At 39.2% G+C, this 72,089-nt stretch overlaps 1 protein-coding gene across 1 annotated transcript; it reads left to right on the forward strand.

Annotated features, from left to right (window-relative positions):
- The first annotated feature begins 11,152 nt into the window (after window positions 1–11,152).
- On the forward strand, window positions 11,153–39,138 carry SLC38A4 (solute carrier family 38 member 4). The gene is made up of 15 exons (XM_008140588.3): window positions 11,153–11,315; window positions 16,477–16,567; window positions 17,079–17,194; window positions 19,924–19,997; window positions 20,466–20,558; window positions 24,337–24,418; window positions 24,509–24,591; window positions 24,689–24,747; window positions 25,621–25,896; window positions 26,028–26,107; window positions 27,365–27,465; window positions 29,355–29,479; window positions 35,075–35,219; window positions 37,344–37,441; window positions 38,881–39,138. Exons 1-15 carry the CDS (start codon window positions 11,197–11,199, stop codon window positions 38,980–38,982), a joined length of 1,644 nt encoding a protein of 547 aa, XP_008138810.1. The 5' UTR covers window positions 11,153–11,196; the 3' UTR covers window positions 38,983–39,138.
- Window positions 39,139–72,089: the final 32,951 nt, after the last annotated feature.

Genomic DNA, 72,089 nt, shown 5'->3' on the forward strand with positions numbered 1-72,089 from the left:
TTCCCTTTCCCCTCTATCTATTGGAATTTCACGTGGACTTTAAGGCCCTCCTCAAGGTACATGGGCTCCCTGAAAGCTTTGTGAATGGCCTCAGCCCCTGGGGACTCTTTTCGAGTCCTGGGCATATTGTGCAATTCTACTAACATTAATTGTTATAGTTTGAAAAGCCAGCTATCCCTGTATGTGTATATCTCTTACCCTCTGCAACCCACTGTGCCCCTCTCTGGACCAAGTCTCATATACCTGTTCTTGGTGGCACTTATATGAATCCCATATGTGAAGGATCAGTTAAAGTGTTTGTCATCCCATTGCTCAGACTTCCTTCATTGCTCACAACTGACGTATTTTTCATTTTGTAAAATCTAGACATATTCTGGTCCATTACCTCTTTCTACATTTGCCATGCTCTAGATATCAAAAGAGCCTACACCTATTACCAAATGTATATGAAATTACATTATGGTATGATTTTAAGAAATATTCAGAACATTAAACTATAATGTTTAAGTCTGTGTTTTCCTTATGGAAGGAAAATTACTGTGAGTTTTGTCAAGACCATACCTTTCTTCATTAATTTTGGCATATCTAAATAAACAAGTTCCTGAGCTATTTTAATTCAGCTAACTTTTGTCAAGATAGTTTTCATGTGTATATTCAATTTTTGAGTCAGAATTAGGCAAGTTTTATGATAAGAATTTTGCAATTAGCGTAGTTTCAAAAGAAATAGAAGTCCCTTTGTGTGCTTTTTATTTTAATCCAACATGCTAACTTACTGAAATTATTTATTACACTTGAAGAAGATCAGAATTATAAGGAATTTAGAACTTTAAAGATTTAAAGAGGTAAAACTTGAGGTATATATACAGTTATCTCTATCTGATTTTATATGAAGGTATCATAGCATGAAATTCCCATTTTGTAGTATATTCATTCTTTTTCAGTTGACCCACTACCAAGTGGGATTTTACTAGGATATAAGTATTTAATTTTCTAACAATTATTTCAGGACTGTGCTTGCTTAATCTTATACTCATCTGGTAACTTTGCAAACAGACGGACATTTTAAGTTGAAAAGATCACAATTAAATTACAAAAATTGTTTGAAAAGAAATATTCTTCAAATTTTCCATATATTAAAATAGCATATTTGTTATTATTTTTCCCTAGACCATAATACTTTTCATCTGATAAAGAACAAAACTACAGGATAACTCTGAAAAATAAAGAACAAGTTAACTAAAAGACAAATAAAAGGAAACATACCATATCCAAGTTAATAGACCAAATGGGGACATTTGATAAGGAAAAGAGAAATGGGCACTTGAGCATTTTGTTTACTGTTTAAGATCTTGCATTAACTTAAGAAATTCTTGCTCTAAGAATAATATTTAGTTGTTTTTTCTAGAAACAGGGAATTAACACAACTCTTATAATATAATATTTCTTCTAATAGCTTATCAGATTGTTCATTCATTCATGTTATAAAAATTGATTTTCATTCTATAAATTTTCAATTTTTTAAATTGAAAAAGTATAACATTTTTTAATATACAGTATAAAGATATGTTGAAAAGGCAAACAACCCTTTAACTCTGAATGATTTGGGGGTGTTGTTTTATTGTTGTTGTTAATCTCCACCTGAGGATATTTTTTCCAGTGCTTTTTTTTAAGAGTGAGTGGAAGGGAAGGAGGGAGGAGAGAGAGAAAGAAACATCAATGTGAGAGAGACGCATTGATTGGTTGTCTCCTACACTCACCCCAACCAGGGCCAGGGCATGGATGATTTCTAATATGTTTTTCTCACTTTACTTTCAGACTAAGTCGATTTGATCCTTTTTCATCCTATATAATAAAAGGCTAATATGCAAACTGACCAAATGGCAGAACGACCAGTCGCTCAGCCACAAGCTGGGCTCACGTCTTGTGAGTGCAGCAGCAGGAGCCTCTTCTGCTTCCGTGGCAGCACTAAGGATGTCTGACTGACGGCTTAGGCCCACTCCTTGCGGGCCCAAGCCATCAGTTGGACATTCCCTGAGGGCTCCCGGACTGCGAGAGGGCACAGGCTGGGCTGAGGGACCCGCCCCCCCCCCCCGAGTGCACGAATTTCGTGCACCAGGCCTCTAGTAACAGAACAAATTATTTGCCAACACATTTTAATTCTTTCTCTGATAGGTGAAAAGCTAAGTTGTTTTTTTTTAAATGTCTGTTTAAAAACATCAAGTAGAGTTTTGCTTACTCAGCACACTTCCTTTGGAATGGCAGCAGCAATGACAGGGTTTGTTTCCAACCTCAGGGCACCTTGAGTAACTTGGTGCCATTTGGAAATGTCTGTCATTCTATTACATTTTCTCTAAATAAGTTAACAATTGAAAAGAAAACCATTCTTCTGCTGTGTAATTATTTTTTCTATGTATTCGGGTTATAATATTTCATTTAATAGTCTAACTCCATAACTATAATTAGTGTGTTGTTTTACTTTGACTTCAGTTCATAAACCTTTGGAAAAATTAACATTTCTAGATTTATCAGTCAACCAGATTACAGAATCTTGATACAGAATGACAATGATCAAGGTAGAACTTTCAGTAAATGGGTATTTTGTTGAATAAAAGCCAAAATTCTAAAAGCAAATAGAAATTGGTGTAACTGGTGTTTAATCCAAATGAAAAACAGTAAACTGATTTAGCTTTCTTTCTTTTTTTTTTTTTTTAAAGAACTGACGCAAGTTGGACAGAGGGAGGTATTGGGACAAGGTGGTGGTGGTGATTGGCTTGTCTCCTTTACGCCCACTGGTCTTTAAATCATTGTCTAGATGCCCAAAGGTTCATATAAGTCAACTCTGTTTCAGGGTTCTGCATTCCAAACAATTCTGGAAAGATTGCCCAGGTCTGGATGAATAATTAAGGTAAAGCTGTTTTTACATGAATATATGCAGTGTTAAAATAATACTTCCTTTCTTCTTTTTATAGTGTTTATTGTTTACTACAGACTTAAAAATTTAAAGATACTATTTGGGTCGCTTTTTTATCAATATAAAAAAAGGATCCACTTAATATAATGTCAGTCATTGGAATTATTTACTCAGATTCTGATTGCAGCTTTCTTTTGCAGATAATTTTACGTTTGAGCATAAAATCAGGACAGTGGATAATAGGAATGGAAAACAGCCCAAACCCAGCGGTAGAAAGGTTTAGTTATTTACTTCTTTTGGTTAATCACTGAATAAAGTGAAGAGTTAACATAATTTGTCTTAGGCAAAAATATGAAGTTTTAAAAATACATTCTCAATTTATAACATTGAAGATTTTATCTTGAAAACAAAAAGAGTAACCAAGAAGGAACATCACATGCAGCAGATGGGAAAGGCTAAGTAAGGGCTTGGGCTGTGTCACTGTTAAATGAAAAAGAGAGAGTGTCTCACCTTGTCTTCTTGTGTGACCATTTTAATATAGTATTTTTAGAGCTATTTACTGGAAGAAACGAATAAATTGAATAGAATAGAAGCACACCTTTAGATTGTGAAGGACTGAAATCAATTATCTAAAAATAGAACTATACTCGCATTTATTAATTAGACAGGGGGAGAATTCTCAGGGGATGTGGGTATCTTTGCATTTGGGGCATCTTATAGAGCCTATAGTGATGGTTTTTATTAAATGCCCAGATGATAAAATGAACAGTGCTTTATAACTCAGTGAAAATTTAATTTGACTGATGACCTAGATCATATTCTTGGACAGTTGGTTGAAAGTTTTATTTTTTGACAAACTAAAGAAATTTAGGTGTGTATTCTAGAAAAGATTGGCATTTATTTTACAGGTCAACCTCTTCTACTCATTCAGATTTATATTTAGATAATGTTTTGGGGTTTTTTCTCGCAAGTCTTTCTATTTATATTTTTAAGAAGTATAAACACTTCAATGTTTAAGTATTGAGACTTACACTGAGTGGCCAGATTATTATGATCTCTGAACACATAATAATCTGGCCAGTGTGTGTGTGTGTGTGTGTGTGTGTGTGTGTGTGTGTGTGTGTGTATGTGTGTGTGTGTGTGTATATATATATATATATATATATATATATATATATATATTAGAATATTAGAGGCCCGGTGCATGAATTCGTGCACGGGTGGGGTCTGGCCAGCCTGGCCAGGGGGAGGGCACATGGGTGGTTGGCCGGCCTGCCTGCTGGTCGAACTCCTGGTCAAGGGGACAATTTGCATATTAGCCTTTTATTATATAGGATATACACTGAGTGGCCAGATTATTATGCATTCAGAGATCATAATAATCTGGCCACTCAGTGTATAGTATTGCGGCTAAACTCTTGAGTTTTCTTTAACCATGTTATTTAATTTATTTTCATAAAGAAAAACTACCTTCAGGGGTGGCCCAATATCAATTATGTAGAATGAACACATTTTGGAATTTACTGTACCCACAATTCATTGTAAGTTATTGAATATCATGCATTAGCATGTATAGCATAAAGAGTTTACTATGTTAATATCATATATGCTACATATCCCTGTACATTTATGGAAACTACTGTTTGGGGAAATAGGAACTACAATTAAGCAGGAATTTAAGATGTTTCTTCATGATTAAGATGACTAGAGAATCCATGTTTCCAAAGAACAGAGCTAGAAAGTTTGTAAGCAACATAACGTATTCAGATTTTATGAACAGTCCTTTATACCTCTTCAAATGGTTGCTTTAAATCTTATATTAGCAAGCATGTAATATTCTTAGCAAAGAGAAAAGACCTCAATATGGGGTTATTTTAACTTTTCTAGTTCTCCCTAGATATAATTTCTAAGCTGTGTCTAAGTAGAGGAAAGGAATGAAAATGCTATAATATCAGCACCAGCAATAGGGAGGAGTCAAGTAAACACAGTTCTGCTGTTACTGGCCGTCATTTCTTTTCTAAGATGTACCTCAGACTGACTGTAGTGAATGCTTCTCTGGAAGTTAATTTGTGTGAGAAATCATGTCAGAGACTAACAAGCCATTTGACTATCAATGTACAGGACTAGAACAGTATTGTTTGGGAGGTTGTTTAAGAGAATTTAATAAAAAATGATATTAGATTGATTTCATTGCCAAAGCTATGTTCATAGACCTCAGATACATTTTGTACGTGGATTTAAATCAGTTCCTTGGATCCAACATAGTTGGTTTTAGAAGTTGCATGACCAGCTACACCCTGTTTGCTCAGCCAAAGGGTACATGGCATGTGAGGCTATCTGCTACCTTAATCTAGATTTCAGAGTAGATTCGTCAGAGCTGGTTGGCATGAAAGACAGAACAGATAGGGATGGTGGGAAATGCTCTGGCCACGTTAGCTCCCTTCTCACTCTCACTTATCAGGCAAAATAAATGTTTGCAGTAACCAGGGAAGGTCATAACTTTTGTCTCTTGACTCAAGGACAGGTTTGCTTCCAGATTGTTGATGTTCTTCTTTGAACAAATAAGTAAAAATTTGAGAAATTTGCTGTTTTGAGAATCTTCTATACTGAATTTCTTAGGTACCTTTTCAAAGAACAGGACAATATAGTGTTTAAAAAACAAGAACTTGGATATAAGGAATCAGCTAGTTGGAATATTTAGACATCTCTTAATAAATGTCATGAAACAAGATCTTCTAATGCTGATAATATTCTAAATACTTTTTTTTCAAGTTTTGATTTTGCATCTTCGTGAATGAGTGAACTGAAGCAATAATTCTGCACTGGAATATCCAATCTGTTTCTGCAAAACATCTTTGTATCACAGAATAACAACTTCATCAGAAAGAAAGAATAGACTACACAAAGTTCCATCAAATCAAATTTGATTTTTCTTTTAGAATAATTTTGAACATTCATTGTGCAACAAAGATATTCTTCTGGTAACCAGAGGGAAACTTTTCCATTTCACTTTGAAATATTAACCCAGGCATACTTGTATCTACAAAGGAAACCATATAAAGGTGCATTGGTCTTAGTAGAATACAACACCAGGCAATGTGCTAGATGTTGGGAATATGTAGAATCTACAAACTGGACATCGTTTCCACCTTTGAAGCTTTCTGCCTAGTGGAAGAGACAGTTATTTATTAAACAAGCACAACTAAAAATGTAAGTGAGGAGTGTGACAAGGACTCTGAGGCAGAGGAGAACATGCTATGAGAACATGTAACAGGGGAGTTAGTTTCAATGTGGGGCCTCTGTGACTACGTGGCATTTAAAGATTTTCAGGTTCTTTTAATTAACTTTTGGAGAAACCTGGATTCAGAAGAGCATCCCAGGCAGAGGGAACAGAATGTTAAAAGGTCCTGAGGTGGAATGGGAAAATCCAGTTTCTGGCTCGTGTTTCATTCTCAATATTTGTTGAATGAATAAATAAATGCCACCTGTAAAATACGTCTGCACTGAAGTAGAATAGTGTAATTAATCATGAAAGTAAATTTTAGTCATTATGATGTAGTGTAAATGCTTCAAAGCATGTACTTTGTGCTGCAGGCAAATGGTTCAGAATATCTAGTTTCTCCTAATGTTCAGTTTTTTAAAATTTTGCTTTTAGCTGTTGTTCCCTTAAAATAGATCAGTAATAGAATCTTCAGAGCTAAATATGTGAGCTCTGCAAAAGTGTTCCAACTTTTGTGAGAAGATGTCTCTTGACTGGGGCCAAAATTAGGATGGGAGCCCAGGTCTTAAACGACTACAAGGGGCATAACATCATGTTATATCACCTCAAAAAAGAGTGGAATAAGTATTTTATATATGGTAAAGTAGCTTTAAAGTTAGGTCTCAATTTCGTTATTGGTGAAGGGTACCTTTCTTACAATGTTTGTGAGAGTTCTGAGAACTGTAAAGTTCTCTTTTGTAATTGCCTAAGGTCTAGTTATATGTATGTGTAGATATGGGTATAAAATACTAATTATTGGAAGAGGGAAAAGGGATTTAAATTTATTAAGGGCCCACTACACACCAAACGTTGACATGCATAGTATAATTTAAACCCTCACGGTACTGCTTCATGGTAAATGATATTTTACACATGGGAAGACACAAGTAAGAAGTTAGCTAATTTGGCCAGGATTTATACCCACTTTTATTTATCATCAAAGCCAGAGTTTCTATTCCCCATGTGGGCTTGAGTTCTCTGTAGCAGAGATAGCAAGTAGTCCAGAGGTGGCAGAGCATGCAGGCTACTCAATCTCTCTGTGCCTCCATTACCTCATCTGTAAAACGGGAGTAAGGACAAAAATAGTACTGGCTAAGAGTGATGGTGGAAGAAATGCAAGTAGACTAATTTAAGAAATACTTTAGTTATTTGTTAAGTCAATCAGACTTTGTGAAGGACTGGATGCCAGGGGGAAGAAAGAAAACATTATAATAGCAGACTATTTCTTGGTTTGAGTAGCTGGATAAGGGGTGACAACATTCTTTGGATAGGGAACATTGGAAGAGGAGGAAACTGGCACCAGTTATATTTTGGACACATTGAGTTTAAACTACCTTTGAGATACGCAAGTGTATACATCAGTTAGGCCATAGGACACATGGACCTAGAGACAAGAGTAGAGGCCTGGGCTGAAGATGACCTTGAGGAATTCTTGGTGTATGAAATGTTAGGAGTGGATTAGAAGAAGAGGGGCTCAGGACCTAGCCTTGAGGAATTCAAGCAGTGGAACTTCAAACAAAATGATATTTTTAAAAAGAGAAGCAAAACAAAATAAAAGCTCTGAAAAATAACAGCAGTGTTATTAACAAACAGAAAATTTGAAGACTTCCTGGGAGCCAGAAAGCAGATAGAGCTGGGCAATCTATGAAATAAAATACCAGGGTAAACCAGGGTATGGAGTGGGAGGGACCGTGGGAGCCTGGTAGCAGTTCAAGTTAAGTCAATATATACAAAGAGGAGGATTGGATTAAAGGCAACCAGTGACCCGTATTCACCAAGCAAGCTCCCTTTGGACATCTTGGTCAGTTTGGGCTGCCACTTTTGCCCATCGGATAAGGCTGGTTGTAAAGAAAATCTGAAGATGGACTCTATAATAGGTCTAAAGGCCACCACAGCAGCCGAAGATGGGTAACAAGCAGGACTGGAAGCTCCACCAAGAGGAAAACACATCACAGCATTTTGCTCCCAGAGGAACCTCTCTCTCCCAGAGGGCCAGCTGTGTCTGGGTGTGGGCTCTTCTAAGGGCACTCCATACAGACAGGCCCTCCAAGAGAGCAGCCATCAGTGACAGGCCTGCAAGACATCAGAGCAACCCTGAGTACTAGCTGTTGAAGTTAACCAATATACACTCCATTCATAAATATGACTAGACAACTGAGGATTGCTAAGAATGTAAGGAAAACCAGCAGCATGAAAGAGAAGAGCCAAGAATGAACAAGCAGAATAACTAACTCCAGAAAAAAAAAATACATGATTTAAGGAACAAAAGGAACCCTTGGAAACTTCCAATCAATATTCTGAGAAAGAGTTAAGAAAATAATTGCATCTGAAAACAAACAACAAAGGTAATATGAAAAAAGAGGAAGGGGATAGGAACAAATTATTAGAAGTTAAAAACATGATTGTGAAAAATAATGAGTGGACAGGTTGAAAAATAAAATGGATACAGGTTAAAAGTAAATAATGTTTTTTTCTACTCTATTCTCAATACTTCCATCTGATACTAAGTGTGTGTGTGTGTGTGTGTGTGTGTGTGTGTGTGTGTGTTTTCTCACACTCACCAATTCTTTAACACTAGCTGGATATCCTACAATTCAATTCAAATCTGACACTATCTACTAGGCATTACTGTCAGATCCCCAGGTTAAGGGCTCAGTTCCACAAGACTGCCCCTACTTCAGATGATATTGCAAGTCCAGACATCCAGTAATTCTGACAAACCAGCTATAAATTGAATGCAATAATTTGCTAGAGTTGCTTTCAGAAAACAGTTTACTTACTAGATTACCGGTTTATTATAAAATTATAGAACTTAGGAACTGCCAGATGGCAGAGATGCCTAGGACAAGGCACGGGGAAAGGGTGTAAGCTTCCACACTCTCTCCTGGTGTACCACTCTGGCAACAATTCTGTTAAGGTTTTTATGGAGACTTCATTACTTAGGCAGGATTGAACAAATCATGGACCACTAGTGATTCACTCGACCTTCAGCCCCTTCCCACACCCAGCCCCTTCCCACACCCAGGGTGCGGTGCTGAAAGTTCCAACCCTCTGACTTCTATTCTTTTTGGTGGTTTTTAAGATGTTTCTCTATATCTTTGACATCTTGAACTATCTCATATTAATGAACATATTCATTTTCACTCCTCCTGCTTGAAGTACTATGTGCTTTTTTTAAACCATAAGAACTACCATCTTTTTTTTCCAGTTCCAGACAATTCTCTATCATTATGTCTTTCTATTTTGTGACTCCCTAGTCTCACAATTCTCTCATATTAGAATACCTATTACAGTGTGTTTAAACTTCTTATTCTTGTTTTCCCCCATGTCATATTTTTTCTTTATCTCCTTCTGATATAATTTGAGTGATTTCCACAGATCTATCTTCCAGTTTCATTACTCTCCCTTCAGTGGAGTTTTCTTTATTTCAATGACTATGTTTTTTATTTTTAGAATTCTCTTTTGGCTCTTTTAAAAACCAGTCTGATCTTCTATTCTAAATATGCTATTTATTATTTTGAATCTTTTATTGTTTTTATTATATTAATTTAAAGTCCCTTTTTAATTGCTTTGCTATCTGTAGTTAACTCAGGTGTGAATGCTGTTGTTCTCATGCCTATGACACTCTCCCAAGGAGTTTCCATATGTGTTTGGTAGATGAGTTGCCTTCCACAAATATGCTGCATCAACACCAGATTGTGTAAGCATTTCCATGTGCTTATATATACATATATTTGTTAGGGCGTTTATGGATTTAATGAGTTCTGAAGTATTTTTATGTTTGTTTCTCTGCTCAGGATTTCATTACCAAATGGGTAGTGCACATCCAAGAACCACACCTTCCCAGAATGATAGTATTTCCCCCAATATAATGGTTCAACAAGAAGTGAATGATTCCAATAACAGAAATTTCATATTAAATTGTATCAACAACATGACGGATTCATAGCATGTTTTCTTTTATTTTTTTACTCAATGCCAGTCCACCCTTTTTCAGTTACAACTGGGGAAACTAAGGGGCAAATAGTTAAATAACTTGTGCTGAGATCTCATGAATTAAAGATAGAGGGGAGTCTAAAAGCTAAATATCTTTGTTGTTCAAATGTATTTTAATTTTATGTAGATGGTGACTGATGCTGATTCAAAGATAAACCTGAACTTCCTTTTGTTTCTATTCTTAACATTGGCTTCATGATCCAAGTGCCTAGAAAGTAGCTTCCTGAGCCCAATCCTAGCCTGGGTTGCATGTTACCAAGCATTTTGGTGGTGTTAACTCTTTCATGCACGATTAGCAAATTAAAGTGGTAATTTTTGGATGTTTCTCCCAGTAGAGACATTGATAGATTCTGCAATGGTAGATCTTATTTGTCATCAACTTACTTTTGTATCCCTTTCTTTTAAGTCATGCAATCTGATTACAAATACCTAAAGGTTTGGAGGTAGAAGAGGGTTAAGGGAGGATAAATGGTGACAGAAAGAGACTTGACTTTAGGTGGTGAACACACAAGCAATATACAGACGATGTATTGTAGAATTGTACACTTGAAACCTATATAATTTTATTAACCAATGTCGCCCCAATAAATTCAATAAAAATAAAAAAACATAGCTAAAGCTTCTTGAAGACTGTTGCTACATCTTAAGATTTATTTTTTTCTTCCCGCGGTTACTAGCAAAGCACCTGCCAAGTTCACATACATAGGCACTATATAAACATGTGCTGACTAGGCAATTTACTAATAATTTTCTTTCTTCCTGCAATTCAAGTCAATCTTTCTGTGAATATTTATGTGAAGTTTTCAGGAGTTTATTTCCTTTCCATGTTTGTTCAGAGAATATACACAAAATAGGTGATTCATATTCTTTTATCATTTAAAGAAAATTATAATGATTTATTTTATGTTCTATTTGCAGAACAGAGTGTACTGAACACCAACCCAAAGTGGAAGAGCCTTGAGCTGGAGGCACAGTATATTGTTGACACTGAAGGAGCTCGTGTGTGGACAAGGAAGCGCTGACGGCTCAAATGGATCCTGTGGAACTGACAAATGTCAACATGGGACCCGATGACGAGAGCAGCAGTGGAGAAAGTGCTCAAGATAGCTACTCCGAGATGGGAAACTTAGAAAAGGCCGCAATGAGCAGGTATGAGGTTAAAAATGATCAGGTTCCATGGGAAAATTAGTCAGGTTTGTGGACAGGGAAAACAAGGTGTTTGTCAGGAAGAATTGAATGCATTACCTATTTGAGAGAGAACAATGATATTGATGTTAACACATCAACTCCCTGATCCTGAAGTACTGATTATTACACCATTTTTATATGCCAATCCTTTGTGTGGCTAATTTAGAATTGAAGTTACGTTGTTCCTATCCTCATTAATAATATAGAATAACTTAAATGATATTAGCCTATCACTTCTCTTACCTATTGGACCATTCTATCTTAGAGTCTTCTTCCTTTGACTACCCTTTAACATTTGCTCCATCTCCAGAGTGCTGTAGGGATTCTTTTCTCACTAAAAGTGCCCTATCAGGAAGCTCATTCATTACTATTATGGTTTTTACCCACTAAATATATGCCGTATCTTTAGCCTGTTAGACTTCTTAACTGAAGTCCAAATCATTATATCCCCTATTTGTTACACATCTCGACTGGATGACTCATGTATCTGAACTGCCTTAATTTATGAAGTCAAAGTTGTAATGTCTAACATGGAACTCCTGTGATTCCTTTCAAACCCTGCTCCTCTTCCAGTAATTCCCATGTTGGTGAAAGTACCCACTGTCATTCAACAACTCAACCAAAAGACCTCAGTTGTTAAACCACACATCTCCAATCCCAAATAATACATCCAGTTGGGTCCACCTCATTAATGTTTCAAATTCACTCTCTTCTCTGTATGCATTCTATTGCTACCTACTATAGGCCCTCATCCTCTCTCACCTGTCTATCACCTGATTTGGCTCCCTGTTATACATTTTGTTCTCCTCCAACTAGCCCTCCACCCCCTTGCAAAAGTAAACTTTTTAAAAAATATATATATTTTTATTGATTTCAGAGAGGAAGGGATAGGGAGAGAGAGATAGAAACATCAATGAGAGAGAATCATTGATCGGCTGCCTCCTGTATGCCCCACACTGGGGATCAAGCCCACAACCTGGGCATGTGCCCTTGACAGGAATTGAACCTGGAACCCTTCAGTCCGCAGACCAATGCTCTATCCACTGAACCAAACAAGCTAGGGCAAAAGTAATGTTTTACAAATGCAAATTGACTCATGTTCCGTTCCTGGGTAAAATCTTTCCATGGCTCCTCATTAACTATGAGATAAAGATGAGACTACACATTGTTTGGCATGTAAGCCCCTTCATGATCCGCCCCTTACTGCACTCTCCTGTCCTATCTCTTGCCTGCTCCCTGTGTTACCCTCCTATCTCGCCTTGATGTGCCGCTCTCAGATCTCTGTGCCTTCGCGCGTTCTTCTCGGTCTCCCTGGAATGCCCTCTTTTAGTATCACCTACCCACCTTTCCCTTTCTCCCCAGTGACTCCACTCACCTTCAAGATTCAGCTCAAGGGCAGGTCTATGAAGCCTTCCCCAGGAAGTAGTGGCACCCCCTCCTTTGTACACCCTCTCCCTATCCAGATACTCATCATGCCACTACAGCAGGCTGATGGCCTCTGTGGTCCGGCATATGTCCCACTGCCTGGTACATAGCGGGTGCGCAATAGTTACTTGATAAATAAATTAATTTCTCAAACAATGTTATATAATACACATTATGCATGACTTAAGGTACTCAGAAGGGAATTTTTGAAGTAAAGAATATTATCTTCATGGGGGCTTGTCCTGGAGGTGGGAGTGGCCGGGGTGTCAATCAGGGAAAAAGGAGACATATGTAATACTTTAAACAAACAAACAAACAAAAAGAATATTATCTTCAAACAAGGATGTCTCATTTTATTCACAACACCCAGGAAAGGCCATCAGGAGGAATCACTGTTCTTCCTCTAAGGAGTCAATGCAGTGAAGTTTAGTTGGTGGACTAGAAAGGCCCTGGAACCCTGGCCAGTGGGATCAGTGGTTAGAGTGTTGGCTTGTACATCAAAGGATCTTGGGTTCGATTCCTGGTCAAGGGCTCATACCTAGTTGCAGTTTCTATCCCCAGCCCTAGTCGGAGCAAGTGCAGAAGGCAATCAATTAGTGTGTCTCTCTCATATTGATATTTCTCTCTCACACTCTCTTCTCTCTCTCTCCTCTCTCTCTCTCTCTCTCTCTCTCTCTCCTTCTCCCCCCCCCATTCTTTCCTCCCTCCCTCTTACCCTCCCTCCTTTCTTCTCTCTCTAAAAATCAATGGAAAAATATCCTTGGGTGAGGATTATTAATAATAAATAAAAAAGAAAGACCTTGGAGATGTAAATGATGATATTTTCTACAGCAGAAAAAACAATGTGGTAAAACATAGGGCTTTGGAGTCTGCATAGTAATTGCCTAACACTGGAGAAGGTATTTATCTTCTTTGGGTGTTAGTAGAAAATGCAGAATGGCAAACGAGCACCCACTTTTCTGAGCATAAAACGAATGCCTAGAATATACATAATACTCAGCAAACTTGTTCTTTCTCCTCTACTGCATCACCCTTGGTAAATTGACCCAAGTCAGAGGGTTCTTTTGTTTCTGAGAAGGATGCACACAGAGAGGAGCTCTGAAGAGATGGTCACACTGAAGGAGATACCGTCCCAAGAACAGTCCTGTGGAGCCATTCCATTTGCTCCTCTAAAAGCCACAATGGAAAGAGAACGAACGCTTTTGTTAAGCTTCATACAGCATGTTCTGGACCATTCACAGTGCCTTACCTTTTCACTTCTGATTCAAACATGGGTCATTGGGTTCCAATTTTATAATCACCTTAAAATGGGTTTTGTTTTTATTTGGTTTGAAATGTAAATTTTTGAGAAATTCAATATAATGCTTTTATTTGGAATCATTACACTGTGTTTTCAATACATGCAGGGTTCAGTATCAAAACATTTAAGACACTGGGGACATTCCTCATATTTTGTACAATCTTGGCATGTTTCTTGAGCACAATTCATCCCATGCCAAAATAAGAACATGCAAATGCCTTAGAGAAAAATCTAATTACTTCCACATTCTAAATTTTAAAAACTACTCATGGACTAAAGGATTCTAGTTTATTGATTAAGGTAAAAAGTAGAATGCTGGGTATTCCAGAGTTTAAATCACTTTTGTTTTTATCCTTAGGCCCATTTTAGGCTCAATTTCATCTTATTGTCTCATATTCCAATTACTAATATTATATACCAGTCTCCACATAGCAAGTATATTAACTACAGATTAAATAAAACACAAAGGGGTGGAGTACAGAGATGGAAGAAGGCAGCATCTGAGGGCGTTACACTTCCTATGGGAAATAGGAGGAGAATGCCAGGAAATGTTCCAACTTGGATGTACACTTGAGGGTCTTGAAAACCCACACCTTAGGTTCTAGAAAGCACATAGAACTTTGTGATTTTGTATGCTGGTCTGTCAACACCTGTGATAATTGTTCTCTATTCTCAAAAAGTAACTTCATCATCCCTCTTCCTCACAAGGTTCATTTCAGGATTAGTTCTTATTATTAAATACTAGAGGCCTGGTGCACAAAATTTGTGCATGGTGTGGGGGGAGGGGTCCCTCAGCCTGGCCTGCACCCTCTCCAATCTGGGATCCCTCTTGCAATCTGGAACCACTGGCTCCTAACCACTCCCCTGCCTGACTGCCTGATGCCCCTAACTGCTCCCCAGCTGACCTGATGGTCCTAACTGCCCTCCCCTACAAACCTGATCACCCTAACTGCCTAACTGCTCTCCCCTGCTGGCCTGATCCCCCTAACTACCTATCTGCGCTCCCCTCCTGGCCTGAACCCCCTGACTGCCTATCTGCTCTCCCTTCTTCTCCGCGCCCTTCAGACCCCAGTGCAGGCATGCTGAGAGCTCTTGGCCGTGGCCCTGCCCCCATCCTGATTGGTCGTTACATGACAGTGTCTCAAACAATTTGCATATTCCTCTATTATTAGTATGGATAATTGGCACAGATCTCCCATAATAATTATTTTCCACTTTTTTTATTTATAAGGGTTATTTTAATAAAATATTCTCCAATTGTTTTATCTTACTCTAACATGTAAGAAATGTGCTAAAAATCATAATCAATCTCATATAAGGCACTTTGAAGAAGCATGCATAATTGAGCATTTCATATGACCAAAAGAAAGCCTGTGTGATATTGTGCAGTATCCATATGCAATGGTGGCAGCTGGACTCATTAGTCAAGCCTTTGGAAATGTGGCTGGTACTAGGTTCATACCCTCAAAGCCCCTGGCAAGCAACTATAGGAACCAACCAGCACAGTTAGGGGTATGTAGCTTCCAGCCTGTGCACAAGTAAACCATGATCACATGTTCTATCAAGAGTGACATTTTAATGGCCTGCTTTCCTCTCAACTCTTCTAATAATTCATTGGGTTTCTTTAATGTTTTCTTAGTTTCATCCATTGTCTAATCACCCAAGCCTATTTTCAGAGTGACTAAAATATACAAACACACACAACAAAAACAACCAAACACAACATCAAGCTACCATTGAACTACTTTCTAGAGAGGGTTATATGAATAAACAGGTGGAGACAGAAAAGAGGAAAATATCAGCTACAGGCCCCCGCATGGGACGGCATGTGGAAGTGCTGGACTTGGGGTCTGGTGGGTGTAAGCATGTGACTTCACTTATATGAGCCATAGTCACCTTGTCCTTAGACTCAGGGCACAAAAAGCCCTCTCATGGGTATATTTGAGCATCAGGTGAGATAAGGACCACAGTGCCTAGTCAGTTAATAAGCATTTATTGAATTAATAAAATGATTTGATTATAGTGTGGGAGTAGTTGAAAAACCTCTATTATGGGTCTTTATCTTTCCTCTTGAAGAGCTCTAAGTGGGAACAAAGTGAGCTCTAATTACTCTTTTTATTGCATAGTTATTATGAGGAGAAGAAATGTGGCTTTATAAATTCCAACTAAGGCGCCAATATTTTCTTCTTTCATAACTTCCTCCTTCCCTCCACTAACTGGAGCTCAGTCATTGGGCTGGAAGGGACGCTTGTATGGAGGAAAAGAGAAAAAAGTTTTAGGCGTCCTGTTTTTCCTCCCCTTATTCAGTTACTTAAATCACCTGAAACATAGATATAATTCAGAGCATTTGCTTAGATGTGTTTACTTTCTTATTTTCCTTTTTCTATTCTCGTTCAGTCAATTTACTAATGAAGATGATGAAAGTCAGAAATTCCTGACAAATGGATTTTTGGGGAAAAAGAAGCTGGCAGATTATGATGATGAACATGTAAGTGAATCTCTGCTTTCAGGCAATAAACAGGACTTGAGGGTGTCTGATCTACCCAGGTCTCTGTGGGAAAACAGTGTGACTGAAATTTTCCAAGCCTTGATCAGCACATTCTCTGTTTATTCAGGCCCTTACTGGAATAAAGGCTTGTTTTTCCTGTTCGCCATATGGCTACATAAATCATTTATGAAATTTATTTGTTTTTTGGAGAAATCATTCTAACCCAAATGTAATCTGCAATCATACATGTTTTCCCTTCTTTGCGTTACTCAACCTGTGTTGTTGTTTTTTACTGAGATCTTGCTAGAGCTAAGCACTGAATTCCATTGAAAATTACATGCTTTTATTGAAGTTGAGTCAATAAAAAAGCTTTTATTCATGTGATATTATCTTAGTCTTCAATCCCAGGCTATAATCTTCTCCAATAAAGATAATGTGAAAATAAGAATAATCCAAAACTGCCTCATTCTCTGGTAGATATTTGCTTATAATGCGTCCCTTTTTCTTCAAGCATCCTGGCAACACCTCGTTTGGAATGTCTTCATTTAACCTGAGTAATGCCATCATGGGCAGTGGAATCTTGGGCCTGTCCTATGCCATGGCCAACACAGGAATCATACTGTTTGTGTAAGTGAATGGACATGTCCACTTTTGGTTTGTAGCCCATAGATACCTGGTGTTCTTTTAATTAACAATCTGAAGTTTGATCTTTGTGAACAGAAATAATCTGAGAAGTTAGCATATTCCTCTTGCTTTTAGATAAAACAGCAACCTGAGGAAGAATCAGAGTAGTCAAATCATAGTACATGTTCAACCAACTGTCCCTAATCAAATGGCAGAAACTTTATGCTCTCAACCAACCATAGCGATGGAGAAGCTCCATACCACAACCTATAGGACCATTAAAAAAAAACTAATTCATTATTTAGTGGATGCTTAAAATAATTTGGTGTTTAGTAGTCAAAAGATCTTTCTCAGAAGCAAAGCTGACTTTATAACACTTTTGGGAAAAAGACCCACTTTAAACCAGGGCCTTGCATACCCTGGTTCTGTGTCACACCTCATCTCTCATGTCCCTGGGCACCAGATATACTGGGCACATTAGCCTGCTCTCCATTCCATGAAGGCGCCATGTTTCCTCTTACCACAGGGCCTTTGCACATGCTCTTGGAAATCCTCTTTCCTTTTCTTGTAGCTAACTCCTGATATCTCAGCTCAGCCTCACATCTGTGCTGCCTTCCCTGACCTCCATGACTGGGACAAACCACCTTCCCACCTTTATTACACACTTACTCACCATTTTTAATGTTTCAGTATAGTTGTATGATTTATTTGATTAATGTCTATCTTCCTTGCTAAACTATAACCTCCAGAGAGTCCAAGTCTCTTTTTACTCATCACATGTTTGTATCCCCAAGGCCTGGTACAGGCTTGGCACAGGGAATATTTGTGGAGTGGCCCAAGTTTATTCCTAAACCTACGCACTTTAATCAAACATGGTCAAAAGCTGCCTAAGGTTAGTAATGTCACACAGCTGACCTGGAGGAAGGATACTGCATTGTCGGTGACAGACAGCCACAGATGCTCGTGTGCATTACGTCCTGCCTGGTATTTTCCAAGACACAGTTGGCAGCACTGGAATTCTTCAGAGGAATCAAGTCTGATATTAGTCAGGCATCAGTGTGAATGCAGATCACAATCTCTAATGCAATGCTACAGCATTAAATAACTGTCTAAGAATGCAATATTTATATTACAAATATATGCTATTTATGTTCTGAACATCACTTATGATTAGGTAATCACACAGCTATTTGAGGGCTAAGGATCAGGCAGGACTACAAATATTTATATTTAGTTAGTGCTTTCATTGAAGTGCTTTGATTATCATCTTTTTTTAGCTGAATGGGTTTTTATATCAGCTTTACTTTTATAAGCCATGTTTGAAATAAACTCATTTTTTAAAAAATTCTCTGGATCTTCCTAGCTAGAGATGTATTCACATATATAGCTGCATATATAATATCTTCTCATTAATTACACATACTATCAATAATTAGGACGTTAGCATAGATCACTGATGAACAGAAAAACTAAACATTTCCCCCAATGCTAGAGCCACAGATCATTTTCACGGGAGGAGAATATTCCAGTTTTAGAAACAAGGGCCTCACTTCAGGCTTACAAACATGTGGCAGATTAATTTGGCCAGAGAAGCTAAATTGCTCTACGTTGCGGGTATGTTTTGTGTATAAGCAGCACAGACTGGATTCAGCTCTCTCCCTTAATTCACAGCAAATGACACAGCGTTTCATTGGTTTTACTCTGAGTACTTCCTGCCAAAGCAAGCCTGTGTTTAGCATACTGGGAATGTCCAGTATTTTTCCAAGAAAGAAAATAATGTCATCTGCATTATATAATCCTTTAAGAATGGGTAAGTTCATAAGGCACACAGAAGAGCACATGAACAAGTCATTGATTAGTCAGTTCTGGCACAACAAAGTCAGAGTCATTAAAAAATTAGTAACTTGTGGTCCAAATGTACAGCTGCAACACTGACTGCAGTGAGAGTCACCAAAGGACATGATCAACGGTGGGAAAATGTTTAGTGTGCTCCCTTTGTGTGAAAACAAAGAATATGATTTTTTTTTTAAATGTCAGATAACATTTAGTATTGCTCTTTAAGTTATTACATAAATGCCTCTATATTATTTTTGTTTTTCAAGTCTTGTTTTTGGAGAGACACTGATAACTATCTCGACAAAGAAATCATATATGCCTGTAGACATGTGGAGGGTCCTGAACCAGAAATGATGTTTTTCAATACAAGAAAGCAATTTCCCTGCACCCTACACTTACCTTTCTGTTTCCCTATTGCGTGACCCGCTCGTTCACCACTTGACCCCTAATGTGCTGGAATAGTAGTAATGGAGCTCAGACTCTGCTCGCTTCGGCTTTTCTATTTTTAGGTTTTAGATTAAGGTTTAGCCAGACTATTGAATAGCCCTATAAATGTTGGTACAATTATCATGCAAATAGGATGTATATAGACCCATGTGCTGAGTAAGCAGATATGATATTTGCTAATTTCGCTATATATTTAGCACCTAAGTTATGAACCAGATTTTACTACTGGGTAACACTAAAAAAAAAAAAAAAAAAAGTAATAGCATATTCCAGTTCTGTAACATTAAAGAGTATGTGTGGAGTTCTGAAAAGGATTTCTCAGCTTCCCCCAAATCCATACTTTTGGAAAGTTAATGGTTGAAAAGACCAATGTGATAATTTATTGTAACATCTGTTATTATGTCTTATGTATTATAGAAACTTATTTCTATTCTCTATTCCCCTCACAGAATCATGCTGTTTGCCGTGGCAATATTATCACTCTATTCAGTTCACCTCTTATTAAAGACTTCAAAGGAAGGAGGTATGCTACCCGTTAAGTCCAAATGTCCTATTTTGATTCTCTTTAAAGGGTATGTCAGTCTATAGCTCCATAACTATAGGATGATTTTGGCCAATTTCACACTTCATTTTCTTCTGACCCCAATGACATGGTCTTCTCGATGTTTTTAGTTATTTGAGCAACTTAGAGACATGAAAGTCAACTGGCTCAAGTTGAAGCCAAATAGATAAAAATATTTTGGTGAATAATCCAAATAATAAGAGTTTCAACTTGCGGCATGGAGCTCACATGAATGAAGCCACTGCTTCTTGTGTGCAGCATATTTTAACATATTTTGCATTTGGTTTTTGATATTGCATCTTTTGAGTTTATCACTTATATATGGTTCTTATTCATACACTTGAGACTCCAGTGTAGAATTATATTACAGAAATATTTTAGCCATTAAAACAATCGTTTTTAACAAGGTTATTTTATCTTTGATTGTAGGGTCTTTGATTTATGAAAAATTGGGGGAAAAGGCATTTGGATGGCCTGGGAAACTCGCAGCTTTTATTTCCATTACAATGCAGAACATTGGAGGTAAGGAGATATAGCCTTCAACAGGCTACTTAAACTTTCTAAAGAATGTTTACTATATAAGAAAACTCTTACGGCAATACACGAGCACTTTACATACAGAAAAATAACTGCTTTGTAGTTTCTAAATTAAAAAAATAAGTTTTAAAAATAGACTTGCTGTCCCTCTTTAATTAAAAATAACAATATGTAACAGTGAAATATTATGTAAAACCCTACCGATGACTTCTAGAATTAAAATATAGAGTAAAACCTTCCTTGAAATCTAGGTGTCAGCCTAAGTTTTTCACTCTCTCCCTAACCCTGAACTTCCAATCAAATACCAACCAGCTCCTGTTCATTTTATCTCTTACCTACCTCTTCAATCTTTCCTCTCATTCTGTTCTCACCACTACAGTGATCACCTGAACTTGAGTTTCCCCTGCTCCTATCTCTAATTTATCCTACAGATTAACTTTCTCAAATCAAATTTATTCTTGCTTCTACTGTGCATAAAATTCTTCCTCATTATTTTCAAGGTAAAATTTAAACTCTTTGGCCTGATACAAAAGGGCCTTCATCATCTTCCCCCTACCTTTCTGATACCTTTCCTACCAACCCCCTCAAATCTATCTATTATCTATCTATCTATCTATCTATCTATCTATCTATCTATCTATCATCTATCTCACCTATCTATCTTCTATGTGTCCTGTGTCATCCCATAACAAACTTTATTCAGTTCTCCTGTTTTTGTAGTTCTCTATCCTAACACACAAACACAATTACACAGATTCTCTCTCTCTCTCTCTCTCTCTCTCTCTCTCTCTCTCTCTCTCTCTCTCTCTCCTCCCACAACCCGCCACTTCTCTAGGCTTTTAGGAACTAGTGTTCCCTAGTTCCTCTGGGCTCCCTTAGCCCTCTTTGTCTGTTACTATTTTTAAAGGGTATTTAAAACTCTTTCATAAATGATAGGCTTTGGATTCTGATGCATCTGAATTTGAGTCCATTTCTGTCACTATCTGTGACCTTGGGAAAGTCACGTTGCTCCTTTGAGTCTAATTTTCCATCTATGAAAATGGGAGTAATATTCCATCCTCACAAGGTCACTGCAAGAATGAAAGAAGACAACATATGGCACATGCTTCCTTCCTCCCTGGTTTTCGGATCCGATGTCCATGTCTCTGGAGCCCTTGTGATTATTTTTTAAATGGACATTTGTATAATTATAAGACAAATAAATGCTAACTGTGAAAAACTAAAACATTACTTAAAAATATAGATGACAAAGACATGTTTATGTAAGTCACCCTTAAAAATAACAACTTCAGGTTTTTCTCTATGCCAAATTTAATAAATATATTGTTTCTGTTAAAATTGGATCTTCTTATAATACTGAATTTGCAGGTTTTTTTTTTAATTTAACAATAAGCCCTCACTGTATTCACGTATTAGTCTTTTTAATGGCTTTTCCATTTTTTATCGTGCCAGTGTAGCATAATAGGCTTACTGAATCCCTTATTGATGGACAGTTGGATTGTTTCCCATTTTTTACTCTTACAGATGATGCTGCAGTAAATAAACTTGCACAGAGACCTTGCAAATAGGTATCCCTTTTTGACAAATAAAATCACTGGAGTTTTCTAGGATTTCTGGAATGCAGCAATTCTTTTAATAACCTTATTTAACTATATCTGTTCCTGATAATGGATAGTTGTTAAGCAGATAAAATCCAGGAATATATTGATTTATATTTGTTTCTTCTCATATTTTTATATATTAAGACTACAATCTTAAGCAGAATTTGGCAGTATTGACAGGATTGCTTCATTCATTTTACTGGTTTGGGGTCATAAGCATGTAAGCCCCCCATCCTCCACCAAATAAACTGCTCTACATTTGGTTCAAACTTTCAGCCTTATTAGGATTTAAAGTATCAAGCATTTCATAAGATTAGCTACAGTTTATCTATTTTATTTGTTTGGACAACTGAAATAACCTCACACATATGTAGCCCTGACTACAACAGACTAAGTGGCAATAGCACCGTCTATTGTTCAAAGTATAGCTACTATTATGCTTCTAAATAATGGCATAAACTATAAAGTGGTCTCGTGATGAAGCCACACACATGACAAGAAGTGTGGCTTTAAGGGAGAAAGATAAAATTTTATATATAGTTCCTAAAAATGCTCCCACTTTGGTTACTCTATTTGATGAGTGGTTATTTTGCCCTAAGGGGAATCACTTGTATTTCTGTATTTAGCAACTCCACATTTAGAACGTTCAATTTTCTCAGTCCCCTGAAAATTAACATTTACCATGGATGTTTCAACGCTGGCAGAATAATGTTGACATTACCCAGACAGGTCGGGATCATTCTGAATTTTTGAAGACCAAACACATTAACAGTGGTAACGTCACTGAAAGTCAGCAATAATAGCTCTCTAAAATTGAATGGTACCGCACGAAGCCAGTTAATCAGAAATGTCTCCTCTGTTTACTCTCTGTAAGATTTCGCTTTAGCCAAGCTTTGTAAAGATTAACCAAATAGTGTTTGCAGAAGATACAGCAGGTATTGTAAGAATCACTTCACTCCACAATAGGGGAGAAGCACTGGCCTGAAAGCAGGGAACTTGCATTTTGGATGAGGCCTGTCAGTTTCAAGCTACATGGTCTTGGACATGCCATGTGAGCCCTCTGCCCTCAGCTGCGGAATGAAGATAATAATGTACCTCCTTGCTGTTTAAATGAGTGATGTGCAGAACTAAAAGTGTGGGGGATTATTATCACTATTATTACTTCCATTTGAGGTTAAGGAGATATCTTTAATATTCATTCGTTTAATGTTAATAGTTTAATTTACAACTTAGTAACTGCTTTAAAACGTGTTAGCAAAAATTCGCCAGAAGGATGTAGCATTCAGCTGAAGCTGCCAATATAAAACCCGTCCGTTTATTTTTAATTGAAACTTTTGACAGTGTGTCAAATAACAAATCACTGAGTGGATGGAATTGAGAAAGGGATGTTGCATAAATCCCTACAGTTGTAGGCAAAATTATATATTATGCATATATACACATATACTGTACTTTTTTCCAGGGATTGGGTTTTTAGATTTTATCAGGTTTTTAGAAGAGTGCATGATCACACATTTGTCACTTCTCTAAATACTCAAGAAATGTTGCCACTTTGTATAATTTCTTATTTGGCCAAAGGAAGGCCAGAATGTAGAGGAGGAAGAACTTCATTGACCACAGGGGGAGGAGCCATCCACTCCTGTATTCTTTTATCAATCAAGTATGACGGCAGTTGAGACAGTGGTCTGAGATTTGGTGTGCCCCTCAGGGAGATACAGAGGACTAGACTGGCATCCACCTGGGGAGAGCTAGAGTGACACGTAGTCTATCTGATGCACCCAGGCCTTTTATTGCCAGGCCCCTCCTCGAGTTATAGACACTAAGACGGGATCACCCAGCACAGTCCATGATGACTTGTAACTAATGAGGAGAAAACATTCAAAGTGAAGCTTCACTGAAAACCTCAGAGCAGGATGAACACAGAATCGTATTGATACTGTTAGCGAAGTTCCAGACGCCAGAGCCAGAGGGCCAAATGGCTATTTTTGGAAGGAACTTGGAAGCAGCACAGAATACACAGTGGGTAACTTTCCTTGCCATTTGGGGGACTGAATGTGCACCTTGCTGGGAAGAATGTGTATCCCAAATGCAAGGACTTCTCACAACTTGCCCATGACTTTAATGCTGTGCACTCTACTAAGCTGTCATGCTTTTCATTTTAGCAATGTCAAGCTACCTCTTTATCATTAAATACGAACTACCTGAAGTAATCAAAGCATTCATGGGACTTGAAGAAAATACTGGGTAGGTCTGATGTTCTCTCTGTTATGTCAAGTGACTCATTCTAGTTGGTCTTTTCCAATCCCAATATTCTGGTCTGTCTTTCTCTTCTAGAGAATGGTACCTCGATGGCAACTACCTCGTCATATTTGTGTCTGTTGGAATCATTCTCCCACTTTCTCTACTTAAAAATTTAGGTAAAGTTGTTTTTTATTTTAATTTTTGTTTTATAGTTATAGTAAGCTGATTGTAGATGCCATATTCACCTTCCATAATTTCTCTGCTAACTCCTAGGTTACCTTGGTTATACCAGTGGATTTTCTCTTACCTGCATGGTGTTTTTTGTCAGTGTGGTAAGTGATTTATTGACATGATTCTTACAGCTTGGGGAGCATGAGATGCATCTAGTGCCCGAATTAGTGTTCTTTTTTGTTGTTGTTCAAGCACCTCACTAGCATGAAATAGTTTTTGCAACACAAACAATATATTTTTTTTTGTATTCTAATTTGGAATGAGAAAAGAACAGTCATGAGTTTAAAAATAGTTGAGTTAGAATGTCAAGACTATTGCTAATAGTATGTTTTAGGCACACAATGTATATTTGGACCAAAAGAATACTTCAAGTGGGAACATGACAATAACCTAGTATTTAGAAGGTGGCAGAAGAAGAAGAAGAGTCCCAGAAGAGAAATGAGTAGGCTACAGAATTAGCCATATCCGCATGAATTAGCCATTTTCTCTTAATCATCCTACCTATGAAGAGAGGGCAACCATAGTGGGATTAAAGAAGAAGTTCCTCTCCTCACCTCTCCCCAATCCCCACCAAAAAGGAATTTCTTGTAATATCATGGGTGCCAGATTTTATACAGCATTTCTCCAAAGAGGTAAAGGAGGAGAAGGGAGTTTTTAATAACCCATATTATTATTAGTTTGAAAAAAATAAAAGACATGAAGCAGAGCAAGGAAATGATCATCTTTCTCATGGAGAGTATGAATGAAGCTTAGGAAGGATTCATGCAGAATACTGTCTTGTTAACTCTAAGGGGTAGGGTTTCCAACCATAGTTCCAGCTCTTTCCTTAGGACAGAGGCTAGAGGGAGTCTCCATTAGTCTAAAAAAAATCCTCAGCAGAGACCCCTCACCTCCATCCCACAAGGCACACAAACAGATTTTCATTTCATTGTGTTCAAAAGGCTAATGCTGTTGTTTTCTATGATTGGGTCTAGGTGATTTATAAGAAATTCCAAATACCCTGCCCTCTGCCCGATCTGGATCACAATGTTGGAAATGTGACATGCAACAATACATTTCCAATGCACATGGTAATGTTACCTAACAACTCTGAGAGCAGTGGTGTGAACTTCATGATGGATTACACCCACCAGAACCCTGCAGAGCTCGATGACAACCAGGCCAAGGACTCTCTTCATGGCAGCGGAGTAGAGTATGAAGCTCACAGTGATGACAAGTGTCAACCCAAATACTTTGTATTCAACTCCCGGGTAAGTGCGAGGCCTGAGTCTCTAGTGAGCCTAGCAGTGTGGCCTCTGAGCGTTTATTTCATAAGCTGAGGTGGCCTGGGGTTGCCATCGTGTTGGAATGCTAAACCTGCGGTGTTGTCTTTGTTTTTCAGACGGCCTATGCAATTCCTATCCTAGCATTTGCTTTTGTGTGCCACCCTGAGGTCCTTCCCATCTACAGTGAACTTAAAGAGTAAGGCAGCCATCATTTCAGCATTCTAATTTGCTTTGAAAATGGGCTCATATATTCAAAGGTGCTTTATTCAGTAGCATGGTTTATAGCTTTCTCTTCAGAGAGTCTGTGCTATAACTATTCTTCAGAAAGGTGTGAGTCAGACTCCTCACCGCACTACCTTCTCTACGTCCTACTGTTCTATTCCTCCACCCTCCTAATGGTCCAGGAGAGGATCCTGGGAAGGGGAGAAGCCAGTGGCTGTAAGGATTTTGGCTGGCATGGAGAATTCAAATTTTAATTTTGGTGGAAAGAAGTGATGTCACTTGAACTGGAAACTACCACACTCATAAAGATAAAAAATTATGGTTAGGGTGACCTTACTAGGCCCCTGATGTCACCTGTGGTCAGTCCCTAACCCTTGTCTAGAAGACATTGACCACAGAGATGTGCCAATATCTGGCCTCCATTGTCTTAACTGTACAATGGAGACACTGGTGAGACAATCTTGTTTCTTCCAGCTGATAGTCTATGTCATTAATACTCTTTGCCCTTTGAGGTTGTTGCATCCACTTGAGGATGAGTTGGATCTGAGCCCACTATAGCAGCTTCCCTCTGTGCCCTTAAGGGACAATGTCATATAATAATTTTCAGCTTCTTTAACACAGACATCAATAATCTTAGTCTTCGTTTTTACTAAATAGCAATAACTTTCCCCATAAATTCTGATTTACTTCATAAAAATTTTTTGAAATTTTAAATTATTTTGATGTCTTTGACTGACTTGGAAAATCACATGTAGCAGTTATTCTAGAGGCCTGACAATTGATGTCAAGCCACTGGGTGCCTTCCTGAATGGTTTCTAGAAGCTGTCTAGGTAATAATATCAACTATCCTGGTAATAATATCAGAACTCCTAGAGGTAGGGCTTTGCTGATTCACGTAAGTACTTGTCCTCATTAAACCCACCTCACTATGAAATATTAAGGCTTTCATGTTAATTACATTGTTAAATTCTCAGTAGACAAGCTTACTTGTCAACAGGAAATAAACTTGTCCTCTTTTAGGAAGGTGGTTGTTTCTAAGACCGAAGGAGTAATGTTTTAGAAAAATGGAAACAAATCCTTTATAAGACAAATTTAAATAAGCTATGCTTCTGCATCAGAAATGAGGTTTTATAATGACATACATCCTTTCATTATTTTCTTATTTTAGTTTTAAACAGTGACCTGTTCATAAATTTAAAGAAAAAAAACTCAGTGTTCGTTTTATTTCCAGTCGGTCCCGGAGGAAGATGCAGTCAGTGTCAAATATTTCCATCACAGGGATGCTCATCATGTATCTGCTTGCTGCCCTCTTTGGTTACCTAACATTTTATGGTAGGTCACTCTGACAAAGTCATTCTCTTTGTGCAAATCCTGTCTGAACTGGTCATTAACCCCAGTAGGTATCATTCTTTTAATTACCCTCTTAAGCAACATGAACTGTAGATACAAGTATTTAAGGGTTAACATGCTCTCTTAATCATGTCACTTGACCCAAGAAAATAGGACCTGAACCAGCTTGGCTAACAAGATACAACAATTTTTAAATTCATATATTTTTTTAATTCCTCAAATTTAAGTATTTTCCTTCTGGGATAGGTGGTATTTCTTTGGCTTGACTCCCTAGTCCATCTCAGGCTAGAAGCAATGAGAGTGAATCCAATTGCATGTTGTAAAACTCTACTGGTAGAATAACTACCTACCAAACAAATGGCAGAAAAAGTACAACATTCTAGAGTTAGAGCCCATTTTTCATTTACCAGTTACGTTGAATCTGAGGGCTTGGAGCATTAGGCAACATTTTCTGCTCATCCTATTCTATTCTGTTATAATGAAGGTTTCCTAAAGAAAGAAAAGTGCATGCCAGAATTCCCTTCAATCTGGGAATGTACTATCAAAACAAAATGTGACATGGCCCTATTAGATTATGCCTAAAACACTTCCTCTTTGGCATCTTAACAGGACACAAAAGGAATAGGATTGTCATTCCCTTCCACGAAGCCCTACAGACAAATTTCAGGGAGTCAAACACTGGCCTGCTAGTATTTGTTCAGACCAATCATAAATATACTTTTTGTATAAACTTAACTTTTTGCATTTTTCTGAGTGACTTCGTAAATTAAATTGTTTGCAAGACAAGTTGGGGGGGAAAGATGTGGGGAGGGAAAGCACAATTTGATTGAGTTTTATTCTATTTGACCAATATTTGGCTATGAACCAAGGACTTGCTTTAGAGCGGGCATTAAGTCCTTGCTGGTTGTGAGTTAATTCAAGTCCGGTCAATACCATTGAATACATTTTTTTTATCCTCTTTGTCTGATTTTGAGGAGAGTAATGGGGAAAACAGACTGGATCTGATTCTATCAGCGTCTCCTTGTCATTTGTGCTCGAAATTCTCAGTGACTGTGTTTTCCAGGAGGGCACCATCTTACTCTTAGCGCAATATTCATTGAGAGACCCTGTAAAACTCATGCTCACTCATCCTTGCATGTTACTTATATTGACTCTAAGGGGTAGAATTTCACAAGACAAGCAAAAACTTGAAAAATCCAAATGTATGTGTATCAGTGTTGTCATGGAGTCATAATTATTGAGCTTGAAAAATGTTATAGATCAGGCGTCCTCAAACTACGGCCCGCGGGCCACATGCGGGTGTTCTTGCCGTTTTGTTTTTTTACTTCAAAGTAAGATATGTGCAGTGTGCATAGGAATTTGTTCATAGTTTTTTTTAAACTATAGTCTGGCCCTCCAACTGTCTGAGGGACAGTGAACTGGCCCCCTGTTTAAAAAGTTTGAGGACCCCTGTTATGGATCATTTGTACTAGGGTTTCCATACTGGGTTAGGATAAGCTGCCTCAGGCTGACTGGGCAGGTGGGGCCAGAGCGGGTGGTGGTGATAGGATGTGAGGGACACTGGTGGTGCTTGGGCCTTTCATGAACTTGAACCAGAGCGCCTCAGTCTATCATCTGTTTTGTGATGCTTCAGTAGAGCAAAAATAAATTTATCACCATGCAAATGAGCTAGAGAAGCCCCTCAGCAATTTCATTATATAAGCTTCAGGGCCCCTTTGTTCAGTGGTCACACAGCTAATAAGCTCAGAGACACGGTAAAAACAGAAGTGTCTGGATTCGCTGACATGAGCTGTTCCTACTGTACTATGTTCCCTCTGTAGAATGTTGCCAGAGGTAACCAAATAGATTCTTTCTATTTTGCCTCTTTGTAGGAGAAGTTGAAGATGAATTACTTCATGCTTACATCAAAGTGTACACCTTTGACACCCCTCTCCTCATGGTACGCCTGGCGGTCCTCGTGGCAGTAACACTAACTGTGCCCATCGTCCTATTCCCGGTAAGTACATGGAGCTTTGATGAAAGGATCCTGCTTGACTCCGTAGATTAGTACATATGTTCTGACTTGATATGGGCTTAATTATAATGTGAGTTTGCAATTGCAATCCCCGAGGAATATTATTATTTTTATGCAGCATTTTGGAGCCACTTAAAATTGACTATAGAGCAAGTATTTTTAGATGTTAGGTATTTTTAAAGTGTAGGGGGGGCAGAAATCATGAAATTTATTTTTAGTTATTTTCCAGCCTTATTGAGGCTGACATTTATTTTTAAATTCAAATTAAAAAAACACACACACACACACACAGATTTTGAACTTCTATCATGTGGGTTAGTAGAAATGAGTAGGAGTTCATATAACTTCTGACACTTGAAAGCCAAAACCACAATAACTTTCAACTCATATTACATTTCACCACAGTTTTGAAGGTATTTCATCCCCCCGCCCAGTTTATTGTGACACAGTAACATCCAAAAGTCGCATTATTTAACCTAATTCCTTGAAGACTAATTAAAAGGGGTTCGTGTGAAGTAAATGGCATCCTAAAACCAAATTTTTTGGAAAAGTTACATTATCCATCATATAGCTCTTCTACTGCCCCCCAAGCCGACACACGTCCTCATTGGCGTGCCCCTTCCTGGCATGTGCGTTGGCGTCTGTTTTTCTGGGATCACAGAGCGGGGCTGATGGTAGAGATTTGAGCTGCCTGAGTTAAACCCACCACCTATGGATAAACATAGGTCTGTGCTCTCCTGCCAACTCTTCTCCTTTCATAAACACTGAATTTACTCATTCATTTTAGGAGGGGAAATAAGCGACACAGTAATCGGCACTGTCCTGTACAGAACGTTCCATACAAGGCCCAGCAGAGGAGGACTGCTCATATAATGACTCTGTGGTCACTTTAAATGCCGTGTGTGTGCGGAAATATTTTTTTGGCACATTCCTTTTTCATGAGTGCATGAAATCAGATCCTCATTACTATGTTGGCTAATATTTACTGTTAAATAATGTCTTGCCTCTCATATATCTGAACGTATTTCAAATGACAGGCACAGAGCTTTAGCCTAAAATCAGCTCCATCATGGAGACAAGGCAGAAGACAGCTGTAAACAGAAAGTATAATATAGGATAGAATTTCTAAGCAAATCACATCACTGGGAAAGAATATTGGGAGCCCTTCTTTTTGTATGTAAAGATCACTAACTACATTTTGGCACACAGTAGGCGCATCACTGTTGAATCAAAGAATTTTGTAAAAGAAATCTGGTATGTGCTTCTGTATTGCTTTATTCACAAACCCTGAATACAGTGCTTTTAAGTCTTGGTGTCAGGGGATTAACAGACGTGGCTGTGGTCACACAGCTAATCAGAACCAGTTAAACTAATGTAGCACTCGTAGCATGACAGTGATGGCTGGATCATGGCAGTGGAAAGTAAAAGTCAGCTTTTCATATATTGGTGACCATTTCACCTTGACATTAATAATCCCAACACCCCCATGGAAATTCTCCCTCTATGTGATCGATAAGGCACCACTACCATCAGGAGGGGCAGTAGGTTGGAAATACCCCCATTCGATGTCTGTTAGAACCAAAGTTGACTATTAGAAACAAATTTCAGAAAAATAACTGCTATCCTTCATTATTTATTTTCACTCAACCTTTGCATTTATGAAACACGGTGCATGTAATTCTGTTTTGCCCTTACACTGTTACACTGAGATGATCTGTATACTTGTCCACCTTTCTCCTGGTTGTAAATCCCTGGAGGTTAGGGAATGACTGGTGTAGGACAGTATCAGCAATGTTTTCCAAGGAAAACCGTCTTCAAATGAATCTGCCTTTTCCTGAGATGTACAAACACCCTTTTGTAGCAAGAGTGTTAGGCCAGTCCCCTTGCTGACATCTGTCAGCAATTCCAGTTTGGGTGAGGATCTGGGCGGAATAAACCCAGCTCTGTGGATGTGATGGATGGGTCCAGCCTCCTTGTCCCAGCCAAGTGCCACAAGGCGACATTCACTTCCCCCCAAGGTGACAGAGGACGTTGTTAGTGTTGTTTTTATTTGTTTCTTACAATTTAGAGCCAGGATTTTCAATGTGTCAAATGCTCAGTCTCAGCATGGTTCTCTTCACAGGTTTCTATGTGTTAACAAACTCTTGACCAATAAGCAGTTTATTTAGTTTGCCTCAATATCCCCATATAAATAATAAAACAAACAAGCAAATAAAACCTAATCTGGATTAAAATATGTCAATTTTAGGGTTGGGTTTTTGGTTTGGGGTTTTTTTATTCTTTTTCTTTCAACATGTAACTGGGCTCTCTTTCTTACAAACCCAGGAAGGTATGAGAATGGTTTTGTTGCTGTATGATGGTTGGATGGTTTTTCCTTTGATTAATCCATTTATTATCTTTCTTTTCTCCAGTTAGATTAGTTTTTTTCCTTCTTAGTCAAATGCACATAGTGAGAGCTTGCAATGTTTGTTGAGCAGATGAATAAATGAAGTAAATTAAAATGCGAGCTTTTTCACTGGCAGCCCAACATTCCTCTTTCTTAGTAGTAGAAGGGAGATGATATGGGCCAGGGTGTCTGTTAGTCCTCCCCAAGGACTAATAATGCATATTAGCTTACACTTCCCTTTACCTAGTACAATTCACACAACACCATGAAAAACATAAAAACAAATGATTCTAACAGGTTTATCAAGAACACAGAGACTCAAATTCCACCTGCCACACCTTACAAAAAAGAGATCAAGTCTCAGATTCTCTAGCTATTTCTATTTCATCTTATCATAGTAAAGTCATTCTTTTATGTCTGTTGCCTTCAGATTTGTTTTTAATTGTACGTAGATGTAGGCATAGAAAAATGGCAGATGTTGCTATGAAAACTGGAATAAAATCGTGATCCATAGGTATTGTCCTAAGCAATCCTACAAAGTGAAACTGTGATTTACTCCTAAGTAATAGAATTCATTTTTATTTTATTTTTTAGAATTTAGATCTAAGGTTCCCACTTTCTCCTCTCCCTCCACATTTCTGACTTTCACGTTGGGTCCTACATTAGAACATAGCGCCTCCTAAGTAAGGCTCCCTTTCAGAACACTCTCTCTGGAAATAACAAGTTTTCTCTAGAGCTCTGGAGCTTTTTGGAATCATTCAGAGTTAGAAGCTATGGTGGTTGCTGGGGACTTCCCCCACCCATAGCATCTGACCCACATTTCCAGGTTCTTATCAGTTTGTGTCTGTAGAGAAAAGGGCACTTAGATAAGTGAAACAGCAGGCAGTGCTTTGTGGGTAATAAGCCAGAGTGATCTCTATCCTGACATAGGTAAACAGAATTGCTGAGGATCTTTTGATCCCAGGCTCACATCTCAAGGCTGCATTTTAACATGGAATGGCCAGCAGGTTTCCTTCTATTCTTTTCCACCGCCCCCTGCCATCACCAGCAGCCTGCTGACTCCCTGCTGCCCTATTGCCCTCTTCAAGAATACATTGGCAACACTATACATCTTCAGTTCCATTTGGATTTTGTTATTCCTTATTCACCATGAGGAGCAAGCTTTCACCATTCACTCCAGCCAGTGTTCATTATCCTAAACCTTCATCCTTCTGGGAGCCATATGACCTTAAGAAACCATTTATACTGTACATATAGGATTGCCTCTAACTCAACTTATTCAGTTAAATGCATTATTTTAACAAAGGACTAAAAAGCACATAGATGTGACCTGTGCCTGGAAATAACCTATATTCTACTTGTTTATTCTATAAATTTAGCACTTGTAGACAAATAAACCCTTCAGCACTATGTCTGTACCATAGAAAGCTCATTTCAAGCCCACTAATTAGACCAGATTGGACAGTATTAAATAGGACATAATGTAGAATTTATAAGCTGCTGGGAAAACAAAATCAAGGCATTTGCTTTCCTCAGTCCTTTTCACAATGACTTCCATAATTTTTGCTAATCCAATTTTTAAAACCCGTTGCAAAGTCGCTCTTAAACCATTTCCAGAGACTCTCTGGTTTGCCATTCTGGAAATGAAATTGCTTTTTAAACCTGAACAGATGGCTTTCATTTTGGTGGAGTGGTATGAAAGGAATGTCACATTAGAAACTGCAAGCAATTCAGTTCGAAGTTTTTGTCGTTCATACATGTGTTTCAAAATACTTTATTTTACATTTTCTCTTTTAAGTAAATTCCCATCTCCATGCCATTAAGAGACTTCAGAAGTAAAATTTTAAAGTGCAAATCAATCCCAGCATTTCTAAAAATGTGACGTCCCAGCTTAAATGAAGTGCTCACTTATTGAAAAGCCAATCGACTAATTCCACAAAGTCAAAAGTGTCTTCTAAGATTCCAAAGATAAAAGTATTTCCAACTTTGTTAAGCTGTTCAAACAGAACTGGCGCTCCCTCTACTCCAAAGGGCCCTTTCATCCAGTTACATCAGAGTAACTTGAGCAGCTGCTGCCAAAGGAGCCTCTCCTGACCCTTCACCTACTTATTCCGGTCACTAAAACAGGGCTGAAGTCTGTCAAGGGCCCTGAAGGGAGGGGAAAGATTTGTTCTGTTCCATTTAATTCAGCATTTACTGAGTGCCTGCTGTATGCAAGACTCTAAGCTAGAAACTCTGAGGAATGTTAACATTATTAGGTCCTGTTCTTTGTCTTTTGTGCATTTATGTTCTATAATTGTTGGGGGGGGGGGGGTACTAAATGGGTAGAAAGAGAAAGGAGTAAATTTTAAAAAATCGAATAATTTTTAAAAATCGGGTGGAAAAAAACATGTTAAGTACAATGCGAAGTTAAGAAAAACCCAGGTTTGTAAAGATTCAATTTGCAATCCCATGCAAATCAATTCAGCGCTCACCCTTACTGCTTGATCCAGTCTGATGAGACATAATTAGAAATCAATAAGGGTTTTACTGTCTCTGAATTATATCTCTTGTCTGTTATTTTATCTCTTTCTGAGATTTTAATAAAAAATTATGAAAGTGAGCACATGATAAATATATCAATAAGGAAATATAACACATTGAAAATAAGCATCAAGGTTGAATAATAATATGAATTTACTTATTACAACTGAACTGTACACTTAAAAATTATTAAGATGGTGAATTTTGTGTTATGTGTATTTTACCACAGTAAGAAAATTCTAAAAAAAAAAAAAAAAAAAAAATCAGCATCAAGGTATTTTCTGGGAGAAAAAGGAGAAACAAAGAAAATGCTCCAGAGCAATGAGAATATCTATATATATATAAAAGCTTAAGTGACGGTTACAACTGGTCGACCGAACGACCAGTCGCTATGACATGCACTGACCACCAGGAGGCACACGCCCAATGCAGGAGCTGCCCCCTGGTGGTCAGCGTGCTCCCACAGCCAACCTCCCCCAGCCAGTCAACTTCCCACGGTCCCTCCTCCAGGACTGGGTGATACGGCCCCAATCGGCCCTGATCGCCCCTGATCGCCTGCCAGGTTGAGGGACCCCACCTGTGCACGAATTCGTGCACCAGGCCTCTAGTTTTAAATAATAAAGTAAAAAACAAAGCAGTGACCTTGCCTTTGAACTTTCTTGTTGCAGATTCGTACGTCAGTGACAACACTGTTATTTCCCAGAAGGCCCTTCAGCTGGATAAGACATATCCTGATTGCAGCCATGCTTATTGCACTTAACAATATTTTGGTCATCCTTGTGCCAACTATAAAATACATCTTTGGATTCATAGGTAAGTTTCAGAAAGGCTTTTATTTTCTTCCATCTACTTTTTAAAAAAGAAATTATTGTTCAATTACAGTTTACATTCACTATTAATTTGTATTAGTTTCAGGTCTACCGTATAGTGGTAAGATAACCATATACTTTATGAAGTGTTCCCCCTGAAATTTCCAGCACCCATCTGAAATCATACATAGTTATCACAATAATTTTTTACTATATTCCGTATAGGGCTGTACTTTACATCCCTGTGACTATTTTGTAACTACCGACTTATACTTCTTAATCCCTCCACCTTTTCATGTAGTCAACTCAAGCTGATAGCCCCTTAAATGGCAGACAGGGAGCCTCTGCTGGGAGGCCAAGAGTCCCTATCTGTCTCAGGCTCCCAGGCTTCCTAATGGTCCCATGGGACTCCAGCTGTCACCTTCCCTCCATCCCAGGTGACACTGGAAGTTACTCATATGATCCAAAAATGTTAGTGCCAAAAGCTACCTTACAGGTCATCTAGTCCTGCTGCCTTTTCTGACAGACAAGGAGACTGAGCCCCATAGAAGTCGAGTCCTATACCTTGAGTGGACCCAGGGTTTGCACTTAGGTCTTAACTCTGCATCAAAAAGTAAGGAAGACAGATTTTACCTTCAGGATGCTCTCTCAGCAGTGTAATTAGCTGAGAATTAAGGATATCTTTGGAGGAGGAAGAGATTGATTTTGTAAAGCATATTATTTCCCTTTACTGTGTGGCCTGCTAATATCCTATCTAATAAAAGAGTAATATGCAAATTGACCCTCACTCCAAGACACAAGATGGCTGCCCCCATGTGGTCAAAGATGGCTGCCCCCATGTGGACACAAGATGGTCACCACAAGATGGCCTGCAGGGGAGGGCAGTTGTGGGCAGTTAGGGGTGACCAGGCCAGCAGAGGAGGGCAGTTGGGGGTGACCAGGCCGGCAGAGGAGGGCAGTTGGGGGAGACCAAGCCAACAAGGGAGGGCAGTTGGGAGGGACCCAGGCCTGCAGAGGAGGGCAGTTGGGGGGGACCAGGCCTGCAGGGAAGGGCAGTTGGGGGGGGGGGGGAACAAGGCCTGCAGAGGAGGGCAGTTGTGAGCAATCAGGCAAGCAGGGAGGGCAGTTAGGGGTGACCGGGCCGGCAGGGGAGGGCAGTTGGGGGAGACCAGGCCAGCAGGGGAGGGCAGTTAGGGGAAACCAGGCTGGCAAGGGAGGGCAGTTAGGGGTGACCAGGCCAGCAGGGGAGGGCAGTTAGGGGTTACCGAGCCAGCAGGGGAGGGCAGTTGGGGGCAACCAGGCCTTCAGGGGAGGACAGTTAGGGGTGACCAAACTGGCAGGGGAGGGCCGTTAGGGGTGACCAGGCCAGCAGGGGAGGGCAGTTAGGGGCAATTGGGCCAGCCGGGAAGCAGTTAGGTGTTGATCAGGCTGGCAGGGAGTGGTTAGGGGGTGATCAGGCTGGCAGGCAGAAGCAGTTAGGGGCAATTAGGCAGGCAGGCAGGTGAGTGGTTGGGAGCCAGCAGTCTTGGATTATGAGAGGGATGTCCAACTGCCCGTTTAGGCCCGGATCAGGTCTAAACAGGCGGTTGGACATTCCTCAAGGGGTCTCAGATTGGAGAGGGTGCAAGCTGGGCTGAGGGACACCCCCACACACACACCCCTCGTGCACGAATTTCGTGCACCGGGCCTCTAGTATTTAATATTTTTATTTTGCTGATTTGGGGGTTTACTACAACTTTAAATACAATACTGTATAAAACTTCTAAAACTTAGGTATAAGCAACTTGAAAAGTTAGAAGCAAATAGGAAGGGTGTGTGATGAGTTCAGCCTCCTTAGTAGATGCTTATAGTATTATTAATTTCCTGTAAATTTGTAACATTCGGTTGTTTTATTATTGATTATAGGTTATGTGTACTTAGTATGCAGCTATTGATGTTAGGTACAGTTTAATTTTCCTTATAAACATATTTTCTTTGAATAAGCACCCAGAGGATCTTATAGTGGATTTAATGCTAAGATTAGGGCAGCTTTAGATCTGGTGTCTTTAAAGTGTGTGCCCCCGTCTTTGCCTTGCTGAGTCAGACCTGCTATGTAAGACGTTGACCTGTCTGGTGTTTCTCTCCTCAGGGGCTTCTTCTGCCACTATGCTGATCTTCATTCTCCCAGCAGCTTTTTATCTTAAACTTGTCAAGAAAGAACCACTTCGGTCACCCCAAAAGGTTGGGGTAAGTAAGGCTTGCAATTTTCCCCATTTAAGTTGTTCTTTGACTACTCGGAATAAACCTGAAAATACACATAGTTCAAAAAAATATAAATTGCTGAACAAGAATGAACCATCAAAGATGAATTCGAATTCTCTGGTGGAGAGAAAGGGGGTTGGAGTTCTGGCTCAGATGATTCCAGGATTTCTTCTCTTCAAATACCTGAGTTCTTCCTACCTGTCAGAGGCTAATGGAGCTCTCCCACAGGCGCACATGCATCCTAGCCTCCCCACAAAGCTTTTGTGGCACTGTTTTCTGGGAAATTACGCAGGAAGGACAGTGTTAAGAAAGAATGTAAACCTTTCGGCCATATTCGTTAGGTCTGTAAGGCCAAAAGAAAAGACATGGCTTTTGTTTTCCCCTCCGCAGAGCTTGTCCTCTGGTGTGGACTGAGATCCAGAGCAGAAGCACTCCTTTTCCAGTTAACCTCTTTAGATATAAAATATAGTTTTATGAAACTGGAGAGTATGTACTTCTTTTCTGTAATATAACTACAGAAAAATATACTAGAAATAATTGTTTTTCCAATAATTACATATTATCCATGACTGCTTAATACAGTCTTATATTAAGACTTGAAAAGAATGCCTCTTACTGAAGTACCCTGAATTTTGCCTGGGAGTCATTCACCTCTTGGGGTTTTTCAGGACAATTTGGTATCAAAGGCTCCTCCAATCATCTCACCCCCAAGTTTCTACACTATGTAGTCTTTCTTGGGCTTTCTAGCAGTGTGACCTTGGCAAGTTACTTGTCCTTTTTGTGACCGATTTTCAGTTTATCAGATGTAAAAATTAGTAAAATTATATTCTAGGTTCTTTCGAGTTAAAAAGAAATTAGCAGCTGCTTCCTAAAATATAGAATTGGGAGGTTGACCTGTGTGGTACTAAATAAGGCCGTTTCTAGTGTTGCTATTCTAAAACATTGTATTACACACATACACACTTCGTTTTTTTTTCCCAAGGAATATGCAACATATATTGGGATTTTATTTTTATTTGTTTGCTTTATAAATTTTCATCACACCTACTACTCTCTTATGACCTGCCTTTTTTTCACCTAAAAGATTGTTAGCTCTCCCCTGGTCATTAAATTGTTTTCTGTTGCTTGACTTTTTAATGATTACAGGGTATTCCATCATTTTGATGTACCAAATCAATGAACTATTACCATATTTTGAACACTTGGGTTAAAATCTCTCTAATGTATTCACCCTCTTTCCTGAACTAGGGTTCTAAATTGACTGAATTGCTAGGCATGGATAGCTGAGCGATAAGAATAATACAATTCAATAGGCAAATCAGGTTGCTGGCTTAGGTAAACAATTTACTGTTTACTGACTTAGCACAAGCTTTGCTAAGTAAGGATGGTTTCTGTGTTCCTAACAAGTTCTCTCTGACTTACAGGCTTTAATTTTCCTCGTGGTTGGCATCATCTTCATGAGTGGAAGCATGGCGCTCATTATCACTGACTGGATTTACAACCCCCCGAATTCCAAGCATCACTAACCCAAAGAAAAAATACTTTCTTTTTCTACTGGAAGTGGTTGCAAATTATGCTCCAAAGGACGTGTGAGCTATTTTACCCCGACGATTGGAATGTTATTCATAGGAAATAACAAGAAGATTCCAAAGATGTTCACCAGTAACATCACCATGCACCTTCAGAAGAGAAGATCATTTTTTGTCAAGAATGGCTGCTTATGTGTTTAAAATCTGTGGTGCACATTTCTACCCAGGTTTTGCCAGATGCTGTATTTTTGCTGTTGTACAAGCAGAATAAGGGTAGCTGAGTGTAATGGTCATCAGATAGTCCCCGCCCCCTTCCCATAGTACCAAATACTTGTATTCTCAGAGCATCCAACGAAATGCCCTGGTGGCAGAGCTATCACCACTTAATGCCTTCCCCTAATCTTGCACTACACACTTTGGGTCTATTTAATAACAGAGGCAAAAGGCATGTCTTACAAACTGTCCCTTTAAGACACATGAATGGTCAGACACCAGGCTAGAATATCATATTGTCAATAGTAAAAGAATATTTTGCCCATCCTATTTGTGACATTGAATTAGTGACTTCTTCATTTAGATTTTGTTTTAAACATTAAGAGAGGGGTCTTATTTAAATTATAGAGCAACAACAAAAATAACGCATATAGCCAAACTGCCTGTTCTAGAAGCATTTGCTTTTTCATATTAGTCCTAGTCCTCTTATCATACTTTTATCATTGAACAATGCTCTCCCTCTCGTCTTCCATTCTCATTCAGAATTTTTAGAAGACCACAATTCATGTGGAGGTACACTACCCAGTATTGTTTGATACATTTTTATTTGATAAACATTCAGTGCAGGAAACTGTGATTGCTATATGTTTGTGTATATAATCTTATTCTGTAGTCATCAGAATTTTAATGTATGGTACATTTGATTTTTATTTTTTACATGTGTAGTTTTTCTCTCATTACAGTTAAAACATTTATATTATTTGGGGTGAGGGCAGGGAATTAAGTTGATGGGCTCAAAAATCCATTTGTATGTATCTGTCTATTGGGGATATTTTAAATTTGAAACCTAAGTTATACATAGCTCAGTAATGTTCCTTTTCAATGTTTACAGTAATATCATAATCACCTACAAGAAGATAAGTTCTTATTTGCAAATAATTATTAATAATAAGGTTCATTTAATTTAGCATAACTACAATAGCATTTAGTTCATTATATCTTACACAGGTGTTTGCTGACATTTATTTGCCATTTAATACAATGTTGAGTGGTTCTCCATAAAAATAAATGCTAACACTACAAAGAGAAGCAAACTATTACTTTTGCTCACTTCTACAACATACATAAAATGGATTTTAAAAATAGAACTTACCGCCTGGAATTTCTGGATTTGCTACTTTTTTTGTTCAAATCAGTAGCAAGAATATTTGTTCTATATTTTATATTTTAGTAAAGGCAAGTATGAAATACAAGCATCATATAAGTATGATAATATTAAATCATATTCCAATAGTTTTTCTGGAATGTGCTGTAAGAAAATATATATTTGTTTTATGTATTCTTTTCTAGAGGCACAATACTGTAAAATGGTGGACTTTGTTATGGAAATTGAACATTACTAGAAACTATCATAACTTTTAAGTTACTATTATTGGAAAAAATTTTCCAAACAGCATCTTTAAGATGTATTTTCATTCATCTAAAGAGATAGCAAGTGGAAAAGGTACTTTCTGAGTGTTAAAAAAAATGTTTAATTTTAATGTTTTTAAATGTAAATATCAATGATTAACCCAAAATATGGAAAACTGTAAAATCTGTATATATTTTGAATGTTTTACATTTGAAATGACTAACTTAAAAATGTCAACATATGTAATTATATAAATACTCAAGAGCAATACTACAGTGCCCCATAATGAAGCACCATTTCTTTCTCATGGCCATTTCGGGATGAATTCAGACTGCAGGGCAGACATACATATGGATAATTTAACCCCATTTGTAAACAGATGAAAATTTTATTTTCTTATTTCATTTATAAGAGGGTTCAATGTATTGGGAGGCTTTTTTATTACAGAAAGTGTATATTGGTATATAATAAATGAACTTTTCAAAATAACTATGATGTGATTTTTTCCCATTGCTAAAGACTCTGGATTATTTATATAAGAAAAAAATTTTTAATCTAAATATTGTCTTTGTTCTATTTTCATTGTTACTCTTGACATAGAACTAACATCTGTAGCTGTCAAAAATAGTTGCCCTCTTATTTAGGCAAAATACACAGCTAATCCTAAATCAACTTTATTTTATATCATCACATATATACCTCTTAGAACAAATGTGGAAGAAATGAATCCCTTTATGGTTAATTAGGGAGAATTCACTTGAGATGGGAAAAAAAAAGAGGGACTAGAAGAAACATGAGAATAGTAAGATGAAGACATGGAAGATTTGGGAGAGAGGAAAGCAACACGCAAGTGTTGAGGGTTGGGCAGAAATGGTCTGTCAGTGGGAATGATGGGTCATGTGGTAAAGTGTTTGCTTAACTTCCTAAGAAACTTCCAAATAGTTCTTCAAAGTGGTTCTACCATTTTCCTTTTCCCCAGTAATGTATACAAGCTCCAGGTGTGCCACATCCCTGACTTTCGCTGTTGTATTTTGTACTTGATAGCCTTTCCAGTTAGTGTGAAATGTAGGGTGTCCCAAAAACACATGTTGTACTTTAACAGCTGATAGTTGAATTGATGTTTCTTTCTTTTCAGCCACACTAAGCTTTGAACAAAGGAAATTCATCCTAAAAGGCTACTGGAAGTTTGAAAGCACAGTTGAAGTACAAACACTGCCTTTATAATTATAACAAATTCTGATAACTCAATTTTCAATCCTTCATGTTTAACTGGTTGAAATAATGGGTGAAGCTAGACTAAGCTTTGAACAAAGAAAATTTATCCACCAGACTTTTTTATGGGGATACATAAAAGATAAAGTTTATGGTATAAAACTGGCAACAGTTGATTAATTGAGGGTCACAAATACCGAAGGAAATGATTCTTGATGTTTGTGATTCCATTGCTTCACATTATTAGCAGTGCTTGGACCAGAAGAGTCATCAGTTTGAAAGCAGGCATTGACCAAAAAAAAATTATTCATTACTGTAAATTCTTTTAAATTTTGAAAACGAACTATATGTTAATAAACACTGACTTTATAATCATTCAAAGTGTGTATACATTTTTGGGGGGACACCCTATAGTATGTTGTTGTGATTTTCATTTGCATTTCCCTGATGGTTAGTGTTGGCAACTTCCATGTGTTCCATGCCCATTCACATTTCCTTTTGTAAATTGCCTGTTCGAGTATTTTGTTTATTTTTAAAATTAGGAGGCTTGTCTTTTTATTGTTGATTTGTCAACGTTCTTTTTGTATTCTGGATATATGTCCTTTGTCAGACTGCAAATACATTTTCTCAGTATATAGCATGCTACTCATTTTCCTAATGTGTCTTATTTACATCTTTCTGAGGCCAGGTCTGTATAGCTTGGAGCTCTACAATTCCTGCCTAACCAGGATACAATTAATTGGAATGGTATTGTTGTAATTAATGTTGAAATTTTCAAATTTGGAGTGTAAAAGTCTTCTTTTTTCTGTTGGTTTTTCTTTTTTGCTTTATTAATATATGCTAATATAATTCTTGTCTTATACAGATATTTCATTAAAAGTAACTTTTTCTAAATCACTTTGAATCTTAGTTGAGACCCAGTACTACATAGACAGGCCCAGGGTAGCAAAAAATCAACTTTATTAGCTTTCTCAGCATTTGTTGCAGATACATATAAATGAAATAGGAGAAATTGTTTCATTTGATTTTTATTTACCAGATTGGAAGTTTTGCCATTTTTTCTTGACTCAGCATTCTGCCTCCTGTGCAAAAGCAGTATGTACAGCCTTGGCTTCTGTAGGATGCACCTTCCTGACTGTCTTTTCCCAATAAAAATTTTGCACTAACTATTTAATGGACAATATTGAAGAAACTGATTGAAAAAGAAGTAAGTTTAGAAATAAGCTTTTGGGGCCTGGAATTATAAATATCCTATATAATAAAACCCTAATAAGCAAATTGACTGATGGGAGGAATGACCGGTCGCTATGATGCGCACTGACCACCAGGGGGCAGACACTCAATGTAGGAGCTGCCCCCTGGTGGTCAGTGCACTCCCACAGGGGGAGAGCTGCTCAGCCAGAAGCCGGGCTCACGGCTGGTGAGTGCAGTGGCAGCCTCTCTGCAGCAGCGCTAAGGACCCCTTGGGGAATGTTTGCCTGCCGGCTTAGTCCTGCTAGTCTCGGACATCCCCCAAGGGGTCGCGGACTATGAGAGGGCACAGGCTGGGCTGAGGGACACCCCCTGCCCCAGTGCACAAATGTTGTGCTCCGGGCCTCTACTATATTATATTTTAATTGTTTGAGATTATTTTGACATATTTCTTTCATATGTAAAGAGTTGCCATTTTCTCTTGCATCACACACCAAAATGAAAAATTTCAATATGAAAGCCAAAACATAACCAGTAGACAGTTTAGAAAGAACTATTTGATAGGTGCCTATGAAAGTAAAACACAATGGAAGAAATCACAAAAGTAATTATGAATACACATGTCAAAATAAGTAGGATGCACTTAATGCAGTGTTGAGAGGGAAGTTTATAGCACTAAATGCTTACATTACAAAAAAGGAAAGCTCTCAGATCCATATTTTAAATTCTTACATTAAGAAACCAGAAAAAGAAGAACAAGATAAACCCAGAGCAAGCAGAAGAAAAAAAATTAATAAAGATAAGAGCATATATCAAGGAAACAGAAAATAGGAAACTGAGAAAATCAATGAAGCAAAAGTTTTCTTTGGAAAACGATAAAAATGATAAACCTCTAGCAAGACTGACAAAAATAAAAAGAAAAAAGACAGCATTTTATATCATTTTAATTGGCAGCAGTTTTCCCCACGCCCACCAGCCATTCAGGACGAGTATGCAAATTACCCCAACAAAGATGGCGGCTAATTTGCATATCAAGACAGCGTCGAAAGAAGCCAAGAGCTGCAGAAGGGAGTAAATCTTCAAAGAAGCAAGCAAGCCGGGGGGGGAGGAGAAGGGAGGAGCAGAGGCGGGGCTGGGGGTGAAGGGAAAAGCAGGCAGACAAGGGAGGAGCGGAGGCGGGGTAGAGTGCAGCAGGAAATCCTATTGCAGGATTTTTCCTGCAATGGGAACGCTAGTATAAAATAATGGTTCACCTTAAAATAAAAATTCTTAAATTCAATTAAAAAAACGTATTAGCTTTCTGTGGTCAAAAGGATATTGGGCTCATTTTTTCTAGAGTTTCTGAGCACCAAAGTACAAAATGGTATGGTAACCATCAGCATATGCCACTCTAATTCTAGTGTGTGTGTGTGTGTGTGTGTGTGTGTGTGTGTGTGAAGTGGGATTGAGGGGGCCAGGCCAGACCAAAGGAGGGTTACAGAAGATAACCCAATAAAACATGAACTCACTGCAATTTGAATTATTTTCCAAATCAATCTGATTTCAGTTTAATTGATTAGCTTAGTAGAAAAATTACTGTATCTATTAGGAAGAAATTATTATATCCATTTTATAAAAGGGAAATGGAGGCCCAGAAATAAAGGAGAAATAGCAAAATGGTCACCACACTGCAATTGACCTCCTGGTCTCCTAAGTTCAAGCCTGGCCAGGGCAGTGTGTAGTCCTAGCAATAGGCTCCATGGCAGCAATCATTACTCTTAGTTTTGTTACTGGATGGGGACTGGACCCAGAGCAGTCATGTGTGGGTTCTTGACTTTATGCAGAAAAAATTTCATGAGTCCATGTGAGTCCACGTGATTTTGAGATGATGTGTATTAAAGCTGGGGACAGTGAAACAAAGAAAAGGCTTAAGATAGAAGCAGCCACAGGAGAGACCTAGGCGGGGCTGCTTTGGCTCACTGAGAAGTAAAAGTCCCAGTGGAAAAAGTGAGCCAAGGCAGGGCTGCTGTCATCTCGTTGGAAAGTCAGAGAAAAGGGGGGCCTTGAAGGCAGGTCCAGGGGGTTAGCCTGGATGAGCTGCTCCCCTGGTTGCAAGTCTCATGGGGACCCTTAGAGTTTAGGAGAAAGAGAGCAGAGATACAAGGTGGATGTATCGCTAGTGAGAGCTACACCGTGATTCTTGGTCTTGAGGCACCTGGGAATCCTAGGGGAGGTCCAGGGGAGGGTTTAGCAGAATAGTTATTAGCTTTTCAGGTATGTCCTTTCATATGTTGATTCATTATGGTGTGTGTATAGAGGGTTCAGGGTTATTTTATGATTAGCTTCATTTTTAAAGGAAGATATTGAAGAGGGACCTGACCAAGGATGGTCTGCCCTGAGAGAGTCTGGAATATGTAAACCATTTGCTCCTTATGACCTTGGTCAGGGAAGATAAAACCTTGTGATTCATTAGCTGGCTGTAAATTGCCCAAAGTGTTTGGCCTTGTTTAATTATTTTGTCTCAGTTTCCCTTATTCCACTTGTCAAGAAATTTCCCTAGCTTCTTACTATCCTGCTTCAGTTTGACGGTACGTTTGTGTCACTAAGGTGGGGTTTTTCCACCAGCCCTGGAGAGATAAAAACAGAAACCCAATACTTTCTTGTTAAGCTTCCCTGGCACAGGGTCATGGAGCATTTTATCAGGATTATCTGTGAATAAGTCATGTGAGAGTGATTACTTTATAGTCAGGTTCTGATATTATCATCTCAACAGGAAAACGTGACTGTTCTCCGTAAAGTGATGGGCATATTTCTTCCATTACTGTCAGCTTTTTAACTTAAAACTTTGGAAACTCACCAAGTTTTACTTGGTGAATAAGAGGTTGTCTAAACCTGGTCTGCAGCCCAAACCTCCGTTCCCAGATGTATAATCAGCATTTCTTTCAGCCTATGCAAACTCGGTAATTTAAAGAAGGCCAAAAATAGTTGCCATTTTGCATTATCTTTTTTTCTAAAGGTACAAATCTTGGTCAGCCACTGATAGGTTGTTGAAAGGGTATAGCTGCTAAGATGACAGTAGTCCTCACCTTGTCTTGCAGGAAAGAAAGGATAAGACAGACTATGTCATCAAATGATTATATATCTATGAAGGATGCTTATCACATGGATCATTTTCTATTTAATAATGCTATTAAATAAAGTACTGTTTAGTAGAGTCTTAGCATGATCTAACTAAATTACATTATTTTACTTCCAACCCCGACTCTCATGGGAGACTTGCAAGTTTGAGAACTATCTATCTACCTACCTACCTACCTACCTACCTACCTACCTACCTATCTACCTACCTATCTATCTCTATCTCTCTCCTCCCTGCCAGGTGACCCCACAGAAAACACAAATGAATTGAGCTGGATCCTCCCTAGGAACCCTCTGAGTCTACAGAGGAGCCTTCAGCTAGAGAAAAACCTACCAAGTGAAAGTTGTAAAATTGCTGGGTTCTTGTGATATTATCAAAATCTCCCTGAAAGACAGATTGCCCCACAATTTGGGCAGAATCTTGTGTTAAAGTCAAGGGCCAGGATATAACGTCCTGGTTTATACAACTCTTCAAATCCCAGTCCCATGTTTCTTTCATCAGCAACACACATACTGCTGTGGACTGAATGTGTCCCTGCCAAATTCACATGTTGAAACTCCCAATCTGATGGTATTTGGAGGTTAGACCTTTGGGAGGTAATTAGATTTAGATGAGGTGTTTTGTATTGGTCTCAGCCTATCAATAACCAAAGTAGTGGCCAGCCTAGACTTGTGATTCTTATTATGATTGCAAGATGCCTTTCAGAAATAACCATCAGGAAACTTAAAAAAAGAAAAAGGTTTATTATCATGGGATCTGGAAATTACATAGTACACCTGGGGCCACACAGTGAGGTGGCAGGGAGGAGAGAGAGTGATAGAGATAGGTAGATAGGTAGGTAGGTAGGTAGGTAGGTAGGTAGGTAGGTAGATGATAGATAGATAGATAGATAGGTAGATTGATAGATAGATAGATAGATAGATAGGTAGATAGATAGATAGATAGATAGATAGATAGATAGATAGATAGATGAGCCCAGGATTCTGTTTTTATTAGGGTGAAGGGTGGAGAACTAAGTTTTTGTGAGGTCACTCTCTATTGTGAATTTAAAACACAATAGTGGGAATTTAAAGCATGGGAAGAGAGAGAGAAACCACACAAGCATTCCATATGATCAGTTATTAAAATTATCCAAGATCTCTAAAACAAAGGACCCTCAGTGCAGGGAGGCAGCCTGGCTCCTTTTGAGCTCCTGGCTTGTGTTTGTTTGAGATCCCTGTCTTAGAAGTGGATACCTCTTTGAAATAGATGCTTTGGCAATCAAAGTGTTAAATCAGCCACTTGCATTACAAAACAAACAAACAAACAAAAACAACTTTCAGGGCTTCCACTACTGAGGTCATGAGGATGACCTCATTACACCATAAAGAGATTAGCGCCTTTAGAAGAGGAGATAGAGAACAGGGCTCTTTCTCTCTCTTACATGTGAGGGCCCAGCCAGAAGGCAGTCTTCTGCAAGCCAGGAAGAGGGCTGTTCTGAGATACCAAATTTGCAGAAATCTTGATTTTGGACTTCCCAACTTCCAGAACTGTGAGAAATAAATGTCTACTGTTTAGGCCACCCAGTCAATGGTATTTTGCTATAGAGGCTAGAGCTAAGACACACACACGCATGCGCACACACACACACACACACGTTACTGTACCATGTACACATATATTTGCCACACAACACCCATGCATATACATGCACACGGATACATACATGTACACACCACACCACACCATGAATGTATACACACCACACTGCACACAACACATGTACACGTGCCCCTTCCCTCTCTGACCCACACATACATACTACTCAGTACTATGCCCTTGATCCACTCTGTAATTCTTGAGTGTGCCATGCCCTCTCTCACCTTTCAGGCCTTGACACACGCTGTTCCCTCTATATGGAACATTTATCTGTGATCATCTTCATCTGGTTCATTCTTCCCCATCCTTCAGTTCTCACCTTAGAATCTAAGGCTTAGATGGTTCTACCTCCAGAGATCCTTTCTGACATCTGAAATCCCTCTCCCCCTACCCCAACTCGTTTAGATCCAGTGGAGTACTACAGTGGTCTTGTACTGGCTTTCAAGATTTGTACCTCTTTACAACTCATGATAATTGCTTGAAACTGGTTGGAGTCTTTAGACCATGGAAATTGACAAACGCTACAAATGATTGGGGGGCATTTGTTTTGTTTTGTCTTTTTGGTAGAGCCAGATGTTAAACACCAGCATACCACTGTTTAGATCCCTCTGCGGTCTTCCCAAAGCACCTTATAATTTCCCTTTATTTGTACTTAACACTTATAACTCTTGCTGTTTCCTTGTCTCTATATCTCAGGAGACTATAAGCTCTGTGAGAGCTGACCCTGACTGTCTTGTTCACTTCTGGTACACCCAGTGCCTTGTATAGTATCCAGCTACATTGACCTCAACAAATAGTTTTGAGTAGATGACTCACTGACTTCTTGTGGTCTCTCCCCTCCCATTTGATATCTGACATGGCCAATAACTAATTGTGGCTCAGCAAGCCATGGGAAAGTGGTTACAGTATACTTCTGTTTCAGGTAACAGAACACCTTTCAGAAGCTCAGAGCCAAGGTCTGGGCAGCATCCGTGAATGGAGAACTCAGTCCCTGCAGGGTAATATTACCCTTTTATCCCCAGCCAGCTTTTAAGAAGGTGCAGGAGGTGAAGCACTTAGAAAACCATGAGGTGTGACTCAAACGCAAAACTCTGAAAAGCACTTTTCCCTCTTGTTAATGCCCGAACTTGTCTTAAGAAAGATAAATCATTTCTTGCCACAATCAGAGAGAGATATAAAATGTAAATGTTCCATTAGAATGGCTTATCTTGTTTCAAGTTCACAATTAAAGTAAAAGAATCCTATAAAATCTTCTTAAAAGCTAGCTTTGATGGAGATATAGGGGAGAGTTAAAGAGCCAAGAACTGAAGGATATTAACTTCTTAAAAGAGGGAAAGGAAAATATGGTAGATAGTCTCCAAAGATGGTTCCCATCAATTCCACCACCACCACCACCATCACCATCACTGCCCATACACTTGCCACTCCTCCCATCAAGGAATGAAGTCCCCTTGAATCTGAGCTGGCCTTGAGACTTTCTTTGACCAATAGTTGAAATGATCCTATGCCAGTTCTGGACACTTAAGAGACCTGGAAGCTTCTTTCACATTCTCCGTGAATCTTTCAGACCTTTTTCTATGTTTTCATATTATAAATAAAAGATAAAATTGTTTTGTGTCCTTTTAAAATGTAAGTTTATATGGTATATTTATTCTATAACTTTCTTTTTATTATTCAGTATAATTTTTAAGATGTATTTTGTTGATTTATATAAAGATTTCATTTATTGCTTTAATTATGGTAACTCCAGTGTATGAATTATCACATTTCATTTAACTACTCCTCAAGTCAGAGTTATTTGTTGTTTCTAATATTTTTATTATCACAAAAATGCTGCAGTGAATTATGCAACTATCATTCACATCTTCTTATATACATATGCAAATATTTTTCTAGCTGGGTCATACAGCCTGCACATTATTAATTTAATAGAAACTGTCAAATTACTCTCAAAATCACTGCATAAATTTATTTTCTCACTGGTAGTACACAAGAGTACTCATTTTCCTATAATTTGATAACTTCTTGATAGTCTCATTATTTAATAATTGCCTTTATGTGAGCAAATATAGTATTTCATTATTTTAATTAGCATAAATATGACTACATATTTAGTGATATATTTATAACCTTTGGAAAGTTATTTGCTTATATTCTTTGCCCATTTTTTGTGTGAATGTTTCTTTTTTTACACATTAATATGTATTATCAGTTTCTTATAGACATTGTGCTGATGTGAATCCTAAATGATCTGAACAGTTTGATGATATCAGATATCTCAGTACCAGTAGTCACCTGATTTGATTACAGTGAGAATATATTTATAAAGTAAATATTCACAATAACAAAAAGAGGGTAGATCACATAAGTAAGACCCTTTTGGAATAAAAATGTTACTTTTTCAGTAGTTTGTTCTGAGGTATTTAAAACTGCTAACTTTTTGTAAAAATAATTCTGCTCCAAATAAAGTTACAGCTTAAAAATTTGAGTGTATTGTTTTGTTTTCATAATCTTTCATCAAATTATAACATTAGTATTTCATAATTTTTATAGTTTATTTGGAATTTTCTCCTTAGTGCTTAGTGTGATGTTACTGTCTGTGAGCTTGCAAGTACATGGGTGAAGTATGAAGTATTCCTACAATATGGAGGGTCTGTTTTTTAAAAATTTAGCTTTTATAAAGTGAGGTGACTGGGAATATAAAAAAGAAAAACAGGTCAAAAGGATTTCATCATGATTAATACCAATCTTGCATAGTTTTAGTTCTTCACAGTACATTCACATATACAATACAATCTGCAAAAGAAGTTCATAACTTCATGAACTACACACAGGAATCCACGGGAAATTCATTTTCCAAACATTCTTTGACTTCTTGAAAGAATTTTGTAGGAACATGATCTACAATCAAACGTGTACTGCTGAAGCCCTAAATGTGGCCCCCATCATCAGAGGACTGGTCAAATTTTTGTCTAACATTTTGGCTCACTTTGTGCTCCACCTTGCCCCTTCAGAAACCCCGAAGATTCAAGCCTTCAGAGAAACCTACCCATCACACAGGCCCACCCACTACGGTGCCAAGCCCCAACATTTAAGAAAAAAGAAAGCCAATTAGTGGAATAAACAGAGGAATTACTTTCAAGGGAAGCACAATTAATGCAAGAAATTAAGTAAATACTAAAACATTATTTACAGAAATGTCTTCTGAGAATTCAAGAAAATCATATCTATTAAATGATAAGAAAATAGTATGAAATTCAAGCATGAGAACACTAAATAATTCTTAGGAAGTTAAAAAATCTGGTTGCTCAAATGAAAACTCAGTAGAAGGTATGAATAGAAGAATGGAGAGGACTAGAGGCATACTTAGCAACCTGGAAGTTTAAGATAAGAACTTTACTAAGAACACAGAAAAAGAAATAAAAATGAAAACAATGAGAGAAAAGTTAATAAATATGGAGCAATATCCAGAGGACTAATATTTACCCAATAAAATGAGAGAACAGAGAGCATAGAGGAAATATAAAATCAAAGAAAAAATGGAAGAAATTTCCATATGCTGAAGAAAGAAGTGTGTGTTCAGATTAAAAGGGCTGATCATGTGCTTTATAAAAATATTAAGAAACAATGAATTTTGGTGATTTTTATGACTTCCAAGGATAAAAATAAAATGCCACAAAATTTCAAAATCAGAGAGGGTGGAAGGAAAGAAAAATTAGAAATTAGAATGAGTCTGGCATCAGACTTCTGATTGGCAAGAGGAAAAGCTACAAAGTCATGGAGAAATAGGCAAAACATTCTGAGTGAAAAGCTTTTGGAAACTTCTCCCTGGCAAATTACCATTTAAGTATGAAGGCAAAATGAAGATAATTTCAAATATGCAAGCAATTTAGAAATTTTTTCACCCACATAACCTTCTGAAAATATTACTCAATGTAAAAATGTAATCCAAGAAATGGAATGACATAGGATATAAGAAACAGAACAAGAATAGAAGAAATAGAACAAGTAACCAGTAAAGCATATAATTAAGACAATTTTTTAACATGCAGCTGTATTATGTATTACAATTGTTGGGCAAAGATTCCTAAAATAGAAAATGCAATTTACAAACTACTAGAGGAAATTGGTGTGAGAAATCCCCTTGGTCTTGCCCCCTGAAATTTCAACAATCTGAACAGCTGTAATTCAACAAGGATCTCCTGCTCAACATATAGGCATGCCTCAGAGATCCCTGCACTGAAGCATCTAAAAGTGGGCAAGAGGGAACAAACAGGGGAGGAGGCAAGGAGGAGGGATCAGACTAGCCTCAGATGCAGCCCTGCAGCCAGGAGCTCATGGCAGGGCTCAGCCCAGAGAGGGGAGGAAGCTGGTTGTGGCTGGTGCTTCCTTCAGCCAGGAGGAGCAGAAAACCTCAATGAGCACTTCTGCAGGAGTGAGCAGTGCAAGGTGCAGCTGTGTCCTTGCCCAGAAACTGGGGTTCTGCCATGGTTGTCGAGTGGAATTCTGGACAAAGAAAAAAAGCCAGGGCACCCTGTCATCCTATAGACCCCCAAAACTCATATCTTGTCGCTCTCAGTATTGGGTTGTAGAGCACATAATCTGCAAACACAAGAAGTGTTACTACAGAATCACTATTTTCCCTAAGCAAAGGGTGCACTCTTTGACAAATATGTGACACCTTAATCAATAAAGAAATAAAAAATAAAATAAATGAATTAAAAAAAATAAAGATTAACAAAAAATTAAAATAAATAAAAATAAAAACAATCTGGAACAATTGAGAAGAAGGAAGAAGAAGAGGAAGAGAGAGTGGGAAGGAAGCAAAATTATGCCAATGGTCTTGTTTATACAGCTTTAAGCGGAGGACTCAGTGCTCAGTAGAGTACAGATTGGTGGGAAGGACCCACCCCCACTGTGTCCCTGATGTTTCCATTAAGTTCCTAATTCAATGAGCAGAAATCACAATTTATCAAAACCCCCAAAATCCTATAGGACAAGAGCAGATGCTACATATCCTGATGTAACTTTTTCTTGACCTCTTGTTTGTTTATAAATAAGTTGTTTATTATCCAAATCTGAACGTGCTTGAGAGTGAAGGGCTTTTAACTGGACAGATGTGGAAGCAATATGCATAAACCAGGACTGTCCTAGGAAATGGGGATATATGGTCATTCTACCTGTGAGGTAGTCATCTGTCAGTCACACTCACTTTGCTGGATAGGGCCTTGTCAGGTTGAAGGAAACAGCTGGATCCTTGCTTGGCCACAAATCATTTATGGGCTTTCATCAGCATTGCTGAAGAATTTACATTGCAAATTATGTACTTCCATGTAAAGGACGGTTTACAAACATCAGGGTCTGTTGGTTCTTGAATTAAGCTCTGCTAATGGCCATTCTTGATGAGAGGTCCCACTCTGCCATCCTATTTACTCCTAAAACGGTTACATCTAACAAAGAAGGTGCCAAATTTGAGGTCTCTTGCAACCCTTGTTTAAAATGATCATTTCCTCACACCCAAAAGCTGAGAGGCAGAGGTTGTAAAATGCTCCTTTGAAGGAACTTAAGAGGTAAATTGCCATCTTGGCGGCTGAGAGCTCTGCACATAATATCCATATGGGCTGGTCACAGCTCAGAAAAACCTAGGGAAGCATGGGTAGATGAAAAGACCATCAAACAAACGTATTAAACCAATTGTGTTTGAAGTGCAAGAAAACAAAGCAGCTGAGAGCTGTTAAGGGCCCAGGTGAACCTGAGTCAGGGTTTCCCACTCAATCCTGTCGCCACATCCTGCAAGTTTTCAACATCTTTTACAGGCCAGGCTTTCCGGGTTATGAGCTTCCCAGGATGTGGGCCCTGAATGCATATTCCGGTACATCCTCTCTGACTTGCAAGTGTTTACTCTCTGAAAATATACCTCTACTTTCATACTATCTTTAAGGTCCTTAAAAAAAAATCCCCACACTTAGGTTATAATTAAAATTGTCCCAAATACATATATGTATGTGATAAATAGGTGTGTAGTTCCCTTTCAATTATTCCTGAGTTTTTCTGGAAAACCAGTATCCAATTTTGTTAAGCAGAAACATATGTGTGAAACTGGATATTAAAAGAAATGCAAAGCTGAGCATCTAAAACAACAGGGTTATTTTTATGCATAATATTTAAGTTTAATCACATGAAATTAGACCTAATGTTCAGCATCAGTTGATTCTCCCTGCACTATCAGCTACAGCATTAATGATGTTTAGGATCTTTGTCATGGTAGTATTGAAATCACCCTCTAATCACACTCAAGAGCAAGATTCATTATAAAATAAGTCCATTTTACAACATTTGTGACAACATGGATGAATCTTGAGGGCATTGTGCTAAGAGAAATAAGTCAGACAGAGAAAGACAGTCCTGTATGATCTCACTACACGTGTAAGCTAAAAAACAGAACTCATAGATACAGAGAACATATTAGTGGTTGCCTGAATCAGGGAGAGACTAATTTTATAACTATGTGAGGTAATTCATATTGACTAAAATTGTGGTAAACATGTTGCAATATATACACATATGAAATCACTATGTTGTACACCTTAAACCAATACAATGTTATATATCAATTAGAGGCCTGTTGCATGAAATTTGTGCACAGATGCGGTCCCTAGGCCTGGCTGGCAATCGAAGCGCTAGCACCTGGCATGGAAGGGCAGGTCCCAGCTGATCTCTGTGCCCTGGGCAGCAACTGGGCCCCGGGCCTCTGTGCGCCCCCCGCCACCTGAGTCATGGCATCCGAGTCCCCACGTGGAGATGCGGTGAGCGCAGCCGGATGCTGTGGTCCAGAGCAAAGTGGGCCTCTGGGCCACCCAGTGGCTCGAAGCAGGGTGGGCAGTGTGCTCTCTCCCGGCCGGCCTTGCAGACTAGCTCCTACACGAACCTATGGGGGAGCCTGACCGGCCCCTTTGGTTCTGGCAGCTGTGGCCAGGCTCACCAGGAAGAGGCTGCATGGGTGCAGGCGGGCGCCTGGCACCTGAGCACAGGGGTGGTGGTGGGGGGTTTCTCGCATTCTCAGAGCACCTCTATCCCCATCACCCCTGCCCCCAGGCAGCCAGTGAGAGGTCGCAGTGCATTGCCAACACCCACCATGTTCTGTGCTGCCCCCTGGTGGTCAGCACATGTCATAGCGAGTGGTCAAACTCCCAGTCGAACAACTGCCCAAGGGGACAATTTGCATATTAGGCTTTTATTATATAGGATTATATCTCAATGAAACTGAGAAGAAGTAGGTCCATCTTGGATCCCATCCAGAGTGTTTAATTCCTGAAGTTTTAAAGAAAATCATTGTAAAGCAAATGGGCCTCAGAGTATGTTCATATTTTTAAATTAGTAAATAAATAAAAATAAATAACAAACAATGCCTGTTATATGTCTGGAACTATTTTAAGTCCTTTATAAATATTAACTCACTATAGTGAAGTCAAAAGGGCTTTACTCTAGAAAAGAATAATATGAAATGTTTCTAATAATGCAAAAACCCCATTCTTAAGGCAGAAAAGGGAGGCAAAGAGTGCAGGGAATGGCAAGAAAGAGGGGAGGGAGACCAGGGAATCAAGAAACAGAAAGGTGAGGAAAGGAGAGACAGAAAGTGGAACTTCTTTCAATAGGAGAGATAATTGATAAGAGGTTAATGATGAGAGAGAGAGAGAATGAAAAGTTACTCATCAAAGACTAACCCGCTTCCAGCACTGATATTTGAAGAAAGCCTTTTATTAAGAGCATTACACTGGTAGCTAATGTGAGGATTTAGTACACAGATGAGGCATTTCTGCTACATAAAGGCCAAATGATGTCACTGTGTACCTTATAAGAAAAGTTTCTCATATATATTTTTTTATAAATCTTTATTGTTCAGATTATTACAGGTGTTCCTCTTTCCCCCCCACCCCCATAGCTCCCCTCCACCTGATTCCCCACCCCACCCCATACCCTTACCCCCCCGCCACTGTCTTCATCCGTAGGTGTAAGATTTTTGTCTAATCTCTTTCTGCACCCCTTAGACCCCCTTCCCCCTGAGAATTGTCTGTCGCCTCCCTTTCTATGTCCCTGATTCTATTATATTCACCAGTCCATTCTGTTCTTCAAATTTATTTATTCACTTGATATTTAGATTCACTTGTTGGTAGGTATGTATTTGATGTCTTTTGTTGTTCATAATTTTTACCTTTACCTTTTTTTTCTTCTTCCTCTTCTTAAAGAATACCCTTCAGCATTTCATGCAATCCTGGTTTGGTGGTGATAAACTCCTTTAGCTTTTTCTTGTCTGTGAAGCTCTTCGTCTGACCTTCAATTCTGAATGATAGCTTTGCTGGGTAGAGTAATCTTGGTTATAGGTTCTTGCCGTTCATCACTTTGAATATTTCTTGCCACTCCCATCTGGCCTGCATACTTTCTGTTGAGAAATCAGCTGACAGTCGTATGGGTATGCCCTTGCAGGTAACTGTTTTTCTCTTGCTGCTTTCAAGATTCTCTCTTTGTCTTTTGCCCTTGGCATTTTAATTATGATGTGTCTTGGAGTGGTCCTCTTTGGATTCCTCTTGTTTGGGGTTCTGTGTGCTTCCTGGACTTGTAAGTCTATTTATTTCACCAGGTAGAGGAAGTTTTCTGTCATTATTTTTTCAAATAGGTTTTCAGTATCTTGCTCTCTCTCTTCTTCTGGCAGCCCAAAAATTTGGATGTTGGTATGCTTAAAGCCGTCCCAGAGGCTCCTTACGCTATCCTCACACTTTTGGATTCTTCTTATTTTCCGCCTCTCTGGTTGGGTGGTTTTTGCTTCCTCATGTTCCAGATCTTTGGTTAGACTCTTGGGGTATGGTGATCTACAGTTGAGTTTCTGTATATTCTTTATTTCAGACAGTGTATGCATAATTTCTGACTGGTCCTTTTCCATTTTTTTGGTATTTTCATGGGTCCTTGAAGGTCTCTTCAAGTTTCTCAGCAGTTTTTAGAAGATTCTTGAGTAACCTTATAAATGTGGTTCTGAACACTGTGTCGTCCATTAGTTTACTTTCCTCCATCTCTTCTATTCGTGACCTGCTTCGGTGTCTCCACATTTTGGCTGCCTCCCTGTGTTGATGGAGTGGCTTTGTGTGGTCAGTGACCTATAGGGGCCGGTAGCTCAGCTTCCCCAATCTCCCTAGGTGGTTGCTCTTGGTACCCACCTTTGTGGACTGAGTGCAAAGTCTTGGTGTTGTTAAGCCTTGATTGCTGTTGGTACACTGGGAGGATTTGACCTGCAGTCCAATTGGCTGTGAGGATCAGCTGTGTCTACACGGGCGACAGCCTTATTCAACTAGACTTGCAAAATTGTAAAAGCCTCTGTGCTCAGCTTGGATGGGGCGGAGTTTCAGGGTGGAGCCTACAGCCTTGGCTTCCCGTCAGCCCCACCCTATGAGGTTCCTGGGTCTCAGTGTCCCTCAGTGTCCCTCTGTACTCCCTGCAAGCACCTCTGAGAGAAAAGCGCCCTAGAGTTTTGCCCTCTGCCAAACAGTCTAGTCTCTCCCCCAATGAATCTGGATTCCCAGATTCTCGCCCAGAACTGGGTTTCAGTGCACTCGGAACTGGGGCTCAACACAGTCCAGAGCTTTTGTCTCCTTCCTGCTAAGGCAATTCAGCGGCACAGTCAATAGTCCGTCCTCTGCGCGCATTCACGTGTGTGCCTCCAGAGCTCTGCCTTTCGCCGCTCCCCTGAGTTTCCGCCTTACAGCCCAGATTCCCCCAGTAAGACCCTGGGTCCCCAGGGTCTTGCCCGGAACTGGGGTTCAGTGCAGTCGGAGCTGGGGTTCAGCGCAGTCCAGAGCTTTTGTCTCCTTCCCGCTAGGGCAATTCAGCGGCACAGTCAACAAGTTCGTCCTCTGCGCGCATTCACATGCATGCCTCCGGAGCTCTGCCTTTCGCCGCTCCCCTGAGTTTCCGCCTTACAGCCCAGATTCCCCCAGTATGAGCCTGGCTTCCCAGGGTCTTGCCCGGAACTGGGATTCAGTGCAGTCGGAGCTGGGGTTCAGCACAATCTGGAGCTTTTATCTCCTTCCTGCTAGAGAACACCGGCCAGGCACTCAGCCGCCCTGTCCTCTCTGGCTCCGTCCTCCCCGCACGCGCGCACACCCGTGTCTCCGCCTGTGTCTCCGTACCTCAGGCTTTTACGGCTCCTCTGATTTTCCTTGTGGTTTTCTCTTTCCTTCTAGTTGTGGGCGTTTCAGTCAGCCAGCTTTCCTGTGGTTCTGGATGATATCCGTTTTGACTTTTAGTTGTATTTTTGAAATTGTTGTGCGAGGCTGCAGATTAGGTGTTTACCTATGCCGCCATCTTGGTTTCTCCTCAAGTTTATCATATTTTGAGTGAAGAAAAGGGATGGGAAACTTGAGTAATCCTTTGATGCACGAGAGCTTAGGTAGAGCGATCTCAGAAGACCCAAACAACATCTCATTCACATTTCAAATTGCAACTTAGCCAAGGAAAACAATTATCCATCACACTGAAATAATATTGTTAATTTTGAATATTATGGTTTTTACAGCATTGTTGATTTTTAGCGGATAAATTTATTTTTTCTCATGCTTGTATAGGTTTTATGGGCTGTAGGAATTTATAACTAATTTTTCTTTTTTTATATATAAGAAAAATTAAAATTTTATATAAGAAACACCCCATCAACAAACTTTTACACACATAAACATACACACAAAATCCAGGTCCAGTGTTTTCTCCTGTAAACTCTCATACACATTAAAGAAGAAATAATAATACCTTTACAAAAACTCTCCCAGAGAAGAGAAAAAGAATAAGCATTCCCAACTCATTTTCTTAGGCCAGTATAACCTTGACACAAAAAAAGGTGTTTAAAATAGTAAAATAAAAGAAAATTGTAAATTAATCTCTCTCACAAACAATGATGTGAACCTCCACAAAATAGTAGTACAATGTATAAAAGGAGGCTTTTTACTAGAGTTCATGAATTATTGATATACAGAGGTGGACATTTATATTAGAACAGCACTATGTAGCATTTGTTAATTGTAATATAGTGCATTTAATGAGGTAAAACTTATTTTAAAAGTCAACAGCAGCATTTTTTTGTAGTGAGAGAGTTATTTTTTTATTTGACAAAACACCCTGATAGGCCATGGTAGTGGGGCGTGGGATCTAAAACAAAGATGGAGTTTCTTTGGCAGCCAGGAAAGAGGACATGAGGAGACAAGGCTAGAAAGTAAGAGAGATGAAGAAGTGTAAGTTGAAACAAAGAGGAAGAGGCTCGGTAACTTGGCCATGTGAAACAAAGCGGTGGCCAGGAACACATTCCTGGCAAGGGAAATATCCAATGGACCTTCAAAAACACAGGCAGTCCTTGACAGTCCACAGTAAGTTGCAGTGCTGTGGCACAGCTGCAGCTCTGTGGGGAACTGCCCATTGTCTTCACTAGCAGAGAGGTGTGAACAAGAAACCCGGAAGGCTGGTGACCCTTGAGCTGTGGCAAAGGTCAGGGCTGTACACCCACTGTTTAGTCCAGACAATGGTAGCTGAAGCAACTTCCCTACCAGACAGTCATGTATATCCTTACTGATAAGATAGTCTGCCTGCTACTGGAAATTGCCTGCCTATGGGCTATAGGTGTATCCCAAATTGAATAAAAGGATAACAAGGCCAAGCAGAGTCCTTCCTCTTGAGCTAGGCTCCCGCCTGGTCCCCCAATATTTCCAAATTATTGTTTCTTATCTCGTCTCTTTCATTTGCGTGCGGCCCCTCTTCCAGAGCCCGAACCCTGAACCACACAGGAGGTGGGACATTCACAGTTACCCTCTCAGCCTTGGATAAAATTCTTCTACCTTGCTTTGTGATGAAGATACTTTGGGGAAATCTAGGACAAGAGATTGTGGTCTACATTTGGACCAACAAAGTTGGAAAAAAAGGAACAACCACAGGACATGAGAAATGAGCAGAAGAGTTTAGTGAGCAAGAGCTGCTACAATCTATCGGAATGTATCGAAATTTAGACGAGGGGGCACTATAGATAGGACCAGACCCTGGGCCATTTTCATTTTAATATCAAGAACAAGATGATTCTTTGAGATGAGGCTATTTGGGTTAATATTTAATTACCAATATTTAATTACGCTGCTACAACTTCTATATCATCTTCTCCTCATACCTCCTGCTGCTCCTGAGTTTTTAATATGTACCAGGCAGGCAGTTTTCCCAAGCCCTTTAATGTATTAACCTAATTAATTCTCACAACAACCATATAGTAACTAAGTAAGATTATTATTTCCACTTTATAGATGAGGATTAGGTAATTTGTTGAAGATCGCACAACTCTAACGTGGCAGAGTTGGGATCTGAACCCAGGGAGCTGATTTACCAGCACCTGTGGTTTTACCTGCTAAAGCATACTGCCTCTTAAAAATGATATATCCTGCATTTTTTATCTTTTAAGGGTCCAATCATACATTAAGGCAGACAAACAAAAATACAAAGAAATCCATCTTTCTGTTGAAATGTCATAAAGTCTTGAGTTATATCTCAACCAACACCGCCTGAGACCAGAACCTTATCTTCTGCCCTGCCTGTTCTCCTGGCTAGTCTCCCTTCCTCCAGGCACAGCTCCCTTCAGTCTTTCTCACACCAATTGCTCTAAGCATATTGTTTTACACAGTGATTCGCTTAAAACACAAATTGTTTGGGTCAGTATTTGGCCTCGGTAGATATTACCTGTCTGTCTCAGGCAGGATTTTGGTGATCAGAATATGCTAAACCAAGTAATCTCGGGTCATACAGAATGTCTCCTATGCCTATTGCTGCCACGCTCTGCTCTCTCCTCTAACAGCTGGCCAGTTGACGCTGCTGGAGAAAATCTCACTGTCCTGCCAGGCTGTCTTCTCCAGGCTCTGAGTCCTCAGTTCTGCTCTTCATTTTTGGTTACCTTTGGTCGGCATCTTCTCTACATTCACTTACCATTGTACATCTTCATCATCCTCAAGGCCCCAACACACTCCCACTCCTCTCATTATTAGCAGATGGCACTGCTTCCTACCGTACTTTACCCAGAAAACTGGATAGAGCAGCCTTACGCTGCTACAACTTCTACATCATCTTCTCCTCACACCTCCTGTGCTCCTGTGTTTTATATTTCAGCCTACAGAAGGAAATCATCCTTCATCCCTCACCAATCCTTAATCAATTTCCAACCCTTCCCCGTCCCCTCTCAAGTACAATGCTTCCCACCTTTGCCTCATCATTCCTTCTAACATTGGCCTCTGATGACCTTATATCTTTCAGAAACGACTGCAATCGTTTCCTCTTGGTTGCCTCGCATCAGGCTTTTTCCTCCCTCCAAATACAGCCTTTTTAATCGACTTTAAATCCAATTCCTATCACAACTGCTTTGACTTCCCTGTGTTCTCATGTGTAAGATAAAAGGTAAACTAAGCTCCTTTTCTTCCTTCAGTACTTTATTGGTGATTGTATCATCAGGTTTGTGTATTTTAAAACCAATCCTGTTTTTCAGACACTTGGGATCAAAACAAGATAAAGAGGGCTAGCATCTTGAAACTCAATGGCAGCTCATGAATGGCTAGATTATCTTTTTTTCCCTCTTTCTTTTCTTTTTTTCCAAAAAGAGCGGGAGGACTCACATTTATTGATTTCAAAAACTTACTACAAGCTACGGTAATTAAAGCAGTGTGGTACTAGCATAAATACAGACATATAATCAATGAAATAGAAATGAAAGTCCAGAAATGAATCGATACATCTACAATCATAATTTTTTACTTTAAAATTTCAATTACAGTAGATTACAGCACAGGGAATATAGTCAATAATATCAAGATAACTATGTATGGGGCCAGGTGGGTACTTGAAGCAGCAGGGGCACCACTCTGTAAAGTACATGATTTTCTAACCACTTTGCTGTACATCTGAAACTAACACAGAATAATACTGACTGTACATTGTAATTGAAAAGTAAAAAAATAGATTTTCTTTGATCATCAGTTTATTTGGTTCATTAGATTCCACATATGAGTGACTGTTGAACCTCAGAGGGAAGATAGGGGAGGGTGGGTGGGAAGAGATCATAGATGCATAACCCACAGACACAGACAATGGGGTGGCGAGGGCCTGGGGGGGCGGGGAGGGAGGAGGATGGGAACAGGCTGGAAGAGGTTAATGGGAGGAAAAGGAGGACCTATGTCAGGGGTCCTCAAACTTTTTAAACAGGAGGCCAGTTCACTGTCCCTCAGACCGTTGGAGGGCCGGACTATAGTTAAAAAAAAAAAACTATGAACAAATTCCTGTGCACACTGCACATATCTTAATTTGAAGTAAAAAAACAAAACGGCAAAAACACCCGCATGTGGCCCGCGGGCCGTAGTTTGAGGACGCCTGAAATACTTTCAACAATAAAGATTTAAAGAAAAATATATTTTAAAAATAGATTATCTTTATGGCTTTCAGCCCTCTGCTTCAGAATGACAGAGGAAAAGCAGCAGAAATGGAAAAGAAAAGCATTTTTTCATTTCTTGATTTTAGGCTTCTCATTTTCTGGAACTCGGGATCCAGGAATGGTGGAACAGACAGAGTGCCTTGGGCTCCTTCTCTACTAGTAATTATTTGCACACCTGGCACACAACAAACAGGCTTATTAGACACAGGTAAGTAAAAACATGGCATATGATAAAAGAGAGCTACCAAACAAATTATGTTCTTTTACAGGAGCCATGTAATATTCAAGTTAAGCTGCTTTTGTGGTGTTTTCATGTATTTTGGCATATTTGGGTTAGGGTGCCTCTTTGTTCCCGAGCTGGTTCGCACACGCCTGTACAGTCGCAAGTTGTGCTAGATGCACACTGTTGGAGTTAACACCACATATTTTGGGAGCTCGTCATGTCTGAAAGCAGGAGCTTCCTCTCCTGGATTGAGGCATGTACTTGCTTGTTTTGCTCACTTCTTCCTTCCCAAAAGGCTTAGCAACCCAAGGGAACTGACAACTCATTATTTTGGAACTTGGAAGAAGTGTTGGAGTTGGCAAGCGTGAGCCTGTCCTCCCCACAAAGGTTGCCTCCCTGATCCTCGATTCGGTGACATTCAATTACACAAATATTTATTAACTGACTTAGGCACAAGGGACTAGGCTGGACACCCAAGGAAAAGGAGCATGATACAATTTCTCCTGCCAGAAGTCCTGTCGTTGGGGTGTTACACAGATACCTGCACTGTAAGGTATGGTCAAGTTTCCTGAGAGAGGCACAGAGTGCTAAGTGAGAGCAACAAGGAAAAGGAGGACACGCCCAGTGCCCACAATGCCCCTGGGCAATGCTGTGGTCAGGGCAGCTCTGCCCTTTACTCATCTCAGAGCCATTCCTTACCTATCCCATGCCAAAGGGTTAGATTGAGTATTAATTAAAATATTTTATTTTAATGTCCTTCGGACAGTACTCAAAAGATAGTAGGAAGTTAGCAAATGTTAATTTCTTTTGCTTTGATGGTATCCTTGAGATGAACTCTCCCTAAAAACAGGAGTGAGATGGAGCACAGAGAGGGGCATTTTAGGCAGAGAAAAAAATCATGAAAGAACACAGAGAATGGATTTTGTTCAGAAAATGCTCCAGTTCTCTTACAGAAAAGGAAAGAGATGGACTTGGAAAGGTAAATTGGGACCGCTCTGAAGCGGTGGCCAGATTTGGAAAGGCAGGGTGGTACAGTGCTCAGGCCTGGGCTTTGGAGTCAAATGATTTAGGTCCCATTCCTGGTGTTGCCATACCTATTCACCGTGTGACCCAGAGCAGGATACCAACTCCCAGTGCCTCTATTCTGTCATCTGTAAAACAGAGTTAATACAGTGCCTTTGCCACACAGCTGTCCTGTTCTGTGGGTTAAAGGGGTTAAAATTTGTAAATTAGAACTATGACTGCATGTAGTCCAATAAACACTAACTAGTTCTTATTAGCAGGCTGACATAGTCATCATGAAGTGTCACCGCCAGGAAGCATACTCAAATGCTTACCCTTCAGAGAAACATGATCTGCCTTTACTAAGGTAGATGAGGCTTTCTGATCTGAGAAAGCGCTCTGCCTCATTACCTGGTTGAGATAATACAATGTTTTCTTAGCAAAAGACAAAGAACAGGTGTGAACTATACCCTTAGACTTCCTGTACTTTGGATGATGCCTGTATGCCCCTGCTCTCCATGAGGTTCCCTAGTTCCACCCCAGGAGGGAGACTGCCAGCTGCCACCCTGGAACCCCCAGTCAATAGCAGACATCACCCTTTCGTGCTTGCTGGTGTTTGGAGGATCAACTGTATAATGGTGGACAGAAGGCCAGAAACCAGCTTGAGTAACAATAGTTCAGGTTCTTGGGGACTAAAAGCCTCACCTTCCAGAACCCTTAAGTTCACAGATTAAAATCTGCCTAGACAAGCACCAGCCCCTGATCCCTGCTTGGATGCCCTCCAAAGGCCGATGGATGGAAGAGCCAGCCAAAGAGAGCCATTCTGGAAGCCTGGGGAGGCCCCTGACTCCTTCCCCCAGACCTTACCTTTAGCCAGCAGGCATATACCTAGGGATAACAGTGTGTCCTTGGGGTTAAGAGCATGTATCACCTCCTGATGAAGGTTGGAATTAATACTTCTGCTTTCAGAAAAACCAATAAGTGAAAAATTTAACCCACATGGTTTAAAGAACAGAATTTATATCCAATGCTAAAACTTCAATCTAATCCCTCAGTAAAGGGAAGAAATTAGGAGGGGAAATTTGGTCGCGTGCATATTATATGTGTGTGTGTGTCTGTGTGTGCGCGCACGTACGTGTGTGCAAGTGGCGGGGGGGACTTTGTGGTGAAGTGGATGAAGGTGAATTCTACAACTTCAGAATAGGCATCAGGGGCAAGATTTACAGGGGAAACAAGTAACCTGAGGGGGCTTGAAGGCCCCTGCTCTCCTGATCGTCTAAACTGGAAAGTGAACTTTGTAGTGGATGAGACCATCACTTTTGCACTCAGGTGTTGAGCCAACTGAACTTAAATTTGCCTGCTGATTAGGGAAATACTGGCAATGCTAGCTGCTGGGGGTGGGGGTGGGGGGCACAGACCTTGAGGGCCTATGGGAATTAGCCGCCCCTCCTGCTGTGGGAAAGAAGCCAGTAGTCCCGAGGCCACGCTATCCTTGGCAAGTTGGGTTCAGGTACAGCCCCTCCCACTGGGAAAATGGGACCTTCAGTTCCCAGCCAGCTCAGTTGTTACCAATCCACAGAGAACTCCTGGGTGATTCCACCAGCCCCATCCCCGAATAACCACAGGTTTTGATCAGGGAGGTAGAGTCTGAGCTGTGTGCTCGCTCCATCAGCAATGGAAGGGTGTGTGGGGGAGGGGTGGAAGAACCTGGGGCTGTCCCAGCAGCATTCAGATATTCACAAAACTGCACCCATTGTGCTCTGGATACTCAAGATGAAGAAGAGTACAAAACCTACATCCTCAGAAAACATTTAAAATACTTTAGATTGGTTAGCTGACAGGGACTAGACTCAAGTTTTACAGTCATGCTGATGAAAATAGCCTTATTCAGTGTAATTCCAGATAGCAGACCTGAAAATAATGAGCAGATTTTACCTCAACATAAAAGCAAATGAAAACACAATTAGAGCTGCCCAGTAATGGATGAAGTGGGGTCCTTCAGAAGAGTGCGTTCCCCATCGCTTGGAGGTATTGAAGCACAGACTGGGGGCCATCTGTCAACTATTATGTAGGTGGTATTTCTGCACTGGGACGTGGTTGAAGTAAACAAAGGAGGCTTTCTCTTGACCAACACTTACCAAGGCTGTTTTTGCTCTTCCAATGACCCAACTCTGATGTTGCTTTAATTTTGCTTCATAGAACCCAGAGTGTTAAAGAGTTTTGCTTTGGTTTTTCAGGCTCTACAAAGGACCATAGGGATCATATAAGTCAATGTCACTTCATTTTACTGATGGAGTGGTGGAGGTGCCACTGTTAGGTTTCTAAGGTTACATGGTTGATAAGTGATAGAACAGGGATATGAACTCATGACCTAGAGTACACTAGTCTTCCCCTTATCCATAGGGTACACATTCCAAGATCCCCAGTGGATGCCTGAAACTATGGATAGTACCAAACCCTATAAATAGTGCTTTTTCTATATATACATACCTATGACAAAGTTTAATTTATAAATTAGATACAGTAAGAGGTTACCAACAACAATAATAAAGTAAAAATTATCATAATACTAGAGGCCTGGTGCACAAATTCCTGCATGGCTGGGGTCCATCGGCTTAGCTGGCGATCCGAGCCGACTTGCCCAGTCCTGTTTGGGGCCGATGGGGGCTGGCCAGCAGGGGAGGGACCACAGGAGGGCTCCAGGGCATGTCTGACCCTCTCGCCCAGTCCCAATGTGCTGGACCCCAGCAGCAAGCTAACCTACCGGTCAGAGCGTCTGTCCCCTGGTGGTCAGTGTGCATCATAGCCACTGGTCTAGTGGTCGACCGAATGGTCAGACACTTAGCATATGGTTTTGGGTCATAATTAAGTAAAATAAGGGTTACTTGATACTAAGACAATTATCTAATAACATAGATGGATACAAAGTGACCAATGACCAGTGTGAATACACTGGATAAAGGGATGATTCAAGTTTGGGTGAGATGGAGCAGACAGTGTGAGATTTCAACATGCTACTAAGAACAGCAAGCAATTTAAAACTTATGAATTGTTTGTTTATTGGAATTTCCATTTCATACTTTTGGATCACTGTTGACAGTAGGTAACTGAAACCATGGAAAGTGAAAACATGGATAAGGGGGAAATACAGTACTGTGATGGTTTCCTAACTGTTCTTCCATCTATTATATTCCCAATACTATTTATCCTACCCACATACCATATTGATATACCTAAAACACAGTCCTGATTATGTCATTGCTGTATTTAAACAATTTCCAAAGCTCCCTGTGCTCTTTAAAAATATACTTAGAATTATTTATTATACCGTTTAAGATTCAACTTTTTTGGTTTTATCTCTAATTCCAGCCCCCAACCCAGTTCATTTTACACACCAAGATGTTATGTTAAATGTGTAATGAATACAGTTGGTTGTGGGAATAACAATTTATTTTTTCAGACTATTTCTTGCCATATTCCTCCTTTGCTGATCATCTGGTTGTAGACCAGCATGTGACAAACCTCAGAATTTCAAAAAATGTGCTGTTCTTCAGGAAAATAACACTAGATACCATGGAGCATGTTTTGAGCAATGTTTCACTAAGGGAACTTCAAATGAAAGCCTGCCTGTGTATGTGGGAGGGGGGAAAAACTAGTCACAGCCCACTTCCAAGAATTTCCTAATAATTCCTCTTTCTTCCACCATAAAAATAAATCAGACCTTTTAAAATGGGCCTTCTAAATAACAGCTTTTCATAAATCATTCTGCACTTACTTGAGAGTACATGCCCTTACAAGATCAACAGCAGCATCCTTATTATTCTAAGATAAAGGATCAAGCCCTTAATGCATTTAAAGGCCAAGTAGAAAACTCCTCCAGAAACATTTAAGACATCTGAAATTCTAGACTTTAACAGGAATGACAAAATAAAATGTATTGAATCACAAATTAATCAGAATTTACAACAGTGGTATCTTTGACTTTTACCCACTTTCACAAATCATATTTTCCATTAATAATTGACAATCTATATTCTCCAACTTACATGTCAAATGATCCAGGATCCTACTCTTTTGAGTATAAAAACAGAATGATTTGTGATGGATCTGTTAATTGCCAGAGTGAATGAGTTAACTTTTGCTGCCTAGTAATTTACCACCCAAACTCAGTGGCTTGAAATGTCTTCTATTGGATTGTCAGAGGGTGATAAGCCATCACTCAATATCTCAAACAAACAAACAAAACACAAAGATGAATTTATTGGTGACATGATAGGGGAGAATTATGCAGATCAGGCACAGTCTCTCTAAGTAGAGCAGACTGCTAATCTGATACAGGGTCTGGGGGATTCATGGAATTCAAAAATTGGTGGATTTTCAGAGTCATAAGTGAGTTGACATTATCTGTTGAATCATAGTACATTGAGTGAGACTTCTGTTGATGGGTTGTCACACTCAGAGATGTCCTTATATGAATGAATTCATTCCGGATTGACTGATTTACAGAAGTGAGAAGCTAATACTGATTGGTTGGGCTTACAAAAGCATGTTTAATGAGGCAAGTTGTAGTTGGTCTATTAAATGGGTTAGACGTTGGTATGGTGACTATTCATGTCCATGGATATGGAAAAACTTATCTTTTTCTAGGGTATGTGAAATCTCAAAGATGACTTCCTGCTATCATGCTCCGGTGTAATTCCCTCCCTGGAATGTGGGCTGGGTTTAGTGACTTGTGTTGACATAATGTGGAGGAAGTAATGAGATATTAACTTCAGGACTAGGTTATAAAAAGACTGTGGCTTCTGCCCTGGGGGTCTTCTTTCACTTGGATCTCTCCGGAGGAAGTAAGCTGTCATGTGAGCAGCTGTGATGAGAGGCCCATGTGACAAGACACTGATATCTGAAGCCAACAACCAGTGAGGGCCTGAGGTTTGTCAGTAGACATTTGAATGAGATGACTACAGTCTCAGCTGACATGTTGACCTAAGTCTTGTGAGAGACCTCAAGTCAGAGGCACCCAGTTAAGCTGTGGATCATAGATGTTTGTTGTTTTAAGCTGCTAAATTTGAGGAGGGTGTATTACACAGCAATAGAAAATCTATACAGGGTGGGAACTTTATTTAATCATCAATATTGATCTTATGATCTGTGAGTCATCTAGATAGTTATTTGGAACTGGACATGTTCATTTAATCTTTCCTGGGCTTTGTCATGCATTGGTGGTAAGCTGGTACATTCCATAGTGAATGCATGATGTTGGATGCCCTCACTCACATCTAATGGTTGGCAGGCCATTGGCTAGGGATACCCATTTATCTTCCATCTTCTATCAGGTTAGATCTGGTTGTTCACCTGGTGGTCTGTCTCAAGGTTCTAAGCCCAGCAAAAAGGTAATCCCCAGTATGCAAGTAGTTTTCAAGTCTCTGTTTGCTTTAGGTTTGCTAATATTCCATTGGCTAGAGCAAGTCACATGGCCAACCCATAGTCACAGGGTGACGATACAGACTAGCACCTTAAAGGGAGGACCTGTAATGTCACATATTACAAGGGGAAGAATTTGTGGTCATTTTAATTTAAAACATGACAAAAATAATAAATAATGGCCTTTCCTTTTTTTTCTTCTATTTCCCCAAAGAAGAGGTGAACAGCCCAGGCATTACTAAGCATTTATAAATCATCTGAAAAGAGTTCATAGAAGAGAAAGTTAAGGAATTAGGTGGTTGCTTTAAAGAGGAAGGTTAGATGAGTAAAAATATATCATTTGGATAAAAAACGATATATACATATAACTTGCAAAAATAAGAAAGCACATATAAACATGATCCTGAAGTCACAAAAATAAATTTGGCCTGAACATCAAGAAACCTACCTGCCAAAAGGATTTAGAACATCTCTCTCCCATTAATAAACTGGAAATTTCACTGCATTAGAGCCACCCTCATTCAGAAATACATGGCAAGTTTTCTCGATTCTAGTCTAAGGATATGTGTCACAGCCACATTTAGAGCCTAAGATTATAGAAAAGAGTCTAGTACATCACCCTTTAGTATATTCATCTAATCTATCAATGTCTTTGGGGTTTTCCCTAGTTGATCATGTAATGTTAGTGATGTTGTAATTGCACCAGGAACTCTGCCCAGGGATCCAGATGCATAGGCCCATGGGAAAGTAGAATCTAGGTCACCTGTTTTCTCAAGTTATCATTGACGTTCTCATGTTTTAGGCTCTCCGTTTACTGTTTTGTTTTCTTGTCAACTGCTCATACTAGTTCTTGCCAAACCATATTAACCATATCCATTTGACCACGCCAGCTTCCACTCTAACACAATGGCTTTTCCATATGTATATTACTTATCATTGCAGAGAAAATCGGTATACTTCAAATAGCTTAACAAAGCTGTAAAGATAGTATTTCTATAGTAAATTGGAATTACAAAGGATTTTCTCAGTTTTTCTTCACAGCAGCCATACAATGTTTTATTTTTAAAAACAAATATAAAACATTTTATAGAGGAAAAATCTCATTGTTAGAAGGATATGTCTTGCCCAGAATCACTCAGCCAGTGAATGGAATAATCAGAACCACACTCAATTCTTCTGGCTCCAAACACATTCTTTGCATTTCATCACACGTCTATATCTTTGTCTATCAACCTTTAACCATTCTACTTGCCACATACAAATGGCATTGAAGCTACGGAGTCTTCTGTGAGAACAGATAAGGGAAATACAATCTCTGTGAGTGCTCTCTCTCCCTCAGCAACGTCACAGCCCCGTGGGCCTTCACAGTTTAATTACTTGTTAGGAAAACAAATCAGTAGGCATTTTGAAGCATGAAAAATCACGAATACCTTAAAAATGCCTCATTTTAATTAAACCCAAGCCCAAACAATAAGCAGGAAATTCTCTGGGTGTGGGAGAAAGAAATTTTGCACACTTTCCTGTTTCGAATTTGGTATAAACATGTGCATACATCTGTTGTTTATATTTTCTTGAATATTCTCAGCAAACCTTCATGTATTAAAAAAATATTAGAATGATATGAGGGGACCCTTGCCTTTTTGGAGTATTTTATAGTTATAAGACATTTTCAAACACATTCTTTAATCCTCCCACCAAGTTGTGAGTTAAACAGATAGCAATTGTCCCCATTTTGTAGACATAGAACTGAAACTCAGAGAGGTTCAGATGCCCTTGAGCTTGGACAACTCTAAGGTTCAGGAGGCAGCTCACCTCAGAATGTTAGAACTAGAAGGGCTTTCCTTAGTTATTATGTAGGGCATCATTTCCCAGCATATGCTCTGTGTCATACTGGCCTTGTGAGATGCTCTATAAAAAAGTGGTTCAGTGCCCGATAAATTTAAGTAACACTGCATATTATATTCCCTACTTGAGAATTACAATATATATTACTATAAGTAGTCTCTGAGAAGTAGTGCAGTGAAATCACTACTATCGAACTCCAGAACATACTCATCACCCCCTCAAAAACCCCACACTCCCCAGCAAATGTTCCTCTTTCTCCCCCTCCCCCAAGCCCTTGCAACCACTTTCTGCTCTATGATTTTGCTTATTTTGAACATTCCATATAAATGGAATCATATGTTATGTAGCTTTTTGTTACTGGCTTCTTCACTTAACATAATGTTTTGAAGGCTCACCCATGTTGTAGCATGTATCAATACTTCATTCCTCTTATGGCTAAATAATTTATCGCATGGATTTACTACATTTTGTTTATTCATTCATTAGTTCATGGGCATATAGGTTGTCTCCACTTTTGGGCTATTATGAATAATGTTGATATGAACATTCATGTACACATTTTGTATGAACATATGTTTTCAATTCTCTTGGAAATATAACTAGGGTTAGAATTTCAAGGATTTATGGTAACTCAATGTTTAACATTCTGAGGAACTGTTCAACTATTTAACAAAGCAACTGCATCATTTTATAATCCCACCAGAAAAGTATGAGCATTCCAATTTCTCCCTGTCCTCATCAACACTTGCTGCTTTATATTTTACTTCATTTTTTAAAAAAAATATATAGCCATCCCAGTGGTGTAAAGTAGTATCTCAAAGGATTTTAATATGCATTTTCCTGATGACTAGTGATGTTGAACATCTTTTTATATGCTTACTAGAGGCCCAGTGCACAAAAATTCATGCACTCGGGAGGGGGATGTCTGACTGATGGTTTAGGTCAGCTTCTCAGGGGATGTCTGACTGATGGTTTAGGTCAGCTCCTTAGGGGATCAGGCCTAAGCTGGCAGTCAGACATCCCTCTGGCAGCCCAGGAGCCCTCGGGGGATGTCCGACCAATGGCTTAGGCCCGGGGCAGGCCTAAGCCATTAGTCAGACATCCTTAGCGCTGCTGCAGAGGCGGGAGAGGCTCCTGCCACTGCCGCTGCACTGGCCAGCCATGAGCTAGCTTCTGGCTGAGCGGCACTCTCCCTGTGGGAGTGCACTGACCACCAGGGGGCAGCTCCTGCATTGAGCGTCTACCCCCTGGTGGTCAGTGCGCATCATAGTTGATAGGGATTATACTAAATCTGTAAGTCAGTTTGAGAGTATTGCCATCTGAACAATATTAAGTATTTCAG

Source organism: Eptesicus fuscus, chromosome 7 (genome assembly GCF_027574615.1).
Source record: "Eptesicus fuscus isolate TK198812 chromosome 7, DD_ASM_mEF_20220401, whole genome shotgun sequence".
In the NCBI taxonomy this organism is placed as follows: domain Eukaryota; kingdom Metazoa; phylum Chordata; class Mammalia; order Chiroptera; family Vespertilionidae; genus Eptesicus; species Eptesicus fuscus.

Bases quoted from the DNA above. Each gene is read 5' to 3' on its own strand.
- SLC38A4 (XM_008140588.3), top strand. From the start codon at position 11,197: ATGGATCCTGTGGAACTGACAAATGTCAACATGGGACCCGATGACGAG. The intron at 29,480-35,074 runs GTAAGTACATGG...TTCTTGTTGCAG, and splicing joins TGCCCATCGTCCTATTCCCG to ATTCGTACGTCAGTGACAAC. The intron at 35,220-37,343 runs GTAAGTTTCAGA...TTCTCTCCTCAG, and splicing joins ATACATCTTTGGATTCATAG to GGGCTTCTTCTGCCACTATG.